The 72,089-nt window shown below is 38.6% G+C and overlaps 3 protein-coding genes and 4 pseudogenes across 3 annotated transcripts in view; all 7 read left to right on the top strand.

The window, feature by feature from the left end:
* Positions 1 to 798, top strand: part of LOC148775751 (olfactory receptor 8J3-like) — a 924-nt gene extending 126 nt beyond the window's left edge. The window contains exon 1 of the mRNA XM_088843576.1: positions 1 to 798. This exon is cut by the window's left edge and continues 126 nt beyond it. Within this exon, the coding sequence (XP_088699702.1) occupies positions 1 to 798 (798 nt within the window).
* Positions 799 to 7,941: 7,143 nt separating this feature from the next.
* Positions 7,942 to 8,918, top strand: LOC148775750 (olfactory receptor 8J3-like; annotated as a pseudogene).
* Positions 8,919 to 14,333: 5,415 nt separating this feature from the next.
* Positions 14,334 to 15,250, top strand: LOC148775749 (olfactory receptor 8J3-like; annotated as a pseudogene).
* Positions 15,251 to 19,798: 4,548 nt separating this feature from the next.
* LOC148775748 (olfactory receptor 8J3-like) lies at positions 19,799 to 25,763 on the top strand (annotated as a pseudogene).
* Positions 25,764 to 44,593: 18,830 nt separating this feature from the next.
* Positions 44,594 to 45,574, top strand: LOC148775747 (olfactory receptor 8U9-like). Its single transcript, XM_088843575.1, has one exon. The coding sequence runs from the start codon at positions 44,594 to 44,596 to the stop codon at positions 45,572 to 45,574; it is 981 nt and encodes a 326-aa protein (XP_088699701.1).
* A 10,317-nt stretch (positions 45,575 to 55,891) lies between these two features.
* Positions 55,892 to 56,851, top strand: LOC148775746 (olfactory receptor 8U9-like). The gene has a single exon (XM_088843574.1). The coding sequence runs from the start codon at positions 55,892 to 55,894 to the stop codon at positions 56,849 to 56,851; it is 960 nt and encodes a 319-aa protein (XP_088699700.1).
* A 2,537-nt stretch (positions 56,852 to 59,388) lies between these two features.
* Positions 59,389 to 60,339, top strand: LOC148775745 (olfactory receptor 5AL1-like; annotated as a pseudogene).
* The last annotated feature ends 11,750 nt before the right edge of the window (positions 60,340 to 72,089 follow it).

The raw sequence follows: 72,089 nt of genomic DNA, 5'->3' as shown, positions 1-72,089 counted from the left end.
CTAAGCATCATCACCCTCACCAGTGTGGACTCTCGGCTTCAGACCCCCATGTATTTCTTCCTCAGGCACTTGGCCATCATCAGTCTTGGCAATTCAACTGTCATTGCCCCTAAAATGCTGACCAACTTTTTAGCAAAAAAGCATACGACCTCTTACTATGAATGTGCCACTCAACTAGGCGGGTTCTTGGTTTTCATCGTAGCTGAAATCTTCCTGTTGGCTGTGATGGCCTATGATCGCTATGTGGCCATTTGTAACCCCCTGCTCTACACGGTAGTGATGTCTCGGCAGGTGTGCTTTCTGCTAGTTTCCCTCACATACCTCTATAGCTTTTCCACAGCTGTTGTAGTTTCATGCTGTGTATTTTCTGTGTCCTACTGCTCTTCCAATGTAATCAATCATTTTTACTGTGATACTGTCCCCCTGTTAGCATTGTCCTGCTCCGATACTTCCTTTCCAGAAACAGTGGTGTTCATATCTGCATCTACGAACTTGATGTTTTCCATAACTGTAGTTGTGGCATCTTATTTCAACATCATTTTGTCCATTCTAAGGATACGTTCATCAGAAGGGAGGAAAAGAGCCTTCTCCACATGCGCTTCACATATGACAGCTGTGTCAGTCTTCTATGGAACTCTGCTTTTCATGTATTTACAGCCTCAAAATAGCCATTCACTGGATACTGATAAAATGGCCTCCGTGTTTTACACTCTGGTGATTCCCATGCTGAACCCCATGATCTACAGCCTAAGGAACAAGGACGTGAAGGCTGCCTTGAGGAAATTTCTGACCAATTAGTAATGTAGTGTTAGAACTCTGTAGGTCACTGAAGCGATGGTTAAGATAGGCTGCCACTGTGTGGAATATAGTTTGAACAACTTTAGAAGCTAAAAGAATGAATGATTTTCCCATTTTACAATTTCTGTTTGGAGAAAAGTTCTAGTCCTCATCTTTCAAACAGAAATCTTGAATACAAGCCCTTTTTTCTAATCTAAAAACTGAAAAATATGAGACAACAACCACAGAAATTTTGGGGATAAATTGGAAAAGCAGATAGTGAAAGTCAGATTCATATTATTTGTACAAAATCCGTGCAATTCACTGGTCTCGAGGCACGTAGGTGTGGAGATTTCAGTATCCCAGGAAAGAGTGTGTGTGTCTGTGCATGCGTATACTCAGTCATGTCTGACGCTTTGAGACCCCATGGACTGTAGCCCACCAGGCTCCTCTGTCCATTGAATTTTCCAGGCAAGAATATTCAAATGGGTTACCATCTCTTCCTCCAGCAGGTCTTCCTGACCCAGGGATAAAACACACATCTCCTGAGTCTCCTGCAGGTGGATTCTTTTTTTTTTTTGAATTTATTTATTTCAATTACCCAGGAATCCCAGACAAGGCTAAAAATATAAAGTAATATTTATGTAACCATTCATGAGACAGAGTTTGTAATTTGACACAACCTTGTTATTTTTTTTCTAAAATGAAAAAAAAAAAAGAACAAATAAAATCAGCTCTTTAAGATTATAACAATATTTAGAAATCTTCACAGTATGATGTCCCCATGTCCCACACAGACTCCACCCTGAACATCAATGCTTTCAAGAAAATTAGTGTAATCCTTGCAGTGACAACAGAGAGTGATTCTGTGTTCTCCTGCTCCCTTCTCAGGCTTCAAGTGTCAGTCTCTGTATCTTGGGTTGGGATGTTTTCAGCTTTATGCCCCTCCTACCCACTCCATCTTCTTCTTTTTTTTTTTTTTTCCCACTTCATCTTCTTCATCTCAATCCATTTTGTACACATGGAACTGTTTGGTGGGAGAGACTGTTCTGCCCTTGTCAGTGGTAGCAAAACTCTTCTTTGTAAAACTGCAAGATCATAGGTCAAAGTGCTAAACAGAAAAATCAAAAAATAAAACTTCTCAAATAAAATTTGAAAAAGTAATTTTATCTATCACACATAAAAATTCTTAAAATCAATGAAAAGAAAAATCTCAATTAAAATGAACAAAATTTAGACATTTAAGATGGAGATATATGAATGAACAAGTATATAGAAAAGTGTTCAGTATTATTAATCATCAAGTAAATGAAAATCAAACTCACAATATTATTTTTTATCCTAGTTTCAATTTATATATATATATATATATATTTTTAATTTTGCCTTCAAATATTGGCAAGTATGTGGGGGAAAGTATGAATTCTTATACATGGTTTTAGGTAATGAAAATACAACAATTAGCTTAGAAATCTACAGTTTGCTATAAAGTTAAATACATAGTTATCTATGTTCCAGTAATTTCCCTCATGGGTCTATTACTAGGAAAATTAATACATCTGTACACATGCATGTTAAGTCAATTTAGTTGCACCTGACTCTTTGTGACACTATGGACTCCTCTGTCCATGGAATTCACTAGGCAAGAATACTGGAGCAGGTTGCATGCCCTCTTCCAGAGGATCTTTCCAACCCAGGGATGGAAACTGCATCTCATCTCTTATGTCTCCTTCATTGGCAGGCGGGTTCATTACCCCCTGCGAAGCCCCACATATATGCACACATATAGTTATGTACGGGCTTCCCTGGTGGCTCAGAGGTTAAAGAGTCTGCCTACAATGCGGTAGACCCGGGTTCGATCCCTGAGTCGGGAAGATCCCCTGGAGAAGGAAACGGTAACCCACTCCAGTATTCTTGCCTGGAGAATCCCATGGACAGAGAAGCCTGGTAAGCTACAGTCCATGGGGTCGCAAAGAGTCGGACACGACTGAGCGACTGAACTGAACTGATAGTTATGTAGGAGTGTTAACACTAGACTTATTACAACAAGCCAAAATTCAAATACCATCAATAAGAGGACGGTTAAACATGGGATATATGCATTCAGTCAATTATTATGTATCTGTATAAATGCAGCACAGATAAATTTCAATATCACTATGCTGAGTGAAAGACTGCTTATTTGAGACTGTTTATTGTGTGATTCCACTTATATGAAATTCAGAAACAGGGAAAATAAGCTTACAGCAGCAGTAGGTGGAAGCTGGAGGATGTTGTTCAGCATTATAATGGGAGTAGCCTAGGTGTAGGATTTTTGGGGGGCATTTAAAGTATCAGGGACCATTTCTGGTGTTGATAATGTTCTATACCTTGATTTAGGTATTAGGAACAAATGGCGCATTTACTGAAGCATACGTTTTCACATTTCAGATCAGTCTCTAACTATGTATGAACCCCCTCAATTCTGCATGACGAAGTAATAGAGGATGAGATCATGGGTAAGCGTCATGAGAGGCAGTACATTGTCTTCTGTTATGTTTTAATGTCTATGAAGTCGTGCTGGATGTTATGAGAGGGAGTACATTGTCTTCTGTTATGTTTTAATGTCTATGAAGTCGTGCTGGACGTCATGAGAGGGAGTACATTGTCTTCTGTTATGTTTTAATGTCTATGAAGTCGTGCTGGACGTCATGAGAGGGAGTACATTGTCTTCTGTTATGTTTCAATGTCTATGAAGTCGTGCTGGACGTCATGAGAGGGAGTACATTGTCTTCTGTTATGTTTCAATGTCTATGAAGTCGTGCTGGACGTCATGAGAGGGAGTACATTGTCTTCTGTTATGTTTCAATGTCTATGAAGTCGTGCTGGACGTCATGAGAGGGAGTACATTGTCTTCTGTTATGTTTCAATGTCTATGAAGTCGTGCTGGACGTCATGAGAGGGAGTACATTGTCTTCTGTTATGTTTCAATGTCTATGAAGTCGTGCTGGACGCTATGCAAGAATGATGAGATGGCTCAGAACACACTACCATTTAGACTATTATTATTGTACCTGAAACTCCAATATTTGGCCACCTCATGCGACGAGCTGACTCACTGGAAAAGACTCTGATGCTGGGAGGGATTGGGGGCGGGAGGAGACGGGGACAACAGAGAATGAGATGGCTGGATGGCGTCACCGACTCGATGGACATGAGTTTGAGTGAACTCCGGGAGTTGGTGATGGACAGGGAGGCCTGGCGTGCTGTGATTCATGGGGTCGCGGAGAGTCAGACACGACTGAGCGACTGAACTGGCTGACTGACTGACTGATTGTACTGCAAGAATTATGTGTTTGTTGTATTTAAGGCCAATGTATGTATATCACTCAAAGATGAGGTTTTAATTTCAAATCTTCTAGTCACCAATTACATGTTTTTGATCAAATGATGTAGTCTGTCTTAGCTCAGTGTCCTCTGGATGTGGGGATAGTAATATCTATATCATACAGGTCAAATGATATATTCTTAACACAGGGCCCACTACTTATTTTACTGGAAAAACAAATTTAAAAAACAACAACAACAACAAAAACTCTATGCCGTGATGATGATTCCTTTACAGTTTTATCACGTTTTGAACTGTTCCAGTTTTGCTTAAATAGAGTAATGTTTTTATTGTATCACTGACCCTGTGAGTAAGTACTTTATGGCATGTAGGTCTCCGTGGAAATCTATAGATCATTTATGCTGCTTTTTTTCTTTCCTTAAATTATTCCTTACCACAGTTACCGTAGAGAATATGCAAAATATCCTGGAGAATTAGTAGGCACCACAGGCAATTTCTCTTTCAAATCTCTCAGATGATTTAAATTACATACTACTTCCTCAGGGACATTACAAAGACAGAGGAAAAGCATATATTCTCCCTACCCAAAGAAATACCAGGAGAACACAAGAGCAGAAAATCCAGTTCTTCATAAAGGTGAACACAGAGAAAATATTGATTTTGATAATAACTCTGGTGTTGGTAATTTCCCTTGATCCTTAAATTCTGACTGAGGACACTGTCATGGTGACTGCCTGCTTATTCTTTACAAAAATGTCATTATTTCTTTTGCTAACTGGTTTCCCTGGAATAGGATGGTATTTAAAGGCATTACTCATATGACTTGACTACATACCATATATCCTTCGATTTGTGAAAGTCAAAAGCGGTATGTGGCTATTGCAAGTGAAGAACAAGTTACAGGTACTTGAAAATAATCATCACCAATTTAAGAGAATCCATTTATGTTAGGATTTCCAGATAAAATACAGGCTGTTCAGTGGCATTTGAATTTCAGATCAATAACAAATATTTGTTTGTTATAAATATACCCAATGTCGTATTTGAAAAATAATAATTTAAACTATGTATTATTCATGAAACATTGTATATACCTAAAATAATTTTATTTATTTTAAAATTGACTCTGAAGTGAAGTGAAGTGAAAGTTGCTCAGTCGTGTCCAGCTGTTTGTGACCCTATGGACTATGCAGTCCATGGAATTCTCCAGGCCAGAATATTGTGGGTATAACGGAGTGAGCAGCTGTTCCCTTCTCCAGGGGATCTTCCCAACCCAGGGGTTGAACCCAGGTCTCTCACATTGCAGGGGAATTCTCTACCAGCTGAACCACCAGGGAAACCCCAAAATAATTTTAATATATGGATATGCATATCCTTCAGTATGAAAATAACTCCTATGCATAAACTTGGATAATTTTTACTTGTTTGTTTTTCTTGCTGCTTTCTTAGCACTTGTTTGTTTGTTTTTCAGAAAAGATTTTACAAACTTAGTGAGTAGACTGGTAAAAAACTATAATGATTTATTAAGAGTTATGAGAAAGTCATGAACCCCTCATAAGTCCTAACTGCTATCACCAGGACTGAAGATTGAAAAATCAGTCATCCCATTGCATGCTTTTTGTATTCTGTCTACTGTAAATATTAGTCCTCAATAGAAGGATATAAAATGCTGCACTAGGATCTTAAAAAATGACCAGAGATACCTTTTCCCAAATAAGAAGAATCAGCAGGGTATCCCTATCTATTTAAGATACTGAAGCAGTTCTTTTGGATAAATAACCAGAAGTTGTAAGTTAACTCACGTGGGGAATTTCTAATCAACAAATATAGTTTCATTTACATAAGACTGAATAAGATTTAGAGAGCCACTGTAAAATCAGTTCAGTTCAGTTCAGTCGCTCAGTCGTGTCCGACTCTCCGCGACCCCATGAATCACAGCACGCCAGGCCTCCCTGTCCATCACCAACTCCCGGAGTTCACTCAAACTCATGTCCACAGAGTCGGTGATGCCATCCAGCCATCTCATTCTCGGTCGTCCCCTTCTCCTCCTGCCCCCAACCTTTCCCAGCATCAGAGTCTTTTCCAGTGAGTCAACTCGTCGCATGAGGTGGCCAAAGTATTGGAGTTTCAGCCTTAGCATCAGTCCTTCCAATGAACACCCAGGATTGATCTCCTTTAGAATGGGCAATATAGTACCTCTAATTAATAATACTGTACAATTGACCCATACATCATTTATTGGGGCAGATCATATGCTGCATATTCTTAAAGCAGAAAATTAAAATCAAAATTAAAGAATGGGCAAGGTAAAAGACTCTGGGATTTAAGAAGGAGACGATAACTGACATTGAACGTGGAGGCGCCTCAGTGAGCGTTAGAATAACCCCAGCACAGCTGGAGACGGCAGAGTCGTAGGACTGACACCAGAAATCTGAATTCCTCTGCTTAATCCAGTGTGTCTCTCTTTGTACAATGAAACCCATGACAGCAGACCAGGCAACACCTGGTCCTTCTCTGTGCGCGAGGAAGGAGCCTGAAAGCAGTGGGACTCGGTAGGTAGAGAAGCAGCCGTTTCCTTCTCCACGGGATCTTCCGGGGATCGAACCTGGGTCTCCCGCCAGGCAGGCAGATTCTTTCTCACCCGGGCCACCGCGGAAGCCCAGAGAAATGGCTGCTGCTGCTGCTGCTGCTAGGTCGCTTCAGTCGTGTCCGACTCTGTGCGACCCCATAGACGGAAGCCCACCAGGCTCCCCCGTCCCTGGGATCCTCCAGGCAAGAACCCTGGAGTGGGTTGCCGTTTCCTTCTCCAATACGTGAAAGTGAAAAGTGAAAGTGAAGTAGCTCAGTCGTGACCCTTAGCGACCCCACGGACTGCAGCCTACCAGGCTCCTCCATCCATGGGATGTTCTAGGCAAGAGTACTGGAGTGGCTTGCCATTGCCTTCTCCAAAAACACTATCTAGGAAATAGGAATAGAACTGGCTCAGCAACCTTCACTATTGCCTTTCGTTCTCAACCCCACTCCTTGGATTGGACTAGATTCCTGGTTTGATAAGAGAAAATAACAGCTAAGAATAAAAGGTTTATGTTCTAGGTTGTGTGCTCTTAGTTCAACAGGTATTTTTGAATGTCAGTAGGGAAACAGAAAGACAGATGAAAATTTAGAGTTCAAAAAGACTGGTCCGATGTGATAAGAATAGAAAAATGGTATGTATCTGATTGTAGAATGCATTGAAAACAAGGCTAAAACTTTTTTTTTTTTTGTATTTATGTTTTATTTTTTAACTTATTTATTTTAATTGGAAGCTAATTACTTTACATTATTGTATTGGTTTTGCTTTTTTCAATTATTCTAAAAATATCTCAAATTACATGCTACACAAAAGTTGTAATGCCTACTATCTGCCTATCAGCTAATATGAAACATGACGTGGAGACCAGAAGGATACAATAGTCCATGACAGTGTTAATGCAAGCTTGACCACAGGAGGTAAGTGAGGGGATGCTTAGGATGACAAATATCATCAAAATTGGCAAAAAAAAAAAAAAAAATACAATGTGGAACTCTGACAGAGAAAATTAGAGTATGCATACAATGTTTGTGCTTTTCAGTGGTTGCTTTTTAACATTGTTTTTTTCCATTGAGGAATAATATATAAGCTGGAGTACACTAGATTTCAGCAGAAGTAGAGGAGCTGATGTAATTTGGAAACATGATTTCATGAAACCCCAGGAACTGCCCTTGTCATCTAATGACAATCCATGAAAATAATTACTTGGAAGTTTGTAACCACATTTTATTTTCTTCCCCAAATAGATTAATTTCCAAACTGTTACATGGCTAATGGAAATTTCACCCGAGTCACTGAGTTTATTCTCACAGGAGTCTCAGAACGTCCGGACCTCCAGATCCCACTCTTCTTTGTCTTCCTGGTCATCTATGGACTGACCGTAACAGGGAACCTAAGCATCATCACCCTCACCAGTGTGGACTCTCGGCTTCAGACCCCCATGTATTTCTTCCTCAGGCACTTGGCCATCACCAATCTTAGCAATTCAACTGTCATTGCCCCTAAAATGCTGATCAACTTTTTAGTAAAGAAACACACCACCTCCTACTATGAATGTGCCATTCAGCTAGGCGGGTTCTTGGTTTTCATCGTAGCAGAGATCTTCCTGTTAGCTGTGATGGCCTATGACCGCTATGTGGCCATTTGTAACCCCCTGCTCTATACGACGGTGGTATCTCGACAGGTCTGCTTTCTGCTAGTTTCTCTCACATATCTCTATAGCTTTTCCACATCGATTGTGACTTCCTTTTCTGTATTCTCAATGGTTTATTGCTCTTTCAATGTAATCAATCATTTTTACTGTGATATTGTCCCCCTGTTAGCATTGTCCTGCTCCGATACTTCTTTTCCAGAAACAGTGGTATTCATATCTGCATCTACGAACTTGATGTTTTCCATAACTGTAGTTGTGGCATCTTATTTCAACATCATTTTGTCCATTCTAAGGATACATTCATCAGAAGGGAGGAAAAGAGCCTTCTCCACATGCGCTTCACATATGACAGCTGTGTCAGTCTTCTATGGAACTCTGCTTTTCATGTATTTACAGCCTCGAAATAACCATTCATTAGAAACCGATAAAATGGCTTCAGTGTTTTATACACTGGTGATTCCCATGTTGAACCCTATGATCTACAGCCTGAGGAACAAGGACGTGAAGGCTGCCTTGAAGAGATTTCTGACAAATTTGTGCTGTTGATTTCTTTTGAACTCTGTAGGTCAATGAAGAGATGGTTAAGATAGGCTGCCATTGTGTGGAGGAGATTCTTACAGAATAGAAGCCAAAGGAACAGGTTATTTTATCATTTTGCAATTTCTGTTTTGAGGAAAGGTCCTAGTTTGCACCATTCAAATAGAAATCTTGAATACAACCCAGGTTTTCTGATCTAAAGAATAAAAATGTTTGAATCAATAGTCACAGAATTTGGGGGCTGAATTGAAGAGAAAAAAGATCCAATGAAAGTCAGATCCTTATTCTTTGTATGAATTTTCCAGTTCACTTATCCTGATGCATGTGGCTATGGGGGACAATTCCAGTACCCCAGACAAGGCTAAAATATGAGCTAGTATTTATGAAATCACCCATGAGGCAGAGTCTGTAGTTTAACACAAACCTTGTTAATTAAAAAAAAGAAAAAGAGCAAATAAAATCAACTCACTTAACAAGATGACAATACTCAGATATCTTCAGAGCAGAGTGTCACCATGTCCAAAACAGACTGCAGATTTCCTAACACACTAGTATATTCAATGCAACAAAATTAGAGTAATGTTTAAAGTGACAAGGCTTCCCTGGTGGGTCAGATGGTAAAGAATCTGTCTGCAACGTGAGAGATCTGAGTTTGATCCCTGGGTTGGGAAGATCCCCTGGAGGAGGGCAGGGCAATCCACTCCAGTATTTTGGGGGCTTCCCTGGTGTCTTAGAGGGTTAAAGCATCTGCCTGCAATGAGGGAGACCCGGGTTCGATCTCTGGGTCAGGAACATCCCCTGGAGAAGGAAATGGCACCCCACTCCAGTCCTCTTGCCTGGAGAATCCCATGGACATAGGAGCCTCATAGGATCCAAAGTCCATGGGATCGCAAAGAGTTGGACACGACTGAGTGACTTCACTTTCTTTTCTTTCTTTCTTTTGAAGTGATAGCAGAGAGAGATTCTCAGTTTTCCTGCTTCCTTTCCTGTCTTCAGAATGTTCCTCTCTGTGCCTTACCTCGCAGTTTTATCCGTTTTATGGCCTCTCCTAGCGACTTCATCGCCTGCATTCCACACTGCTTTGCCTGGAACTTTTTGGAGGGAGAGGGTTTTCCACCCTTCCTACTGATCCGCACAACTCTGCCTTGTATCAATGTAGCAACTTGAGACAGAACTAAACAGAAACATCAGAAGCAAGAGAGTCTAGGGAAAAAAATCTGAAAAAGTAGTTTTATCTAGCAAACTTTTAGTATTTAAAAAATCAATAAAAAGAAGAAAACAATTAAAATGGGCAAATTATAGAACTGCAAGAGGTGGGTATATGAATAACCAAGTACATAGAAAAGTGTCCACTTTGACTAGCCACCAAGTAAATGAAAATTCAACGCTCAATGAGATTATTTTATCCCAATTCCATTTATAAGTTATTCTTAAAATGTCTGCATCAAATATTGCCAAGGAGATGGGGCAAATAGAATTCTCATACATGGCTTTTGGTAATGTAAAATGTTACCATGAGCTCAGAAAGTTAGCAGGTTCTTATAAAGTTAAAAATGCAGATGTTTATGTTACAGTAATTCCCTCTTAGATCTATAACTAGTAAAAAATAATACATATATACACACATATGCTTGTATAAGGGTGTTTATACAAGATATTTTATAATAAACTGAAACTCAAATATCTATTGGTAAGAGAACAAGTAAGATGGGATATATTCATGCAGAGGACTATATGCATCTATATAAAATCAGTACAGCTGAACTTCAAAACAATTAAGCTGAGTGCAAGATACAGACTATTTATTGTGTGGTTTCACTTATGTGAAATTCAGAAACAGGGAAGATGAGATTAGGGATAGAAACCAGAGCAGCATTTGCTCTAGGTGAGAGCGTGCTGTTTGGGAAGTTAAGGTCTGAAGAAAATTGCCTTTATGATGGGAGTAGCCAAGAAGCAGGGGGTATAAAGTATCAGGGAAATGTCTGTGGTGTTGAAATGTTATCTTGATTCAGGTATTAGGAACAAATGGCACATTTTCCAAAACTTACCCATTTATACAATTTAACACCATATTTTACTGTATGCAAATTTTCCTCAATTCTAAAGCAAAAGGAATTCATAGAAGAGAAGATAGGTTAAATGTTATGAGAGGGAATGTATTTCCTTATATTAGATTTTATCTTCTATGAGGCTATATGAACATTATGCAAAAATGGTAGATCTCAGCTCTGGAAACACTACGATTTAGACAACTATTATTGCAACACATTGCATTACAATAATTGTTACGTGTTTGTCATGTGAAAAGAAAATGCATGTATATCACTCATTTAAAGACAAGGCTTTAATTTCAAATCTTCTGATTATCAATTACACGTCTCTGGTCAAATCACATAGTTTATCTGAGCTTAGTGTCCTCTGAATCTGGGAATAGTAATATCCACCTCATATAGGTCAAATGGTATATTTTTAATGCAGCGCCTATGACATATTTTTACTGGAATAATAAGCTTAAATAAAAGATTATATGCAACGGTGGTGGTTAATTCGCAGCTTTATCATGACTATCGAAGCTGTCCGGGGTTTGCTGCAATAAAGCCCTTCAGTCTTTCTCATGTTACTCTGATCAGTGATTGTGCCAGTGACTGAGCGCTGTTACGCCACGTGGGTCTCCACGGAGCTGCAAAGATCATCACGCTGCGTTCTTCCTTTCTTTAAATCACTCCTCACACCTTTCCACTAGAGGATAGGCAGGGTGTCCGGGAGGATAGGCAGGCACCCAGGCAATCTTTTTTAAATCTCTCAGAAGAGTTAAGCAAAATCATTTGAATAACTCACATGGTATTAATACTTCCTCAGGGAGCATCATAAAGAGCCACACAAAGCATAAATTCTCCCTACTCAAAGAAAAGTCAGAGAAATTTGAGAGGGGAAAATCCAATTCTTCATTAACGTGAGTAGACAGAAGTTGCTGATTTTGATTATCACCTTGACATCGGTAATTTCCCTTGTCTCTTACACTCTGACTATGAACACTTTTATGGACACTGACAGATATTCTTTAACCACAAAAACTCCACTGTTATTATTCTTTGTTGTTGTTAACTTGTTTCCCTGGAATACTGTGGTAGTGTCAGGGCATTACCTATGAACTGACTAGATATCATATATCTACTTTATTTATGAAAGCTGAAAGTCAGATGTGGATATTGTAAGTGCAGAGGGAGTTAGGTATATCTGAAAAAATCATGATCAATCTAATCTATTAAAATCCAGTAAAGTTAGAATTTCCAGATAAAATATAAGATGTTCAGTTGCATTTAAATTTCACATCAAAGACAAATACTTTTTAGTACCTGTCTCATATAATATCTGAGTTTTCTATAAATATATTCAATGCAATATTTGAAAAACACTTTTAGATATGTATTACCCATGAAACATTTTATACCTGAAAACAATCTTAATATAAGGATATGTATATTCTTCTATATGAGAATCAATTCCCACACATGAACTTGGAGAATTGCTTGCTACTTGGTTTTTTCAGGAATGACATTACTAACTGATTGAGTAAACTAGTAAATGAATAGAATACTTTTTTAAGAGTTAAGGAGAGACATAGGTGTATAGAACAGTCTTTTGGACTCTGAGGGAGAGGGCAAGGGTGGGATGATTTGGGAAATTGGCATTTAAACATGTATATTATCATATGTGAAACGAATTGCCAGTCCACGTTCGATGCATGGTACAGGATGCTCAGGGCTTGTGTACTGGGATGACCCAGAGGGATGGGATGGGAAGGGAGGTGGGAGGGGTGTTCAGGATGGGGAACACATGTACACCCGGGGCAGATTCTTGTCAATGTATGGCAAAACCAATACAATAATGTAAAGTAATTAGCCTCCAATTAAAAAAAAAAAAAAGAACTGGCTTAAAACTCAACATTCAAAAAACTAAAAAAAAAAAAAAAGAGTTAAGGAGAAAGCCATGAAACTCAAGTAGTTCCTAACTCTTATTGCCAGGTCTGAAGATTGAAATATCAGTGATATCTTTGCATACTTTTTGTATCCTGTGTGTTCTAATGGTTAGCCCTAAATAGAAGCATATAAATGTTGCATCAGAATGGTCAAAAATGACCAAAGATATCCTTCGCAAAATAAGAAGAATGGGGAGAGTATCACTATGTCTTTAAGATCCTTATAGAAATTCTTTTTGATAAGTACCCAGAAGTTGTAAGATAGGCCATATGAGGAATTACTAATCAACAGATATCAAATTTCAGTAATGGAAGATGAATAAGTTCTAAAGAGGAGCAGCATTGTGCCTATAATTAAGAATGCTAGTCTATTCAACAATAAATCTTTTAATGGAACAGATCTCATATATTCTTAAGGAGAAAATTAAAAATGAATGGGTCGGGTAAAATAATCTAGAAAATTAGAAGAAAATAATAAAAGACAGTGAAAATGAAGATACACTCAATAAACGCTTGACTAATCCTTAGTAGACCTGAAGACTTCAAAACAGTGAGATTGGTAGCAGATGCCTGAATTCCTTTGCCTAATTCAGTGTGTCTCACATTCCACAAGAAAACCCATGATAGCAGACCAGGCAACACCTGATTCTTCTCTGTGAAAGAGGAAAGGGCCTGAAAGCTGAAAGAGATACAGAAGAGAAACAGCGGACAATGTCGACCAGGAAAAAGCAATAGAACTGGCTCCACAAAGCCCAGCATTGCCTTCCGTCCTTAAACCCATTTTTGGATCAGGCTTGTTTCTTGATTTAATAAGACAGAAACTCTACTGCATCTTAATAAGAAAATAGAACCTAGGAAGAAATGTTTATTTTCTAGGTTGCTCTTTCTTCAGCTTGTAGTTTTGAATATCAGCAGGGACACAGAGGGCAAGAGAAAAAAAAAAAATGTAGGGCTGAGTGTAGGCTGAATGATGTATTGAATAGGAAGTTAAATCTTTTTTATTTCAATTATTCTAAAAATATATCTCAGATTACAAATTTGACTACTCAAAAAGTATTAAAGACTGTTATTTATCTATCAGCCAAACTGAGAGAATCATGACATGAGATCGAAATGATACAGTTGTCGATGACAGTGCTGATGAAAGCTTGACCTAAGGAAGCAGGAGTGTGTAGAATGGCAGCGTATTACTGAAACTGGCAAATAATAAAATGTGGAACTTAGAGGATAGATACAATATTTGTCATTTAAAGTGGTTCCTTTAAATTTCTTTTTTTTTTTTTTTGTAATTTATAAAGTGTATGTAGCCAGCAACACACCAAATTTCAGCAGAAATAAAGGAGCTGATATAATTTAGAATCATGATTCCAGGAAATCTCACCCTAGACATTGTCCATGCATTTTAATGGCAATCCTAGGAAATACAATTTTTAAAAACTCTAACCAGTTCTTCTTTCTTGCTCAAACAGATGACTCTCCAAACTCATACATGGCTAATGAAAATTTCACCCGAGTCACTGAGTTTATTCTCACAGGAGTCTCAGAACGTCCGGACCTCCAGATCCCACTCTTCTTTGTCTTCCTGGTCATCTATGGACTGACCGTAACAGGGAACCTAAGCATCATCACCCTCACCAGTGTGGACTCTCGGCTTCAGACCCCCATGTATTTCTTCCTCAGGCACTTGGCCATCATCAATCTTGGCAATTCAACTGTCATTGCTCCTAAAATGCTGATCAACTTCTTAGTAAAGAAACGCAGCACCTCCTACTATGAATGTGCTGTCCAGCTGGGAGGGTTCTTGGTTTTCATCGTAGCTGAGGTGCTCATGTTAGCTGTGATGGCCTATGACCGCTATGTGGCCATTTGTAACCCCCTGCTCTACATGGCAGTGATGTCTCGGAGGATCTGTCTTCTGCTAGTTTCCCTCACATACCTCTACAGCTTTTGTACATCAATTGTGACTTCATCGTCTGTATTCTGTATGACTTATTGCTCTTCCAATGTAATCAATCATTTTTACTGTGATACCGTCCCTCTGTTAGCATTGTCTTGCTCTGATACTTCAGTTCCAGAAGCAATAATATATATATCCGCATCCACAAATTTGGTGTCTTCCATAATTACTGTTGTAGCATCTTATTTCAACATTGTTCTGTCCATTCTAAGGATACGTTCATCAGAAGGAAGGAAAAGAGCCTTCTCCACATGCGCTTCACATATGACAGCTGTGTCAGTCTTCTATGGAACTCTGCTTTTTATGTATTTGCAGCCTCAAACTAACCATTCTATGGGTGCTGCTAAAATGGCTTCAGTGTTCTATACACTGGTGATTCCCATGCTGAACCCCATGATCTACAGCCTGAGGAACAAGGACGTGAAAGCTGCATTGAAGAGATTTATTAGAAATCTATGCTGTTTTTAAAGTCATTCTAGTTTTATAACTTTGTAGATAAATGAAGATAGGCTGCCATTGGTTGGAGAAATCTGAGATTAGATGTCTGGTTTATAGGTTCTTAAGTAATCCTGGAAATTAAATAGGATTCTGTTTCTAGGAAATGGTGATTTAAAAAATAAACCAGCTCTCCTGGAATTCTCAGATAAATACAAAAATGAAGCATATGCACTAACTTTGCTAAGTGTTCAGTTATCTAGATTGAAAGAAATGTTTCCACGAGTCAGGAGAGATATGTTAAGAAATAAGTAAACTAGAACAGAGCAATATCTATAAATGAAACAAGCAAACTGATCTTTCTTATTATTGTGGATATGTGTGGGTATAGTAGATAACTACATCTTGAAGAATTGTTATTAGAGATGGCTAAAATCCTTTTTACTCTTTTTAGCAAAATTATGCCAGTTACCTTTAAAGTAAAACTCCCTACTCTTTCTTAATATTGTTTGTTTGATAAAATATATAGTAGGAGTGAATTTATATTCTGAATGTCAACCAAAATATGACTATTTTATTCCATTCATATACTTTTTATATTTTGAATTTGTTATAAATGAATATAATTTATACATCAACATAAAAACATAGTCAAATTTTTAATATGCTCTCATTTTACTCATGAGCTTAGTGGCTGCCATTAAGATTTTCCTTTCTTCTTACTGAGTATAGTCTTCTTTATTGCGTTTAATACATGGAATTTATTGTGAGACAATGGACATTCAATGAACAATCTTTTTCAGAGTCCTTTATACCATTAGAAAAACAATTTGTTTTCCAAAAATGTTCTGTTGTGTTTTCTGATCATTTTTGGTCAGTGAACTTACACTAAAATCTGTTGTCCAACTCTGAATGGATAGGGATGACCAGACCATATCACAGACTACTCAAATCAGACTACTCGTATACATATTACTAAAACCATATTTTAAGAAAAGTTGAAAGGAGTTGGGGTTACAAAAATATTCAGAGATAAGATTGTAAAGACTGACATATAAGCTTTCAAATACAATCCACACTTTATTTATTTTTTTAAATTTATTTAGTTGGAGGCTAATGGACCACACTTTATTTTTAATGCAATATAAAAATGGGTTTTATGTCCGCATATCAGAAGTTTATGTGTTGAAAGGACTGAAAAGCAATTGAGAGAAAGTGAAATCAGGAAAATAAGGGACATTTGGATACAGTTTATTTTTCACAAAGTGTTGCTGACTTACAATGTAATATTAGTTTTAGGTGTAGTTGAACACTACATATGTGAAATAAAAATAAATAATCACACTAATGACTGTAACAAAATAGAAACAGATTCATAGGAGCAAAGAGCAGACTAGTGGGGAACAGGAAGGGGAGAGAGACAAGATGGGGGTAGAGGGAGAGGCGCGACCCACTGTGTGCAAAGTTCTTGGAAAATTGGCGAACAGAGAGGACACACATGTGAAAAGTGCTTTCAGATATCTGACGATTGGCAGCACAGGACTGTGACATGAGCAAAGGGTGCAGTTGACCGTCCTTCACACGGGGTGATGGAGGGCATGTAGAGAGTGCACCGTTCAGGCAAAGACGAAGGCACAGAGCCAGACCAGAAGGCCCGAGGCACTGGGAGCTGGAGTGGAGACACCTAAGCAGACACAGTGACTACCCAGCAGCCTGAATTCTGCTTGAGAGGCCCGGTGACTTCTGAACCATACCTATTAAGGTGAGATTCCATAAGGCCAGGCCAGGAACAGCTACTAGGGCGTGAGAAATGGCTGGGGGTCTGGATGATGCAGACTACCACTTCACACAGGATTGAAGACACATCAAAACTCTGTCAAACTCTAGTGAGAAAACTCACTGAATGTCTAGGGCTCTGTCCAACTCAAACCTGAGCCATGTAGGTGGGGGAAAGATTTAAGTACCCCAGACAAAGCTAAAAATGTGCATGAACATTTATATAACCATCCATGAGGCAGAGTTTGCAGTTTGACACAAACTTTGTTAATTTCCTGCAAAAATAAGTAACTAAAATAGCAAATAAATTCAGCCCTCTTAAGAAGAATATAGCAATATTTAGATATCGTCACAGCATCCTATCACAATTTCCAGGTTAGACTCCAAAGTTCTCTAACACAGCACAATCCTTGCAGTGATAACAGAGAGTGGTTCTGAGTTTTCCCTCTCCCTCCTCAGCCTCAGTGTTAGTCTGTGTACCGTGAGATGGGGCTGTCAGCTTTATGGCCTGTCCTACCCACTCCGTGTCCTGCATCCCAATCTGTCCTGTACATGAGAAGCTGTCAGAGGAGAGAGTTTTCTGCCTTCCCTGCTGCTGCTGCTGCTGCTAAGTCACTTCAGTCGTGTCTGACTCTGTGTGACCCCATAGACGGAAGCCCACCAGGCTCCCCCGTCCCTGGGATTCTCCAGGCAAGAACACTGGAGTGGGTTGCCATTTCTTTCTCCAATGTGTGAAATTGAAAAGTGAAAGTGAAGTCGCTCAGTCGTGTCCGACACTTAGCGATCCCACGGACTGCCTTCCCTACTGGTGCACGATTCTGCTTTGTATCACTGCAGGATCTTGAGCCAAGAACTAAACAGAGACATCAAAATAATAAAACCTCTGTGTGTTTATTGGCCATCTGGATGTCTCCTTTGGACAAATCTCTGTTTAGGTCTTCCGCTCATTTTCTTGATTAGGTTGTCTGTTTTCCTAATATTGAGCTATACCAGCTGCTTATATATTTTGGAAATTAATACTTTGTCAGTTGTTTCATTTGCAACTATTTTGTCCCATTCTGAGGGTTGTCTTTTAATCTTGTTTATAGTTTTCCTTGCTGTGCAAAAGCTTTTAAGTTTAATTAGGTTCCATTTGTCTATTTTTGTTCTTATTTCCATTATTCTAGTAGGTGGGTCAAAGAGGACTTTGCTGTAACTTATGTCAAAGAGTGTTTTGTCTACATTTCCTTTCAGAATTTTATAGCTTCTGGTCTTACATTTAGTTTTTTTTTTTTAATTCACTTTGAGTTTATCTTTGCGTGAGGTGGTAGGAACTGTTCTAATTTCATCCTTTTACACATAATCGTCCAATTTTCCCAGCACCACATATTGAAGACACTTTTTCTCCATTGTATATCATTGCTTTCTTTGTCAAAAATGAGGTGGCCATAGGTGTGCAGGTTTATCTCTGGACTTTCTATCTTATCCCATTGGTCTATATTTCTGTTTTTGTCCCAACCCCAAAAAATGGGTAGAAGACCTAAATAGACATTTCTTCAAAGAAGACATACAAATGACTAATAAACACATGAAAAAAAAAGCTTAGCATTGCTTATTGCTAGAGAAATGTAAATCAAAACCACAACAGGGTATCACCTCACACAGGTCACAATGGTCATCATCAAAAAATCTACAAACAAGCTGTGGTACATATACACAATGGAGTATTACTCAGCCATTAAAAAGAATGCATTTGAATCAGTTCTAATGAGGTGGATGAAACTGGAGCCTATTATACAGAGTGAAGTAAGCCAGAAAGAAAAACACCAATACAGTATACTAATGCATATATATGGAATTTAGAAAGATGCAAATGATAACCCTGTATACGAGACAGCAAAAGAGACACAGATGTATAGAACAGTCTTTGGGACTCTGTGGGAGAGGGTGAGGGTGGGATGGTTTGGGAGAATGGCATATGTATGTTGTCATATGTGAAACGACTCACCAGTTCAGGGTTGATGCATTTTACAGGATGCTCGGGGCTGGTGTGTGGGGATGACCCAGAGGGAGGATAAAGGGAGGAGGGAGGGGGAACGGGGGTTCAGGAAGGGGAACTCATGTGCACCTGGGGCGGATTCATGTCAGTGTATGGCAAAACCAACCAATATAATATTGTAAAATAATTAGCCTCCAATAAAAAAAAAGAGAAAAAAAAATTTTTAAAAATGGGTAATTAACAGGAAAAAAAAATCTACAAACAATAAATGCTGGAGAGAATGTGGGAGAAAAGGGAACACTATTGCACCGTTGGTGGAAATGTAAATTGATGCAGCCATTATGGAAAACAGTATGGAGATTCCTTAAAAAAACTAGTCGTAAAACCACCATATGACCCAGCGATCCAACTACTGGCCACATACCCTGAGAAAACCATCATTGAAAAAGACACATAATTGATAAAGACACCCCAATGTTCACAGCAGCACTATTTACAATAGCTAGGACGTTGAAGCAACGTCATTGACAGATGAATGGATAAAGAAAATGTCTTACAAATATACAATGGAATATTACTCAGCCACAAAAAAGAATGAATTTAACTCCACTGTAGGGAGATGGATGAAATTAGAACCTGTCATATAGAGTGAAGTAAGTCATAAAGAGAAAACCAAATATTGCACATTAACACGCACACAGAGTGAATCTAGAAAAAATGGTGTTGATGAATCTAGTTGCAGAGAAGGAACGCAAACTCAGATACAGAGAATGGACGTGTGGATGTGGTGGAGGAAACAGAGAACAGGATGCACGGAAAAAGCAGTACTGACATGTCTGCACCGCCTTATGGGAAGCAGACCGCTGGTGAGAAGCTGCAGGGTGACACGGGAACCCAGACTGGCTCTGTCATGACCTAGCGGGTGGAATAGGCGGGGCAGAGGGACACTTCAGCGGGATGTGATGTGTGGATAATTACGGCTGATTCGCCTTGCTACATGGCAGAAAACAACAAATCACTGCAAAGCAAATTTCCCTCCATATGAAATAAATTAAGAAAACTTCTAGAAGAAAATCTCCAAAAGCAGTTTCATCTAACACACATATAAAAAGTCCAAAAAATCAATAAAAAGTTGTTTAAAATGGACAAAATTTAGACACTGTAAAATGTATATATATATCAATGACCAGCAAGTACATTGACAAATGTCCAGTATCATTAGTCACTAAGTAAATGAAAAGTAAACTCACAATGCGATTATTTCACCCATATTTCCACTTATAAGTTATTTTTAAAAAATCCTATCCAATAATGATGATTTGTTCACAGTTTTATCATGACTTCTGGAACAGTTGTAGTTTTACTGTGAGAAAGCACATCCATCTTTTTCATTGTTAGTGTAATAGCTGTCTTGAAGTAAGTGTCTCCCTGGAACTGTACAGATAGTTTATAGTGTCTTCTTCCTTTCCTTAAATTGTTCCTTACAATTTTTCACTAGAGAATATGCAGGTTTTCCTAGGTAATTTGAAGACATCACAGGCAATTAAAAAAAAAACCTCTCATATAATTTGGGGAGAACCATCTGAATAATTCTCATACTACTTCCTCAGGGAATATCACAAGGAGACAGGGAACATATAAATTGCCCCTATGCAAAGACAAGTCAGAGTAATTTGAGAGCAGAAAATTGAATTCTTCATTAAAGGTGAGTAAATAGGAATTGTAGATGATGATTAACACCACAGTTTTGGTAATTTCATTTAATTATTAACTATAGATACTCTTTCAACACTGACAATTTATTCGTTACATCACAAAAATTTCATTATCTTTTTTGTTAACTGGTTTCCCTGGAAGAGCATGGTGGTTTTAGGACATTAAATCCTATGAATTGACTAGAGGTCATGTATTCATTTTATTTATGAAAATTAAAAATGGTATTTGGATATTGCAAGTGCAGAAGTAATTAGGAATATCTGAAAATTATCAGCAAATTAATCTGTTAAATTTAGTAAAGTTAAGATTTCCAGATAAAATACAGGATGTTCAGTTGAATTTAAACTTCAGATAAATAATAACCATGTTTTAATATCTGGCTCATTTGGAGAAGGAATTGGCAACCCACTCTAGTGTTCTTGCCTGGAGAATCCCAGGGACGGGGGAGCCTAGTGGCCTGCCGTCTATGGGGCTGCACAGAGTTGGACACAACTGAAGCGACTTAGCAGCAGCAGCATGTAATATTTGACTTTTCTCTATAAATATACCCAACACAGGTCTTCCCTGGTGGATCAGTGGTAGAGAATTCCCCTGCCAATGCAAGAGACTTAGATTCAATCCCAGGTCCAGGAAGATCCCCTGGAGAAGGAAATGGCAACCCACTCCAGTGTTCTTTCCTGGAAAATCCCATGGATGGAGGATCCTGGTGGTCTACAATGCATGGGGTTGCAAGTAGTTGAATGTGACCTAGCAACTGAACAGCAACAAAAACAAATACCCAGTGCAATCTTAGAAAAGTAGTATTTTAAGATATGTATTACTCATGAATCATTTTATGAACTGAATAATTTTACTGTAATGTGCCTCAGTTCAGTTCAGTTCAGTTCAGTCGCTCAGTCGTGTCCGACTCTCCGCGACCCCATGAATCATAGCACGCCAGGCCTCCCTGTCCATCACCAACTCCCGGAGTTCACTCAAACTCATGTCCACAAAGTTGGTGATGCCATCCAGCCATCTCATTCTCCGTCGTCCCCTGCTCCTCCCGCCCCCAACCTTTCCCAGCATCAGAGTGTTTTCCAGTGAGTCAACTCGTCGCATGAGGTGGCCAAAGTATTGCAGTTTCAGCTTTAGCATCAGTCCCTCCAATGAACATCCAGGATTGATCTCCTTTAGAATGGACTGGTTGGATCTCCTTGCAGTATAAGGGACTCTCAAGAGTCTTCTCCAACACCACAGTTCAAAAGCATCGATTCTTCGGCGATCAGCTTTCTTCACAGTCCAACTCTCACATCCATACATGACCACGGGAAAAACCATTGCCTTGACTAGACGGACCTTGGTTGGCAAAGTAATGTCTCTCCTTTTTAATATACTATCAAGGGTGGTCATAACTTTCCTTCCAAGGAACAAGCGTCTTTTAATTTCATGGCTGCAATCAGCATCTGCAGTGATTTTGGATATATGTGAATAAACTCCCATGCTTAAATTGAGAGACATTTTAGTTGTTTTCCCTACTGATTGCTTATGCTTGGTTTGCTCATCTGTTTGTTTCTTTTCAGACAGATATTTACAAACTGAGTGAATAGACTGGCAAATAAATAGAATGACATTTTTAAGAGTTATGGAGAAAGCTATGAACCTCAAGTAATTCCTAACTGCTATCACCAAGTCTGAAGATTGAAAAGTCAGTCATCCCATTGCATAAGTTTGTACTCTGTGATTTAATTTCTAAGTCGTGTCCGACTCTTGCAAACCCATGGACTGCAGCCCAATAGGCTCCTCTGCCCATGGGATTCTCCTCTAATGGTTAGCCCTAAATGAAAGTATATAAAGTGTTTCATCAGGATATTAGAAAATGACCAGAGGTATCATTTCCCAAATTAGCAGAATGGGTAGGGTTTCACTTTCTCTTAAACATCCTGATAGCAATTCCTTTTGAAAAATACCCGAAAGTTGTAAGCTGGACCATATAGAGAGTTGCTAATCAACAAGTATAAAGTTTCAGTTACAAGAGATGAATAAGATCTAGAGATCTGCTGTACAGCATTGTATGTAATTAACAACACTGTTCTGTTCAGCCATAAATCTCTTAATGGGGCAGATTTCAAGTTATGTATTCTTACCACATTGTTAAAATAAAAATTTAAAAGAAGAATGGGCAAGGTGCAAGGATCTGGAAATGTAGAAGGATGTAGTAACTGACACTGAAAATGAAGACATGTCTAATAAACATAAGAATGCTTCTTAGTAGGAATGAAGACTTCAGAGTGGTTAAGACTGATACTATAAATCTGAATCCCACTGCTTAATCCAATGTGTCTCTCTTTCTATAAAGACAAGCAAACATGATAGCAGGCCATGTTACCCCTGGTTCTAATCTGTACTGAAGAAAGAGACTGAAATCAAAGCGGGACTCAGTAGAGAAACAGCAGACAACACCATCTAGAAAGAAGGAACAGCAGTGGCTCAGCAATCTCCAGCATTGTCTTTCCTTCTCAACCCCACTCCTTGGATCAGATTAGATTTCTGGTTTGATAAGTCAGGACCTCTGTAGTATCTTTTTTTTAAATTTTATACTTAAATTTATTTATTTATTTTTTAATTTATTTATTTTAATTGGAGGCTAATTACTTTACATTATTGTATTGGTTTTTCCATACATTGACATGAATCTGCCCCGGGTGTACATGTGTTCCCCATCTTGAACCCCCCTCCCACTTCCCTTCCCTTAAAGAGAAAATAAATCTGAAGGGAAAAAATGTTTATTTTCTAGATTGCTTGTCTTCGCTCAACTGGTATCTTTGAATTCAACAGGGAAGCAGAGGGACTAGGGCTGAGTGTAGGTCTGGGGAAATGATCTGACCGAAAAAGTGATACTGCCCTGAGTGTGGAATGCATTGAACATGAGACCAAGGCTGTTTCCAATTATCCTGAAAGATGTCTCAGATTACATGTTTGATCAATCAGAAAGTTTTAATGACTCCTACTCGCTTATCTACAAATTTGAGAGAATGGGGTCCTGAAGACAAGAAGGATGCAGTAGTCCGTGACAGTGTTAATGACAGCCTGACCTAAGGAAACAGGAGAGGGGTGCTTGAGAGGCAAAGAAATATGGAAATTGGCAAAAAATACAACATAGAGCCTTAAAAGCAACTTAGAGGAAGACTATAATGTTTGTGATTTAATCAATTGCTTCTCAACATTTACTTTTGCAATTTAAGAAGTATACAACCAGCCTTTGTGTGCTCAGGCACTTGGTCATGTCCGACTTTTTGTGACACCATGGACTTCAGACTGCTTAGGCTCCTCTGTCCATGGGATTCTCCAGGTAAGAATACTGGAGTAGGTAGCCATTCCCTCCTCCAGGGGATTTTCCTGACCTGGGGGTTGAACCCCTGTCTCCTGCATTGGCAGATAGACTCTACTACTGCACCCCCTGGGAAGTTATAAACAATCAGTATGCTTGATTTCAGCAGAACTAAGGGAACTGATGGTCTTCGCTGGTGGCTCAAATGGCAAAGAACCTGTCAGCAACGTGGGAGACCTGAGTTCGATCCCTGGGTTGGGGAGATCCCCTGGAGAAGGGAACAGCTACCCGCTGCAGTATTCTGACCTGGTGAATTCCATGGACTGTAAAGTCCATCAGGTGACAAAGAGTCAGACAGGACTGAGTGACTTTCACTTACTCAAGGGAATGAATATATTTTCAAAGTATGATTCCAGGAAATCTTACCCCAGAAATTGCCCTTGTCATATAACAACAGTCCTAGAAAATACAATTTTTAAAAACTGTAACCACTTCTCCTTTCTTTCCCAGATGACTTTCTAAACTCTTACACGGCTAATGGAAATTTCACCCGAGTCACTGAGTTTATTCTCACAGGAGTCTCAGAACGTCTGGACCTCCAGATTCCACTCTTCTTTGTCTTCCTGGTCATCTATGGACTGACCGTAACAGGGAACCTAAGCATCATCACCCTCACCAGTGTGGACTCTCGGCTTCAGACCCCCATGTATTTCTTCCTCAGGCACTTGGCCATCACCAATCTTGGCAATTCAACTGTCATTGTTCCTAAAATGCTGATCAACTTCTTAGTAAAGAAACACAGCACCTCCTACTATGAATGTGCCGCCCAGCTGGGAGGGTTCTTGGTTTTCATCGTAGCTGAGGTGCTCATGTCAGCTGTGATGGCCTATGACCGCTGCTGCTGCTGCTGCTGAGTCACTTCAGTCGTGTCCGACTCTGTGTGACCCCACTGACAGCAGCCCATCAGGCTCCCCCGTCCCTGGGATTCTCCAGGCAAGAACACTGGAGTGGGTTGCCATTTCCTTCTCCAATGTGTGAAAGTGACGTCGCTCAGTCGTGTCCGACCCTTAGCGACCCCACGGACTGCAGCCTTCCAGGCTCCTCCATCCATGGGATTTTCTAGGCAAGGGTACTGGAGTGGCTTGCCATTGCCTTCTCCACTATGACCGCTATGTGGCCATTTGTCGCCCCCTGCTCTACATGGCAGTGGTTTCTCGGCGGATCTGTCTTCTGCTGGTTTCCCTCACAGACCTCTACAGCTTTTCCACAGCTATCGTGGCCTCCTCTTCTGTATTCTCTGCGACTTATTGCTCTTGCAATGTAATCAATCATTTCTATCGTGATATCGCCCCTCTGCTAGCATTGTCCTGCTCTGATACTTCCTTTCCAGAAACATTTGTGTTTATATCTGCAGCCACAAATCTGGTGTTTTCCATAATTACTGTTCTTGTATCTTATTTCAACATTGGTTTGTCCATTCTCAAAATACATTCATCAGAAGAAAGGAAACAGCCTTCTCCACCTGCGCGTCACATATGATGGCGGTCGCTGTCTTCTACGGCACGATGGCATTCACGCATGCGCAGCCTCAGACTGCCCATTCTCGATACTGATAAGAGTGGCCTCTGTGTTTTACACTCTGGTGATTCCCATGCTGAACCCCATGATCTACAGCCTGAGGAACAGGGACGTGAAGGCTGCCTTAAAGAGATTTCTGACAAATCCATGCTGTTCTTTTAAGCTGATGTAGTTTTAAAAAGCTATAAATAAATAGAGTTAAGATAAGCTGCCATTGTGTCAGAAAAAGCAATAGTTAGATGACTGATTAATAGATATGCAGGCTACTCTGGGAAGTAAAAGGTGATAGAATTTGGGATGCACTGATTTAAAAAATAATCTGAAGTTCTTGGATGTATGAAATTAATACAGAAACAAAGCATTATTCACTTATTTTCTCAAGGATTATGGAAGAATCTACATTGAAATAAACATTTCCAGGAGTGAGGAGAAATATGAATTTGAAAGTTTTAAATAAGTCAAAACAGAAGAAGGAAAATAATGGCTGAGAGAAGTAAGTGGATTTTTCTTTCTTTGGCTTTCTGTGCATGTTTACATGTAGCAGATCACTGCATCTGGAATTGCAGATGGCCTAAATCTTTTTCATCACTAAGTAGCAAAATTAAACTGACGAATTTATTTAAAACAATCCCTAACTATTTCTTAGTATGGCTTGAAGGAAAAGCTGTACACTCCTGGTACGTTTGTATTTTGAATGATAACCAAAATGCAGTTGAAATTATTTTTATGGCAATGAATATAACTTATACAACTTATTAATGAATAACACAAGGCATCATCACTGGCTGCTTTCTCTCTGAGTACTGCTGTATGATAACCTTAGTGGAGTTTATGAGTTTTCTCTTCTCCTTACTCTAAGCATCAGTTTTCTGTACTTTGTGTAATAAATATACTGTTTTGATATAAGTAAGCATTCAATGAATCATGTTTTTGAAAGTTCCTTCCATCATTAAGAAAAGATTTGTTTTTGCAATTTTTTTGATTTCTGATAGTTTTTGAGTGCATATCAAAATTTATCATACAACTTGCATATATGCAGGTGACCAGACTATATCTCAGATTTATCAAATCAGAATGGAGTTAACTAGTATGAGGGTAAATTAATGGAGTAATGTTTATGTATCCAAGCTGGGTATTTCCAGTGAAGAAGAACAATAAGCCCTGTTTGATACTAATTTTCTAAAAATTTCTGGATTTCTAGACTAGTCATGTACCTGGTACACAAATAGTATCCCTGAAAAAGGTTAGTTTCATTGGGGCCTCAAATACAGAATATTAAAACCCTCAGTGTTTCATGATAAAATGTATCAGGTTAATTAAAAAAAATCAAGTTGTAGAAACTAACAGTGCTATGTGTATAACTTCATTTGGAAGAAAATCTCTGAATATCCTTTTTTAATTTCAGAAATTTCTTCTTAACATCATTGGGTAAATATTTCCCAGTTGTGTCTCTTTTATACCTCTCTTCTGTGGACCAGAATAAATTTGTTTTGTCACTTACTTCTATTAATCATTTGCCTTTAAAAATATGTCACACTTAAAATACAAAGAAATTGCACAGTGAATCTGTTACATCTGTACATGTGTAATATCACTATTAATACCCTTATGGCAGAAAGTGAAGAACTAAAGAGCCTCTTGATGAAAGTGAAAGAGAAGAGTGAAAAAAAGTTAGCTTAAAGCTCAACATGCAGAAAACTAAGATCACGGCATCTGGTCCCATCACTTCAAGGGAAATAGATGGGGAAACAATGGCTGACTTTACTTTTTGGGCTCCAAAATCACTGTAGATGGTGACTGTAGCCATGAAATTAAAAGACACTTACTCCTTGGAAGGAAAGTTATGACCAACCTAGATAGCATATTAAAAAGCAGAGACATTACTTTGTCAACCAAGGTCCATCTAGTCAAGGCTATGGTTTTTCCCGTGGTCATGTATGGATGTGAGAGTTGGACTGTGAAGAAAGCTGATCACCGAAGAATTGATGCTTTTGAACTTTGGTGTTGGAGAAGACTCTTGAGAGTCCCTTGGATTGCAAAGAGATCCAACCAGTCTATCTTAAAGGAAATCAGTCCTAAATATTCATTGGAAGGACTGATGCTGAAGCTGAAACTCCAATAGTTTGGCCACCTGATGTGAAGAGCTGACTCATTTGAAAAGACCCTGATGCTGGGAAAGATTGAAGGCAGGAGGAGAAGGGGACAACAGAGGATGAGACGGTTGGATGGCAATATTGACTCAATGGACATGGGTTTGAGTAACTGTGGGAGTTACTGATGGACAGAGAGGCCTGACATGCTGTAGTCCATGGGGTTTCAAAGAGTCAGACATGTCTGAGCGACTGAACTAAAGTGAACTGGGTTTATATGCATTTGCAACCTACAGAGGAAACATTCTATAGGTCCACAGCCTAAACATTCTTAGGAGAAGGGAATGGCAACGCACTCCAGTATTCTTGTCTGGAGAATCCCATGGACAGAGGAGCCTGGTGGGCTACAGCCCATGGGGTTGCAAAGAGTTGGACAAGACTGTGTGACTAACACACACAAACGTTTTAAAGGACCGAATATAATTAGAAAGATGTAATGCATGGGAAACATACTACAAGGACATGCAGTAGGACACAAGAAGACTGTGTGGTGGCGACTTGAGCACACTGACCATTCGTCATTCAGCGGCTAAGTCATGTCCGACTCTTTTCGACCCCATGGACTGCAGCATGACACGTTTCTCTGTCCTTCACAGCCTCCCGGATTTCACTGAAACTCATGTGCATTGAGTCAGTGATGCTTATCCAACCATCTCATCCGCTGTTGTCCCGTTCTCCTTCTGCTTTCAGTCTTTCCCAGAATCAGAGTCTTCATTACATGAACCATAGATGTAAGCAAAACCTTAGAAACTAACATATCCTGACTTAGAAAACTTTCCTACAGTCTAGTAGCTTCTGATATTCAGTGGGAACTGATATTGTTCATCATGATTTATTGTGACAATAGAAACAAAGCACAAAGACCTTTAACAAACAACAAGAATCAGGTTACAGGCCATGAAAAAGCAAAGTTGAACCAATTCTTAGACAAGCAACAGAAGTCACCACAATCCCTAAAACAAGAAAACATAAGAAAAGATAATTTAAAATGTCATGTCATCTCTTATGACCACATTTGAAAGAAAAAGTTCATTTCAGCTTGTGAATTAATTTATGTGAAAATATTTAATTAAATAAACAAAAATGGGAAAAATTAATTTTTGGTTGCTATAATTTTTGTGAAGTATACTATTTCTGACAGAGTGTTAAGCAGTTTATAGACATTCAGTTCACTTCAGTTCAGTTCAGTCACTCAGTCGTGTCCAACTCTTTGCAACCCCATGAATCACAGCACGCCAGCCCTCCCTGTCCATCACCAGCTCCCCGAGTTCACTCAAACTCATATCCATCGAGTCGGTGATGCCATCCATCCATCCATCTCATTCTCTGTCGTCCCCTTCTCCTCCCGCCCCCAATCCCTCCCAGCATCAGAGTCTTTTCCAGTGAGTCAACTCGTCGCATGAGGTGGCCAAAGTATTGCAGTTTCAGCTTCAGCATCAGTCCTTCCACAATGAACACCCAGGATTGATCTCCCCTAGAATGGACTGGTTAGATCTCTTTGCAGTCCAAGGGACTCTCAAGAGTCTTCTCCAGCACCACAGTTCAAAAGCATCAATTCTTCGGCGATCAGCTTTCTTCACAGTCCAACTCTCACATCCATACATGACCACCGGAAAAACAATAGCCTTGACTAGACGGACCTTGGTTGGCAAAGTAATGTCTCTGCTTTTTAATATGCTATCTAGGTTGGTCAAAACTTTCCTTCCAAGGAGTAAGCGTCTTCTAATTTCATGCCTGCAATCAGCATCTGCAGTGATTTTGGAGCCCAGAAAAACAAAGTCTGACACTGTTTCCACTGTTTCCCCATCTATTTCCCATGAAGTGATGGGACCAGATGCCATGATCTTCGTTTTCTGAATGTTGAGCGTCAAGCCAACCTTTTCACTCTCCTCTTTCACTTTCATCAAGAGGCTTTTGAGTTCCTCTTCACTTTCTGCCATAAAGAAGGGTGGTGTCATCGCATATCTGAGGTTATTGATATTTCTCCCAGCAATCTTGATTCCAGCTTGTGCTTCTTTCAGCCCAGCGTTCCTCATGATGTACTCTGCATATAAGTAAATAAACAGGGTGACAATATACAACCTTGACACACTCCTTTTCCTATTTGGAACCAGTCTGTTGTTCCATGACATTATTTACTAGTAAATAGTTACATTAAATCCTTTTTTAAAACTCAAATCAAACAGCATTTGAATTTCAAAAAGATTTTCAGATAACTATGACTTTGAGAAGAGTAATTGCCAAAATCTTCTAGCTAATAAATGACAAAGTTGGGATTCATAATGGAAATTTGACTCAAAAGCTCACACTCCCAAGAACTAAACACAATTGTATAGCATCAAATCATGTTTAGTTCATATTTTCACTACACAAAATTCAACTAAATTTAAATATTTATAGTATATACATAATTGATCATACAACTTTTATAATGACTGCATAAATTGGGTCTTAGCCAAGATATGAAAAAATATCCTCTACATTGAATTTGATAATTTTTTAACAGCTTTATTAAAGTGTACATATGCAACATAAAATGCACATGTTGTGAGGAAATAAATTGTAAGTGAATTAGTATTCTTTTATTCTAGTAAATTTTTAGTAATTATGCAACCATATCATTATACAGATTCAGTTCCAAAGTTGCAAGTTTATAAAGTATGTTTATAAATAAAGTTGTGCATATGCAATCATGTTCAAATTGTAAATATTTATGTTGTCTCCACATAAAGTTTCTTTCTGCTGATCTCCAGTTAATTTTCACTTCCATCCATATCTCCAGGCAGCTTGTGATCTATATTCTGTCTGATATATTTGCCATTTTAGAAATTTTCATTAGAGTCATAAAATGTTCAAACTTCTATGTCTGGCTCCTTACACTAATGAAAGATTTTGTGTTTCATTCCTGTTGTAGCATGTGTTAGAAATATTATTTTCTATTACTGAATAGCATTTGCTTATATGAATATACCATTTTTATTTATTGATTGGTAGACATTTGGATTATTATATTTTTTGCTTATTATGAATATTATTGGTATGTATATTTGTGCAACAGTCTCATGTTCATATTTTTATTTTTCTTGGATTGATATTTTGAAGCAGAATTGCTAGGGTGATTGGAGAGTCTTATGTTAAATCTTTTATGAAAATACCAATAAAAGTTTTCCAAATATTCTTTTTTTTAAATTTATTTATTTTAATTGGAGGCTAATTACATTACATTATTGTATTGGTTTTTCCATACATTGACATGAATCTGCCCCGGGTGTACATGTATTCCCCATCTTGAACCCCCCTACCACCTCCCTCCCCATCCCATCCCTCTGGCTCATCCCAGTACACCAGCCCCGAGCATTATTCTAATAGACATATGAGTGTTTCAGAGTCTTTGCACTTGATATTGACAGTCATTTTGATTAAAGTCTTTCTAGTGTATTCGTAGTGAAATGGTGCTGTGGTCTTAATTTGCTTTTCCTTAGTGTCTGATGATTTTGAGTTTGATATTGCTAATAAATAGGCGGCTGATTTGCTAGTTATTGGTTTTACCAACCAGTACTGTGACTTCACATTATCTACAACTTTATTGTTTCCAAGAAAAGCCACTGAGATCATATTTGCTTTGAAACTCATCTCTAGAAATGGATTTTTTTCAAGCTCTGCATCATATTAAATTAGCCCATATTTAGCAGCAAAGCTGTAGATCCTCATGACACCTCCAGAATGACATTTCTAGATGATTAGCCAATAGATTTTATTTATTCAAGCTGCAATTTTATTTATTGCAGCCATATTTATAATTGATAGTGAAACAACCATTTATCCTTTAATAGGTGAATACATAAACAAATTGTAATACATCCATACCATGGAATACTATTCAGAAATAAAGGGGATTGAGGTATCAAGGTACAAGCAGAGATGGGACATTTGTTCAAATATAGATTCATTTATAAATTTAATTAATGAAATAAAACAGGCATTGTATATTCATAGAATATTTCATATCTCCAATATACTGTTTCTGCCTATATGATTGCTATCCTGTTCATTACCTATAGATTATAATCAAGCTGCTATTTTTTTTAATGTATTTATTTTAATTCAAGGCTAATTACTTTAAAATATTGTATCGGTTTTGCCATACATTGACATGAATCTACCCCGGGTGTACACGTGTTCCCCATCCTGAACCCCCTCCCACAACCCTCCCCATCCCATCCCTCTGGATCATCCCAGTGCTGCTATTTTTAAAATATTTAATGCCTCATTGAAAGGACTGATGCTGAAGCTGAAGCTCCAATACTTTGGCCACATGATGCAAAGAGCCGACTCAATGGAAAAGTCCTGGATTCTGGGAAAGATTGAAGGTGGGAGGAGAAGCAGACAACAGAGAATGAGATGGTGGGATGGCATCAACGACTCAATGGACATAAGTTTGAGCAAACACCGGGGGATGGTGAAGGACAGGGAAGCCTGGTGTGCTGCGATCCATGGGGTCACAAAAAGTTGGATATGACTGAGTGAACAACAGCACTTTAGATATTCTATGAAATTTTTAGCTGTAGATATGCAGTTCTTCAAAAATGAACTTGTCTTAATATATCTTCAGTCACCCTTCACCTCGCAATTGAGAACAGACTGTAATTTTTTTGATGATCTCACTTACATTATGCACTGAGGTAAACTCCTTTGGGAGAGAGATACTGACAAAAGCATGCAGTCATCTGCTACCCAAACTATTAAGAGGAGAAATTTGTGTGGCCTCTGCTCAGGTAGGTTAGAAGAATGCATTTCAAAATGGCAAGCTATGAGTCACAGATGTGGAATAGCATTGCTATAGTAGATCAAGATAAGATTTTAGAAATTACAGAGTATAATATTAATACAGGGGCTAGAGTAAAACAATTTGAAATACATTTTGTAACCTAAAGATGGTGCTTTATCTGTATTTGTATTAGTTTTGGTGAAGGTGTCAAAAACATCTAGTTTTTCAAGTAAACAGTTAAAGAACTAGAAGAAAGTGGAGAGATAACTTAGTCTGCTGCTGCTGCTGCTGCTAAGTTGCTTCAGTAGTGTCCGACTCTGTGTGACCCCATGGACGGCAACCCAGCAGGCTCCCCCATCCTGGGATTCTCCAGGCAAGAACACTGGAGTGGGTTGCCATTGCCTTTTCTGATAATCTAGTCTAGTGCCTTTTAAAATATATATTGTTGTTGTTAGTTGTTCACTCACTAAGTGGTGAGTGACTCTTCGCAACCGCATGGACTGCAGCATGCCAGGTCCCCCCTACCCTTCACTATCTCCTGGAGTTTGTGCAAATTCATGTCCACTGAGTTGGTGATGCTATCTAAACATCTCATCCTCTATCATCCTCTTCTCCTCCTGCCTTCAATCTTTCCCAGCATCAGCGCTTTTTCCAACAAGTCAGCTCTTTGCATCAGGTGGCCAAAATATCAGAGCTTTAGCTTCAGCATCTGTCCTTCCAATGAATAATCAGGGTTGATTTCCTTTAAGATTGACTGGTTCAACACATGAATAAATTGAACTCCAAAATGGCCAAGTGGGTTTCCCAAGCTCATGTAACTAATTAAAGACAGAACCAAGTCTAGAAGGTAAAGTTGAAGAAGCATGATGTATGCATATGTCTAGAATTTATAGGAATGATACATGTACTTAACTAGTTGCTCAGCACCTAAGCTTAACTAGAAGCTGAGTGCTGAAGGATTGATGCTTTTGAACTGTGGTGTTGGAGAAGATTCTTGTTGTCCCTTAGACTACAAGGAGACCCAACCAGTCCATCCTAAAGAAAATCAGTCCTGCATATTCATTGGAAGGACCGACGTTGAAGCTGAAACTCCAATACTTTGGCCACCTGATGTGAAGAGCTGACTCATTGGAAAAGACTCTGATTCTGGGAAAGATTGAAGGCAGGAGGAGAAGGGGATGACAGAGGATGAGATGGTTGGATGGCATCACCGACTCAATGGACATGGGTTTGAGTAAGCTCAGGGAGTTGGTGATGAACAGGGAAGCCTGAGGTGCTGCAGTCCATGTAGTGGCAAAAAGTTGGACACGACTGAGAGACTGAACTGAACTGAACTATCTAGTTGCTTTTTTGCATATTCTCTGCTTGAAACTTCCCTTGTCTTAAGTCTTTCTGTGTTAATTTTGACATGCTTATCCAGGGAAATCTTCCCTTAACTGTCCCCTCCTCAAGGTCTTCTAGTTTTCAGGCTTATTCTCATATATATTTCTGGTGTACAGCACTGAGCTCCATTAGGTTATTATACAGTAACTCACTATTCCGAATAAGCTTGATTGCTCTCTTCCTGTCTTTGCTTCCTGATATCTGAACTCTGACTTTTATTTGATGTCCCCTCAAAACACAGAAAGCTATTTAATCATATGGAGTCAGTAAAGATTTTTAATGCATTCAGATTGCAAATTAATGACTTATGTTGCTCTTATATATGTGTATATGTTTATTATTAAAAAATAAAAATTACAGTTTAGACTCTATGAGGAGATTTGAAAAAAGCAGGCATATGATTGACCACGTTGCAATCTATGTCAAAACTATGCTTTCTACTTTGGGAGGATTATATCAGATAAATGTCATCATTATATGCTTAAGGATAGCCACAAAAAAGAAAAATATAACTTAAGAATAAGGGGAAGAAATAGTTAAATACAATTAGCATGAAATGAATCTTAATTAACCCAGATAAGATTTAATTTCCCGTTACCCTGGTGGCTCAGTGGTAAAAGAATCTGCCTGCCAATGCAGGAGACCTGAGTTTGATTTATCCCTTGGTCAGGAAGCTCCTCTGGAGGAGGAAATGGCAATCTACTCCAGTATTCTTGACTGGGATATCCATGGACAGAAGAGTCTGGCAGGCTACAGTCCTTGGAGTCGCAAAGAGTTGGACACAACTGAGAGACTAACACTTTAAGTAACATTTAGAAGAGACTTCACTAAAAAACAATTTAAGAAAATAACAAAAGCACAGAGAGCAAGGCTGTCAAACATAAAGTATCAAAACTCTATCAAGGAAAGAGTTGTGGAAACATTTGGTTTTGTAAATGAAAGAGAAAATATAAATAGAGTATGTCTGAATTGATTTTACAACACAAATATGAAATACGTTAACTAAACTTGGGAAGCAACTTCAAAGAAGAGGTGATAATTAACCAGGCCTTAAAAGTAAATAGTTTTCCCTTTATATATTTTTCTTGTGGGGAAGTGTACTAAGAATGGCAAAGACAATGGAAGAGAAGCATGACAAGTCGTGTTTTTATTGACAAAGAGACCAGTGGGCTTCCCTGATTGGTTGGGAGAGTTGAATGGAATCAGAACAATAAGACTATTCAGGGACACAATTTTGAAAGGTCCCATATGTTTTAAAATAATTCACACCTTATTTTTGGTATACAGCAAAATGACATCTATTTATAAATGTCAAAGTTTTGTGCTTTGGAAGTGGAGAAATATGGCTGAAAGGAAGAGACCAGCAAAATAAAGAGCTTTTTTTGTGAACGGAGCTTTTTTTTTTCTTTTTTCTTTCTGATCTAGTCTACTGTCCTTTCTTTCAGACTCTAAGTAATATTTGGAAATTAATAATTCTCAACATATATTCTTGAATGAGGGAATGAGTGAACTGAAATAGGCTCCTAAAGAAGCAGCATTTAGACATGAAAAGCCCTGAAAGTGAAGTCGCTCAGTCGTATCCAACTCTTTGAGACCCCATGGACTGTAGCCCACCAGGCTCCTCGGTGCATGGGATTGTCCAGGCAAGAGTACTGGAGTGGGTTGCCATTTCCTTCTACAGGAGCTCTTCCCGACTCAGGGATCGAACCCAGGTCTCCCACATTTTAGGCAGACGCTTAACCATCTGAGCCACCAGGGAAGTCCTTTAGACATAACCAAGACAAATGTTAAGGATAAGGTTTCCACTGTCTTGGGTATAGATCAGAGTGGGAGGTGTAGCCTAGACCTGTTTATCGATAAGTTGCTTATCTGTGTTTGTGAAAATGGTGATGGCGGGGGGTGGGCTCGATTATAAGTTTTGATATTGTGCTTGTAATGGCCTCTATATAATGAAATAAATTTTTAGAATCTTGGCCTGTATAATTTGGACAAAATAAAATAGAACAGATTACAATTCAACACAATGGACCATGCAAGGTAAGTGATGCCAGGTAATCAGAGTATTAATCTAGATGTATTTATTAGCTCTACACCATCACATAAAAGGTATTTATTTCTGTGATTTGTAGTCAAAAAGTTTGAGTCTGAAAGCTAGTTGTCTAGAGAAGTGGCTTTGTCTGGGCAGTTCTATGAACAAAAACATTATTTTGTCTCTTTTTCTCTTAACTTTTTTTTTATCTACTCAAAAATTACATTTGTTTTTTAATTTAAAAAAAAATTTTTTGTTTTTTCCCCTTTATTTCTTTTTTTCCCCCTAGAGAAAAATATTTTTTATTATTTTTATTTTTGCTTTTTTTTAAAACTTATTTTAACTGGAGGCTAATTACTTTACATTATTGTATTGGTTGTGCCATACATCAACATGAATCTGCCCCGGGTGTACACGTGTTCCCCATCTTGAACTCCCCTCCCACCTCCCTCCTCATCCCATCCCTCTGGTTCATCCAAGTGCACCAGCCCCGAGCATCCTGTATCATGCATTGAACCTGGACTGGCGATTCGTTTCACACATGATAATATACATGTTTCAATGCCATTCACCCAAATCATCCCACCCTTGCCCTCTCCCACAGAGTCCCAAAGACTGTTCTATACATCTGTCTCTTTTGCTGTCTCGTATACAGGATTATCGTTATCATCTTTCTAAATTCCATATATATGTGTTAGTATACTGTATTTGTGTTTTTCTTTCTGGTTTACTTCACTCTGTATAATAGGCTCCAGTTTCATCCACCTCATTAGAACTTATTGCTGAGTAATACTCCATTGTGTATATGGACCACAGCTTTCTTATCCATTCGTCTGCAGATGGACATCTAGGCTGCTTCCATGTCCTGGCTATTGCAAACAGTGCTGCGATGAACATTGGAGTACATGTGTCTCTTTCAATTCTGGTTTCCTCAGTGTGTATGCCCAGGAGTGTGATTGCTGGGTCATATGGCCGTTCTATTTTTAGTTTTTTAAAGAATCTCCACACTGGAAAATACCATGGACAGAGGAGCCTGGTGGGCTCCAGTCCATGGGGTCGCTAAGAGTTGGACACGACTGAAGCGACTTAGCAGCAGCAGCAGCAGCACACTGTTCTCCACAGTGGTTGTACTAGTTTGCATTCCCATCAACAGTGTAAGAGGGTTCCCTTCTCTCCACACCCTCTACAGCATTTATTGCTCGTAGACTTTTGGATAGCAGCCATTCTGACTGGCGTGAAATGGTACCTCATTGTGGTTTTGATTTGCATTTCTTGGATTATGAGGGATGTTGAGCATCTTTTCATGTGTTTGTTAGCCATCTGTATGTCTTCTTTGGAGAAATGTCTGTTTAGGTCTTTGGCCCATTTTTTGATTGGGTCGTTTATTTTTCTGGAATTGAGCTTCAGGAGTTGCTTGTATATTTTTGAGATTAACTCTTTGTCAGTTGCTTCATTTGCTATTATTTTCTCCCATTCTGAAGGCTGTCTTTTTCCCTTGCTTATAGTTTCTTTTGCTGTGCAGAAGCTTTTAATTTTAATTAGATCCCATTTGTTTATTTTTGCTTTTATTTCCAATATTCTGGGAGGTGTGTCATGGAGGATCCTGCTGTGATTTATGTTGGAGAGTGTTTTGCCTATGTTCTCCTCTAGGAGTTTTATAGTTTCTGGTCTTACATTTAGATCTTTAATCCATTTTGAGTTTATTTTTGTGTATGGTTTTAGGGAGTGTTCTAGTTTCATTCTTTTACAAGTGGTTGACCAGTTTTCCCAGCACCACTTGTTAAAGAGATTGTCTTTTCTCCACTGAATAGTCTTGCCTCCCTTGTCAAAGATAAGGTGTCCATAGGCGCATGGATTTATCTCTGGGCTTTCTATTTTGTTCCATTGATCTATATTTCTGTCTTTATGCCAGTACCATACTGTCTTGATGACTGTGACTTTGTAGTAGAGCCTGAAGTCCGGCAGGTTGATTCCCCCAGTTCCATTCTTCTTTCTCAAGATTGCTTAGGCTATTCGAGGTTTTTTGTATTTCCATACAAATTGTGAAATTATTTGTGAAATAATATAATGGTGAAAAACACCATTGGTAGCTTGATAGGGATTGCATTGAACTTATAAATAACTTTGGGTAGTATATTCATTTTCACAGTATTTATTCTTCCAATCCACGAACATGGCATATTTCTCCATCTATTAGTGTCCTCTCTGATTTCTTTCACCAGTGTTTTATAGTTTTCTATACATAGGTATTTGTTTCTTTAGGTAGATATATTCCTAAGTATTTTATTCTTTTCATTGCAACGGTGAATGGAATTGCTTCCTTAATTTCCCTATTTTCTCATTATTAGTGTATAAGAATGCAAGGGATTTCTGTGTGTTGATTTTATATCCTGCAACTTTACTGTATTCATTGATTAGCTCTACTAATTTTCTGGTAGAGTCTTGAGAGTTTTCTGTGTAGAGGATCATGTCATCTGCAAACAATGAGAGTTTTACTTCTTCTTTTCCAGTTTGGATTCCTTTTATGTCTTTTTCTTCTCTGATTGCTATGGCCAAAACTTCCAGAACTATGTTGAAGAGTAGTGGTGAGAGTGGGCACCCTTGTCTTGTTCCTGACTTTAGGGGAAACACTTTCAATTTTTCACCATTGAGGATAATGTTTGCTGTGGGTTTGTCATATATAGCTTTTATTATGTTGAGGAACATTCCTTCTATTCCCGCCTTCTGGAGGGTTTTGATCATAAATGGATGTTGAATTTTGTCAAAGGCTTTCTCTGCATCTATTGAGATAATCATATGGTTTTTATTTTTCATTTTGTCAATGTGGTGCATTACATTGATTGATTTGTGGATATTGAAGAATCCTTGCATCCCTGGGATAAAGCCCACTTGGTCATGATGTATGATCTTTTTAATGTGTTGTTGGATTCTGATTGCTAGAATTCTATTAAGGATTTTTGCATCTATGTTCATCAGTGATATTGGCCTGTAGTTCTCTTTTTGTGTGGCATCTTTGTCAGGTTTTGGTATTAGGGTGATGGTGGTCTCACAGAATGAGTTTGGAAGTTTACCTTCCTCTGCAATTTTCTGGAAGAGTTTGAGTAGGATATGTGTTAGCTCTTCTCTAAATTTTTGGTAGAATTCAGCTGTGAAGCCGTCTGGACCTGGGCTTTTGTTTGCTGGAAGATTTCTGATTACAGTTTCAATTTCTGTGCTTGTGATGGGACTGTTAAGATTTTCTTTTTCTTCCTGGTTCAGTTTTGGAAAGTTGTACTTTTCTAAGAATTTGTCCATTTCTTCCAAGTTGTCCATTTTATTGGCATATAATGGCTGATAGTAGTCTCTTATGATCCTTTGTATTTCTGTGTTGTCTGTTGTGATCTCTCCCTTTTCATTTCTAATTTTATTGATTTGGCTTTTCTCCCTTTGTTTCTTGATGAGTCTGGCTAGTGGTTTGTCAATTTTATTTACCCTCTCAAGGAACCAGCTTTTGGCTTTGTTGATTTTTGCTATGGTCTCTTTTGTTTCTTTTGCATTTATTTCTGCCCTAATTTTTACGATTTCTTTCCTTCTACTAACCCTGGGGTTCTTCGTTTCTTCCTTTTCTAGTTGCTTTAGGTGTAGAGTTAGATTATTTAGTTGACTTTTTTCTTGTTTCTTGAGGTATGCCTCTATTGCTATGAACCTTCCCCTTAGCACTGCTTTTACAGTGTCCCACAGGTTTTGGGTTGTTGTGTTTGCATTTTCATTCATTTCTATGCATATTTTGATTTCATTTTTTATTTCTGCTATGATTTGTTGGTTATTCAGCAGCGTGTTGTTCAGCCTCCATATGTTGGAATTTTTAATAGTTTTTCTTCTGTAATTGAGATCTAGTCTTATTGCATTGTGGTCAGAAAAGATGCTTGGAATGATTTCATTTTTTTTTAATTTACCAAGGCTAGATTTAAGGCCCAGGATGTGATCTATCCTGGAGAAGGTTCTGTGTGCACTTGAGAAGGTGAAATTCATTGTTTTGGGGTGAAAAGTCCTATAGATATCGATTAGGTATAACCGGTCTATTGTATCATGTAACATTTGTATTTCCTTGTTAATTTTCTGTTTAGTTGATCTATCCACAGGTGTGAGTGGGGTATTAAAGTCTCCCACTATTATTGTGTTATTAATTTCCCCTTTCATACTTGTTAGCATTTGTCTTACATATTGCAGTACTCCTATGTTGGGTGCAAATATATTTATAATTGTTATATCTTCTTCTTGAATTGATCCTTTGATCATTATGTAGTGTCATTCTTTGTCTCTTTTCACAGCCTTTGTCTTAAAGTCTATTTTATCAGATATGAGTATTGCTACTCCTGCTTTCTTTTGGTCTCTATTTGCGTGGAAGATCTTTTTCCAGCCCTTCACTTTCAGTCTGTATGTGTCCCTCGTTTTGAGGTGGGTCTCTTGTAGACAACATATATGGGGGTCTTGTTTTTGTATCCATCCAGGCAGTCTTTGTCTTTTGGTTGGGGCGTTCAACCCATTTGCTGCTGCTGCTAAGTCACTTCAGTCGTGTCTGACTCTGTGTGACCCCATAGACGGAAGCCCACCAGGCTCCCCTGCCCCTGGGATTCTCCAGGCAAGAACACTGGAGTGGGTTGCCATTTCATTTAAGGTAATTATTGATAAGTATGATCCCGTTGCCATTTACTTTATTATTTTGGGTTTGAATTTATACACTCTTTCTGTGTTTCCTGTCTAGAGAATGTCCTTTAGCATTTGTTGGGGAGCTGGTTTGGTGATGCTGAATTCTCTCAGCTTTTGCTTGTCTGTAAAGCTTTTGATTTCTCCTTCATATTTGAATGAAATCCTTGCTAGGTACAGTAATCTGGGCTGAAGGTTATTTTCTTTCATCACTTTAAGTATGCTCTGCCATTCCCTCCTGGCCTGAAGAGTTTCTGTTGAAAGATCAGCTATTATCCTTATGGGGATCCCCTTGTGTGTTATTTGTTGCTTTTCCCTTGCTGCTTTTAATATTTGGTCTTTGTGTTTGATCTTTGTTAATTTGATTAATATATGTCTTGGGGTATTTTGCCTTGGGTTTATCCTGTTTGGGACTCTCTGGGATTATTGGACTTGGGTGAGTATTTCCTTCCCCATTTTAGGGTAATTTTCAACTATTATCTCCTCAAGTATTTTCTCATGGTCTTTCTTCTTGTCTTCTTCTTCTGGGACTCCTATGATTTGGATGTTGGGGCATTTACTATTGTCCCAGAGGTCTCTGAGATTGTCCTCACTTCTTTTAATTCGTTTTTCTTTTTTCCTCTCTGTTTCATTTAAGTCTACCCTTCTGTCTTCTAACTCACTTATTCTATCTTCTGCCTCTGTTATTCTACTGTTGGTTCCCTCCAGAGTGTTTTAAATCTCATCTATTGCATTATTTATTGTATATTGACTCTTTTTTATTTCTTTAGATCCTTGTTAAACCTTTCTTGCATCTTCTCAATCCTTGTCTCCAGGTTGTTTATCTGTAACTCCAATTTGTTTTCAAGATTTTGGGTCAATTTCACTATCAACATTCAGAATTCTTTATCAGGTAGGTTCCCTGTCTCATCCTCTTTGGTTTGGGTTGGTGGGCATTTATCCTGTTCCTTTATTTGGTGGGTATTTCTCTGTCTCTTCATCTTGCTTATATTGCTGTGTTTGGGGTGGCCTTTCCATCTTCTGGCAGTTTGTGGTGTTCTCTTTATTGTGGAGTTTCCTCGCTGTGGGTGAGGCTGGACAGGTGGCTTGTCAAGGTTCCCTGGTTAGGGAAGCTTGTGTCAGTGTTCTGGTGGGGGGAGCTGGATTTCTTCTCTCTGGAGTGCAGTGAAGTTTCCCATAATGAGTTATGAGATGTCAATGGGTTTGGAGTGACTTTGGACAGCCTGTATATTGAAGTTCAAGGCTATGTTCCTGTGTTGCTGGAGAATTTGCGTGGTATGTCTTGCTCTGGAACTTGTGGACCCTTGGGTGGTGCTTGGTTTCAGTGTAGGTACGGAGGCATTTTATGAGTTCCTATCAATTAACGTTTCCTGGAGTCAGGAGTTCTCTGGTGTTCTCAGGATTCGGGCTTAAGCCTCTTGCCTCTGGTTTTCGGTCTTATTCTTGGAGTAGCCTCTAGACTTCTCCATCTGTCACTTCCAAGGCAGTTCCCTCTGTTTTAGCTTCTGTTTGCTGGTCTCTTCAGTGTCTAATTTCTGCCCTGACACTAGGGGGTGGTGGTGGACCCTTTTTAAGGCTCACTTGTTCAGTCCTGTTCTGGGAAGGGAGGAACGCTGCAGACAAATATCTCTGGCATCTGTGGGAAGTGCTCGCAGTGTCTTGGCCACACTGGGTTTGCCCCTGCTCACAGCGTGTGTGCTGTCCCAGTCTACACTGCACAGGCTCTAGGTTGCTCTGCTGGGAACTGTCTGAGGCTGGCGCTGGGTTGCATGCACATCCCAGGTCTAAGCTGCTCAGGTTCAGGTACTTGGGTACTCCACAAAGGCACAGACTTGGTTGGGCCTGCGTTTTGTGCCTTCCCCGATCTGAGCAGCTCAGGTGACCAGGTGTTTGGCGAGCACGGTCGCTACGACTTATCACCTCCCTGGTCCCTCCCGCTCAGTTTTCTGGGTATACAACTGGCACACCTTCTCAGGCGGATGTCGACCGGCCAGAAACCCAAGAAGTCTTGCTTAGCAAGGAAGCCTGCCTGCAGTTTGGTATCAGATGCCTCTCTGGGGCCGCGATTGCCCCCTTCCAACTCTGGCTGCCCTCTTCTGCCTGCCTCGGTGGTGGATGGGCCGTCCACAGCCGGCTAGCTCTGCTCGTTCCTTTGTTCTGTGAGCAGGGCTGGCGGTGTCTTGGGTTAGGGCTTTTCGCAGGATAGCTATCCCACAGTCTGCTTTGCTATCTCCAGTTACCTCCCTCAGATGGCCCTCGCGGCATTCAGGCCCAGTCCTCTCTCTAAGCAATGCCGCCGGCTCCTCCCTGCCCAGTCCCCACTTGCTAATGGCGGATGCGGGCGTCTGCACTGCTTCTCTGCTAGGAGTTACCATTGGGCTCGTGATCTGTGGGGTTTAATTATTTATTTCTTTTTCCTCCCTGTTATGTGGCCCTCTGAGATTCCAAGGCTCGCCACAGACTCACCAGTGAGAAAACTTCTCTCTTTTTTAAACCTCCCTTCCCGGGAAGGAGCTCCATCCCTGCCTCTTTTGTCTATTTATCTTTTATGTTTTTTTCTACCTCCTTTCGAAGACAATGGGCTGCTTTTCTGGGTGCCTGATGTCCTCTGCCAGCATTCAGAAGTTGTTTTGTGAACTTCTCAAAATGCTCTTTGATGAATTTGTGGAGGAGAGAGTGGTCTCCAGTCCTATTCTTCCTCCATCTTGTTCCCTCTCTCCATTTATTTTTTAAAATGCAAATTATTTTATTTTGATCATGTAAATTCTTACTTTAGAGATAAAAATGTGCAATATTATAACAAAAAATCTAGAAATAATTTGCTCCTTACAATAAAACTAATAAGATACAGTGATAGCATAATAATTCGGTGTGGACTCAAATCAGAAACTCACAGATTTGAAACACAACTAATCACATTCAGACCAGCCTGCTGACTTTGTTTGGGATACTTGTTTTGATCTCTTATTCCTCATATGCAGAGTGAGCATAATGACATGATTTTAGGTTTAAAGTTTTGGTAAAACAAATGAAGCAAATAAACTCGTCATTGTCGCTTCCATACTTACCTATTTTCAGTATTTGCATTATTAACATAACAAAGAAGATAGTCTGTAATTGATAGTGACCTTCTAGTGATAAATTATTAAAGGAAAACAGAAAATTCAGAACTATGTTTCTGCCTACCTTGGAATAATATGGAGTTCTGTCTGCACAGGTACAATGGCAGATACATCAAAGACAAGTACCACTGCAGAATATTTCCTTTATGCTATTAATGCTAACAGTTTCTAAAAAAAAAAAAAAAAAACCAATAGCTATGGATTTCCAGTGGTTAAAACTTTGCCTTTCAATGCAGGGGTAAGGGTTCCCAGATGGCACTAGTGGTAAGGAATCTGCCTGCCAATGCAGGAGACTCAAGAGAAGCGGGTTCTGTCCCTGGGTTGGGAAGATCCCCTGGAGGAGGAAATAGCAATCCTCTCCAGTATTCTTGCTGGGAGAATCACATGGATAGAGGAGACTGGCAGGCTACATAACCACTGGATCACAAAGATTCGGACATGACTGAGGGTCTGAGCAATAACTGGATAAAATAAAATTTAGGTAAGATACCACTTGACTCGAGGTGAAAAAAAAATAAAATTTAAAAAACATAAAGCAGAAGCAATACTGTAATGAATTCACCAAAGACTTTAAAGAATGGCTGAACATTTTAATAAGTCAGATGAAAGTTGCAAATAGCTTAATGTTCAGGAACTTTCAACAGAAACCAGACTGTTCCACAGCTCCCTTCTTTGTATCAGCAATGAATCTGGGAGGAGAGCTATGCCTTTCCCACATTTATCTGTTTCTACTCTCCATCCCATTCCCAGAATCCTTGTATGCTAACTATATACTAACATTAAATCTCCTTACAAGATATCAAAGCATAAGAATACCACTTATATAACGGCAACTTGAATTTAACTCTTTTTTTCTACTTCCTCATGCAGACGTCTGGAAGAGATATGGCACAGATCAACTGCACTCAGGTAAAGGAGTTTATTCTCGTGGGCCTCACAGATCGTCAGGAGTTGAAGATGCCCCTCTTTGTCCTGTTCTTATCCATCTACCTCTTCACACTAGCAGGCAACCTGGGTCTGATCCTAGTCATCAGAACAGATTCAAGGCTCCACACACCAATGTACTTCTTCCTCAGTAACCTGGCCTTTGTTGATTTCTGTTATGCTTCTGTCGTTACACCCAAAATGCTTGGAAATTTCTTGCATAAGCAAAATGTTATCTCTTTCAACTCATGTGCTGCCCAGTTGGGCTGTTTCCTCACCTTCATGGTATCTGAGTGCTTGCTGCTGGCTTCCATGGCCTACGATCGATACGTGGCCATTTGTAACCCTCTCCTCTATACAGCTTCCATGTCCCGAGGAACCTGTATTCAGCTCGTAGCTGTCCCCTATAGCTATGGCTTTTTGATGGCACTGTTTCACACCATCTTCACTTTTCGTCTCTCCTATTGCCACTCGAATACCATCAACCATTTCTACTGCGATGACATGCCTCTTCTCAGGCTCACTTGCTCAGATACACGTTCCAAACAGCTATGGATTTTGGGCTGTGCTGGTGTTACTTTCATCTCCTCTGTTCTGATTGTCTTTATCTCCTATGTGTTTATTATTTCTACCATCCTGAGAATGCGCTCCGCTGAGGGTAGGCGCAGAGGCTTCTCCACATGTAGCTCCCACATGCTCGCAGTCACCATATTCTACGGGACCCTCATCTTTATGTACTTACAGCCAAGTTCTCAGCATTCTCTTGACACAGATAAGATGGCCTCTGTCTTCTATACAGTGATCATACCTATGTTGAACCCTTTAATCTACAGCCTCAGAAATAAGGATGTAAAAAATGCCCTGAAAAAAGTCATCACCGGTAGAAACCAGGCTTCTATGTTCACAACATTTAAAAAATGATTCGAATAAATGAAAGTGGACATTCTCTCATGGTACATTTTTTTTTTTAAGTTGAGTATGAAAAGCTAGTCAAATGATGACCTTATTTGGTGTTCAATAAAGATTTCTTTAAACTAAAGTAAATTCATTCTCTGAATTCTTTGTAATCAAATTTGACTTAGAATCATAATTTATATATAGAAAGTATCATAGGAACTTACATGCCATTTATCAAATTTTATATATGCATATATGTATATACTTACACATAAAAGTATATATATTTACAAAAATTCATTTCATCTGATATCAACATAACTAGATATAGGCCAAAGGTAGACAAAACTGAGTTCCCTTTAATACCCAGTTTAAAATTATAAAAATGCTTTAATAATGTATCTCAGAGTGCATTTGTAATATATTCCAAATTAAATTCCAAGAGACAACTGTAAATCAGTGATTTCAATCTGAATTGATTTTCCCCCCAGGGGCTATTTCACAATGTCTGGAAACATTATTGATTTTCACCATACAAGGTGGTGAAAACGAGTAGCCTTGCTATGTAGACAATCAAGGGTGTGGATGTGTTAGTTGCTCAGTCGTGTCTGACTCTTTGTGACCCCATGGACCGTAACCTGCCAGGCTTCTCCATCCATGGAATTCTCCAGGCAAGAATATTGGAATGGATTGCCATCTCCTTCCCCAAGGGTTTTGGATGCTGTTATATAAACTGTAGTGGACATGAAGAATTCATCACACACAAACAATTATACAGTCCTAAACACTAAGTTTCAATGCTGAGAAAGTCTGCTCTCAACAATTGTTTCCTAAGAATTGCAGACTTCATCCTGGTCAGACTGGTGAATGGTGTTACTAAAGCTTCCTATGTTCTTGGCCACTCAGTCATGTCCGATTCCCTGTGGCACCATGGTTTGTAGCCCACCATGCTCCTCTGTCCATGGATTTTTCCAGGCAAGAATACTGGGGCGGGTTACCATTTCCCCCTCCTGTGTCTCCTGCCTTAGTGGGAACTGAACTGAACCACTTGAAAAGTCTCCTATAGACTTGCTGATTTCCCCTTATATTTTTTCTTCATCAAGTGCCATTAAATTCCCAGTCGAATTATGCTTTTCTGTTCACATCTGTCACTTTCTATTTCATAAATCTTGAGGTTACTGTGTCACTTGTTCATGAATTTATAATTGCTAAATGTACTGTGTTTTACTGTTATTATTATTAAAAACCTGTCTTTGTTTACTGTAGTCCTATATTTCTATGACTTTAATATGAAACTTCAGCTCTCTGATAGTTACTATTTGCATGGAATCATTTTTATCATTTTACTTTAAAAATATATTTATTATTTTATTTTTGGCTGCACTGGGTCTTCGTTGCTATGAGCTGGTGTTCTCTAGCTGCGGTGAGTGTCGCTACTCTCCAGCCACGGTATCCAGGCTTCTCACTGTGGTGACTTTTGTCACAGAGTTCTGGCTCTTGAGCGTGGTCTCAGTAGCTAAAGTGCACAGAAATAGTTGCCTTGAGGCATATGGAATCTTCCTGGACCGGCAATTGAACCCATGTCCCCTGCATTAGGAGCAGCAAAAACTGAGTGAAAATTGTGTCTCTTTTAGACAGTTGGATGTTGCCTTTTTAAGTAACTAAATATATATGCCTTTTGATTGGTGTAATTAGTACCTTTCTACTCAATGACATCTGGAGGGCTTGTTAGAACACGTATTGCTGGATCAAACTTCCAGAGTTTATGAGTCAGTAGGTCCGATACAGAGCAAAAAAAAAAAAGCATTTTCAACAGCTACTTATAGTTTCCAAGTGTTGAATGAGGTTACTGAGAGGATGTGAACTTTGGTTGACTCTTGAACTGAACCTGGACAATCAGAGGGTCCTCACTATCAATCCCTGCCTCCATGCCTTTGGAGGACACTTTTCTGCCTGTCGCTTTCATGGCGGGAACCATTGTCAAGGATGCAGCCTGGAGAGCCTAAGGTGTTGAAACCATCTGGATGGTTTGCATGAGTGAAATCTTAAGTCTTCTATATGAACTTTTAGGAGTCCAGGGGGCCTTTGCAGAGATTTACTCATTTTACAGCCACCCAAGCCAAGACTCAGGTATATTCCCTTGCTATTTAAAATCGCCAATGACCAATGTGGGTTGATCTGCTTCTTTCTTTTGTTTCTCCCTGCCCTCCATGTGTGCCCGTCTAGTTTGAGATTTCACCCAGGAAACTCTCATGTTTGCAAAACAATACCAAGTTGTCTTGATGTTGCTTGTCCAGGGCTCCACTTTGATAGCCATTGCCTCAGATGACCTCTTTACCATATCTGTGTTCAGCTTCTGGTGGCTTTTCTCTCTTAAGTGTAAGTGCCTACATATCTTTATTGGAGAACTGCATCAGGTTTCCTGAAGCTGTTATGCCTGAGGGCCAGGTAAGACAAAAGCAACTGGAAATTTACATCCCACAGGGAATAGCCCTTAGCAATGATTGATATAAGCACTGGAGTTCACAGGTGGCCCTTGGACATTGCAAGTTTGAACTGCACAGGTCTACCGACACATGAATAATTTTCCATTAGTAAATATTACAGTACTGCAAGGTCTCTGATTGTTTTAATCCAGTGATGGGGGAGGAATCATTGATACAGCAGGCCAATGCTAAGTTATACACAGAATAATCCTACATTTATGGGTTATAGGTTGTTAAGGGTCAGCTGTATACATTCAAGCTCCTTTGCCCACTCAGATCAACTTGAGCTACCTCTCTCCAGAATTCTTGCATGGAATCTAACCAAAATCCCTATCATGGGGACTTTGATACTATATCCTTGCTTGGCTTACTTTCTTACCAGGTGCCACTTCCCATTCTCCAATAGCTATTCTTGGGAAAAATTCTTAACAAATCACATTTATACCAATCACTGATTCAGTGTCTCATTTTGGGGGAACCCAAATTAGGATGGTATTATAATTTTTTGCGATATATTATTTGTGTTATTTTCCAGAAAGAAAAGTCCTCTTGATAGTCATATGTTGAAACATTAAAATTGTTTAATATTCATCAACTTTTCTCAGCCTACTTAACATGAAGTACTTCTGGCGCCTCTTCTTATCACAGAAAGGGCTCAGAAGTTTAAAAACAAAACTTTGAAAAAGTAAAAGTGTGAAGAATTATTTAGGCTATGTTGTCAAACCTAGTTTTCTCTTAGCCATGAAATTCTGGGTCCTTTTTCTTCTGGGGCCTTCCCTGGTAGCTCAGATGGTAAAGAATTTGTCTGCAATACAAGAGACACAAGTTCAACCCCTGGGTCAGGAAGATCCCCTGGAGAAGGGAATGGCAACCCACTTTAGTATTCTTGTCTGGAGAATCCCATGGATAGAGGAGCTTGGTAGACTATAGTCAGTGGGGTTCAAAGAGTCAGACATGACTGAGCTACTTCATTTTCTTTCTTTTCTTCTGGAAAAAGAAAGCTAACCAAATGGATATAGGTATCAGGAGGAATAAATTTAACTCCTGATAGAACCATTAACTTTATTTCCTGTTTAAGATGTGAGCTTTCTCATTAGTAAATGATTGGGTTGTGTTAGATGCATGATTTTATTTTTTGTAGAATTATTTTGGTTAGAGTTTTTTTATGTTATTAATATCAATGTGTGCATGGGTGCTAAGTCGTGTCTGACTCTTTGTGACCCTGTGGACTGTAGCCCACCAAGTTCCTCTGTCCTTGGGATTCTTCAGGCAAGAATACTGGAGTGGGTTGCCATGCCCTCCTCCAGGAAATCTTCCCCACCCAGAGATCAAACCCACATCTCTACATCTTCTGCATTGGCAGGTGGGTTCTTTACCACTAACACCACCTGGGAAGCCCCGATAAACAATAATAACTAAAATTAGTCTGGTGGGGTGGGGTGGTAGAACCAAAGCTCTGACCAATTGTTCCTCTTAATACATTTTCCAGAGATCTTCCTTCTGGTCACTTAGAAACAACTTGGGTCATTGCCAGAAGACCAAGTTGCTTTCATAGCACTATCTGAAAGCTCTGAGACTAAATATGATTTATGGTCCCATGGTGCTTGGTAGTTCTTTGATTTTTAATCTTTTTATAAGCATCATAGGAATTCTATTTTGACAAGGGAAATCTCTCTTACCAGTCTTAATTCTGACCTGTTCCTAAATCTCCCCCAATCCTCACAATATTAATGTCCAGTTGTTCCAATTATAAACTTTCTTAAATGTAGTATCATGCATAAGGGTGTAAATTCTACCAGGACTTCACCAGCCTGAAAATGGAAAAACTTAAATTTGAAAAAGGAACTTATTATTATTTTTCTTGTTTGTTGGTTTTTGGCCAAATGGCTTGTGAGATTTTAGTTCCCTGGACAAAGATTGATCCCAGGTGTTCAGCAGTGAGAAGCCAGAGCCCTAACCACTGGACAACCAGGGAATATCCAAGAAAGCTTATCTCTTGAAAACTTTGAGATCTAGGTGATGAGCACTGCTTGGCAAACAGTTATGATTTTCAAACTGTTAAGTATAAATTTTCTTTAATAATGCTGTTAAGGAAAACATGAAATTGTGAAAATTACTGTGTGGTTCTGATTTTGAATGTGTTATTGAAATGAAGTTAATTTTATTGATGTGTTTGGAGATTCAAGGTTTCAATGATCATCATTTGTCATAATTTTTGTCATAATCTATTCCATAAAGTTTTTAAATAACTGTAGTAACACATTTGCTTTATTTACAGAAGCTCAGTTCCCAAGTTCTCACAGATCAGTCTCTTGTGACAACTCAGAAAGGAATGTGAGATAAATGAGTCCCAGTGGTACTTTCTCATGGAGATGGCATGAAATCTTTTTTCAGGTTTTCCCTGGCTTTCAAATGAAGATCTTAGGAGAGGGAAAAAAAAACTCACAAGTCTTCCAAACTCTCTCTATACAAGTGAAAATCCTATTGTTGAGGACCATTTTCCAGGGAACAGTTGCCAGGAACACTGTCTAAATTGCATGTTTATTTGTAAAGCTCCTGCCTCTACAGCATGCTTATCTCATTTGCAAGCTTATTTGTCAAGTTTCTCTCCAGCAGTGACAAACCTGGCCCCACTACTTAAAAGCCATTTAATTCCTTGTTCAGCTCCAATATACATGTACAGCCTTTCAGAATTAACTTGGATCACCATGAGAAACAGATTTATAAACCAGAATGCAAAATTTATATTCAGTTCCTTTTGCCTGTAATTTTACAATGTGTAATCAAATAACCATTTTCCAAAGTTACTCATGACAATAAATCTCCCATCTTGAGTGTGATTATGTCATACATTCATAATACAGTTAAATACATTTGTATGCAATTTTTCCTGGCATTATCTGACAATCTCACTAACTTTTCTGTTGATTTATATATATATATATAATTTAGTCTTTGCAATATGCAGTTCTATGAATTTACAATAATTACAGAGTTAAATAACAACCCCCTCCCTAGGTAACATGCAGAACAGTTCCTTCACCTTAAAAGTTCCCTTAATGTATCTCCTAGTCAAATACTCTTCCCTCCCCAAAACTTTGATCAACTGAACTGAACTCTTTCTCCTAAAGTTTAAGAAATGGAAAGATAAATGTTTCCCTGGGAATAGCCCTTGATGACATATATATATATGTATAAAACTAATGCTGACATGGCTTTATAAGAACTCAATCCTAACAAGTTGTGGTTAATAACTCCTCTTTATTGTCGCTTGAATTCAACTAATGTATTTGCATACAGGGATTTATACAGAAGATTTCTACTTCTTTAATTTTCCAACACCCCCATACCAAGTAGAAGTCAAGCGATTTTACAGTTAAACATAAATGAGTCCAGAACATTTTTTCAACTGCATTAGCCGTGTTTGTCATTAAAATAAAACACAGAATAATTAAGTAACTTACCAAGCAGAATTCGTGTTAATTCATATAGTCCTGATTGACGCTGACAAATCGTGATCATGTCAAGCTGTGAAATGCAAGGATTTGCTGCTTTTCCTGTTCACTGAGCCAAGTAGGTTAATGCATCGTGTACAGTGTTAGATACTAACACTGCCACTCCCCTGCAGCCATTATATTAAGGCCCATAGTTATCACTGGAAATTTATTTCGTAGAAAACTACATGGTAAAGTTTATATTCAAAATCACTATACAAAGCAGACAAATCCCTCACTGTGTCCTCACAAACCATATGCAGCATAATCTGGGTATCCATCATCAATCCAGAGCCCTTTGGGATGAAAACTTGTCCTTGCTTTGGGCCTCACAGTTTACAGCAAAATGTTTTACTGACCCTCTCATTTATGTCTTTTAGGTTCACTATGTGTAACTGAAGTTTTGTTTTTCACCTCCTATCCGAAACCTCTGGAAGATATAATTAAAGTATCTGGTGAAATCTCAGTTAATTGCTGGATGCCCTAAATTACGGAGAAGGCAACAGAAATTGCATTATATTGGAAAAAAAGATAATTCCATAGTTCCTTTCTCCCTCATCACCCACTCCCACAAACCCAACAAAAACTGTTTCAATGTAGAGAATTATTGTTTCCATAAACATGCTGTCTTTGTCCATTCAAGCTATCATAACAAAATACTATAAAAATGAGTGGTTTTTAACAATAGAAAGTTATTTTCTCATAATTTTGGGGGCCAATAAGTCCAAGATCAAGGTCCTGATCAATTTGGTTCTTTGTAGGAACTCTCTTGCTGGATTGTATGTGGCTGCTATCTAACTGTGCTCACCTCACATGATCTCTTCTGTGTGTGTATGTGTGTGTATCAGAGAGTGCGATGTTTGCGTGTGTTTATGTGTAAAGAGAGAGAAAACAAACCAGTGTCTCTCCTTATAAGGGCGCTGATTTATCATGAGGATCCCATTCTCATTTTCACTTCTAACCTTAACTACCTCCCCAAGGACCATCTGCAAATATCATCACATTGGGTTTAGGGCCTTGATCTATGAATTTGGGGAGGATACAATTCAGTTTACAGCAGACACACTGTTTCCAAGTGAATTTTAAAACCATCTTCCATCTGTACACCCTTGTTTTGGACACAGAAGAGCTAAGAAAGCTCTCTGGGAGAGTGCCCTTTAGACTAAGTCACCAAGGAATCCAAGTAATGATGGACAGAGACAACCTAAAGAGAAAATGAACACTTCATGAACATTTCAAAGAATAGGACAATGATGTTCAGAAACAGATTCTTGGAGGAGTTATATTTTTATTTCTTTGAAAGAGATGTAGTTAGAAGGTTCACAAGGTAATTTTTATCTTTCTTCCAAGGACAGATTTAAATCCTTTTGTTGAACAACAACAACCACATAACAATTAAAGCAACAAATAAATAAGAGTAATTCAAAAATTTGAAAATCTTAGGGCAATGATATCAAATGCAGAACTGTAGACCTGAAGTTCTTCAAAACAGAATAATAATGCTAACTGATCTCCAGCCGGCCTTGGGATCCCTTTGGGGTGTGGGCTCCAAGCTTTCTGATTATTTCACTTGCCTCCTACTCTAAGTAAGAAAGATCCCTTGGGATACCTCAGTGATAAAACCTTGCAGTTTGCTGCTGCCCAGACCTATTTGGAAAAGAAATAGGAACACAGTCTGCCCAGGTATAGTTTAGAAGAGTATATTTAAAAGTTGGGATACAAATGAACAGTTTTAAAATGAATTAGAATAGAATAAATTTTAGAATAAAATATTTTGGATGGCATTTTAAAAACAAGGGAAAGAATATTTCCTCTAATCTTATTTCAGTTATATAGACATGTGGTATTATATAAAATGAATTTTTAGTAGTTTGGGGTGAAAAAAATATTTGAAATCTCTGAGATAGAATCTATTCAAACATTTAGACGTTAGGCATTTAACTGATTAGATTGTAAACTATGTCAAGACTCTCCTTTCCATTTTAGCAAATCTAGTAATTTTACCCAGAATGAGAGATAAGCACATTAAATTAAATAATCATTGTGACTCTTAATATATTTGATACAAATAAAGGTATGAATTATGAACAGGGCAGAAATTGAAATAGCATGATAAAATTAATATTTAACTCATTATCACCAAGCATGTAGAAGGGGCTGTATTAAGAAATGAATAAAAAATTCATGACTCCCACCCATGGAGTAGATAGTCTATCAAAAGAAGAAATATAGAAACAGATGGAAATCATAAATTATATGTAAATAAATTATGTATAAAATGTTTCCAGAACATCAAAATGAAAACTGGGAAGTAACGGAGGAACTGGAATTTAAAGAAGTCTCTTCTCAGGAAAGGTTGCGTTTTGATCGGCTTGGAAGAATAAATAGGATTTTTCTTCCAGCTCTTTGATTACCATTCACCTGGCAGAGATAAGTGCAGGATAAAACAGAGAAGAAGCAGCGAAACCAGAAAGTCACACTGCAACTGAGGATCGCACAGCAATTCCGTGTGTGGATTGCAGCAGGAGAAATGTGAGTGCACACAATCTGAACATAAAACATCAAGAGTTAGACTCCAAAGATCACATATAATATACTTTCAAATATGTTGTCAAATATGTGCACGCGCTGCCTTTAAGATAAGATAGAATGGCATACTGAAGCTCGTCTAGTTGCTAAACAATGAACCCAACTTCCAATACAATACTCGCTTAATGATTTCAAAGTGGAATTCATTTATTCATGGGACCACTAACTAGGCTTTTAAACACTTTGATGACTTGCTTCATGTATTGATCAATGCCATCAAAAATTATCTTCTTCCCATAGAAAGTTGTAGAAACATTCACACGTGCTCACTTAAACATTATTTTTGGTTTTGAGAAAACAGGCACCACTTTAAATTAGGAAAATGAGGAGCAAACTGAATTTTGACATACTAAAATTAATGCATTTTGAGGGTGACAGAGCATTCAAATAAAGATCTCCCAATTTCATTCAAGGTTCTTTCTGCTGTGCCTTGCTTGGCATAAATCTCAAAGAAATGGCATTTTTCAACATTTATCTGTTATTAGAAAATCAATTGTTCATTACTGAACCTCCATTGTATTTTTTTCTCATGGAGGTAATAAAATAAGTGAAATAAAATATAAATTTTACATTGATTTTTAAATTTTCATTAGAGCATATTTTTTATTGATTTCCAAGATTGTAATTTCTGCTGAACAGCAAGGTGACTCAGTTGTACCTATACATCTATCAAATCTTTTGCAGATACTTTTCCATTTTGGAGTATTGGGTAGACTACCCTGCATTATAAGGTAGATGCTTGTTAGTTATCTAATAGTGAGTGGGCTCCTGCATGAGAAGAACACTAGTTTGAACGCCCTGTGCTGCAGACAAGGCTGTCTGAGCTTACTTCGGTTGCTTTACCTCTCAATGTTTCTTCCCTGTCTATAAGATGGGGATATAAGAAGCAAAGTAGGACTTCCCTCATGGGTCAGTGGTTAAGAATCCACCTGCCAATGCAGGGGACATGGGTTTGATGCCTGGTCCGGGAAGATCCCACATGCCGTGGGACGGCTAAGCCCATGTGACGCAACTACTGAGCCTGTGCTCTGCAACCAGGAAAGCCAGCAAACGAGAAGCCTGGGTGCCACGCAGAGGAGTAGCCCTGGTCACTGGAAGCTGAGAATGCCTGAGTGTACCGAGGAAGACCAGGGCAGCCAAAAAAAAAAAAATATATATATATATATATATTATTTTTAAAAAATAACAAACAACCCATGGGTAGCTATAGTCCTTCATAAAGTTGCCCGTTTCAGCATTTGCATTATTCCCACATTTGTGAATATTGTGTAGCCATCAATGGTGGCCTCCCTGCAATAGGTACTGAGTATAGAATAGATTGATGGAGCATGCTGTTCACCGCTCCGTCAGCCCTGAAACAATGTGGGGTTTGTATCACATGTGCAAGTCTGTCAGAGTGATGCCACTGCAGGGGGTTCATTTTCCTTTATATTATTAATGTTAGGATGTTTTTGATAAAAGCAATAGCTTTAATGCTTTGAAAAAATAGTGTTAAGTTTTAAACAACATAAGAGCTTTGAGCAAAGAGTCAGTGTAGACTGAATCCTATCTACAGCTGTTAATTTCATAAGGTGCACTTGATTTGGGGGAGATCAATATGCCTCTCCTATAAAACATCTCCATTTACTCTTTGTCCCATCGCCAGACTCAAGGATGCTAGCACTTTTGCATTTTCATGTTGATAATACCAAGTGCTTTAAAGGATATTAAGACTTGAATTTAATTAAGTTGGATTTCATTATCCTCTCTTCATCCGGACATACTGAAGACACATGATCCAGACGAATTGCACCCAGATGACAGAATTTCTTCTCGTGGGCCTCACAAATCGTCAGGAGTTGAAGATGCCCCTCTTTGTCCTGTTCTTATCCATCTACCTCTTCACACTAGCAGGCAACCTGGGTCTGATCCTAGTCATCAGGACAGATTCAAGACTCCACACACCAATGTACTTCTTCCTTAGTAACTTGGCTTTTGTTGATTTCTGTTATTCTTCTGTCATTACACCCAAAATCCTGGGGAATTTCTTGTACAAGCAAAATGTTATCTCTTTCAATGGATGTGCCGCCCAGTTGGGCTGTTTCCTGGCCTTCATGACTGCCGAGTGCTTGCTACTGGCTTCCATGGCCTATGACCGGTATGTGGCCATCTGTAACCCTCTCCTCTATATGGTTGTAATGTCCCCAGGCATCTGCGTTCAGCTTGTGGCTGCCCCCTACAGCTACAGCTTCCTGGTTGCCCTGTTTCATACCATCCTCACCTTTCGCCTCTCCTACTGCCATTCCAATATCATCAATCATTTCTACTGCGATGACATGCCTCTTCTCAGGCTCACTAGCTCAGACACTCACTCCAAGCAGCTATGGATTTTTGCCTGTGCTGGCCTCATGTTCATTTCCTCCCTTCTGGTTGTTTTTGTCTCCTACACGTCCATTTTTTCTGCCATCCTGAAGATGCGCTCCGCTGAAGGCAGGAGCAAGGCTTTTTCCACCTGTGGCTCCCACATGCTGGTAGTCACCATATTCTATGGGACTCTCATCTTTATGTACTTACAGCCAAGTTCTAATCATTCCCTTGACACAGATAAGATGGCCTCTGTCTTCTATACAGTGATCATTCCCATGTTGAACCCTTTAATCTACAGCCTTAGGAATAAGGAGGTGAAAGATGCCCTGAAAAAAGTCATCATGAGTAGAAACCAGGCTTTTATGTTCATGAAATTAAGAAAGTGACTTGAATGAATAAAAACAGAATTTTCTTCACAGTCTAATCTTTTTCTCTTAAGCTACCAAAATGCCTATTCTTAATACTGGATTTCTACATGTCTGTTCATTGTGTAATAAAATTTTCTAAAGATTTTCACTTAGAATGAGATTTCAGATATAAAAGTGTCCATTAGGATTTTTTGCCAATTCTCTCATTTTCAAATGAAATTATATTAAAAAATTAATTACTTTTTCCATAAAAATTTATACCAATTTTTTAAAATTTCTCAAATGAATAATTGTACAACAAACCATTATCTGGATATATAACTAGTTTAGGACAAAGGTTTCGCCTTTCCACCACTTTAAAATCCCTGGTTCAGGATTCTCCAGTTCCATTAATTATATCCCATATGAAGAGCAAAGATACACATTGTACTTCTTTCCCTGATTTGCTAGTTTCTTGGAAAAATATAACATTATAAAACTGTTCCATAAATCAAGTATACTTCAATAAAAATAATTTTAAATTAATGAATGTATTAATAAAACTGCTCCATATTTATACATTTAACAAATTGTCTTTATTTTTTTTTTCAAATTGTCTTTGTTGAAAAGAATAATACTACATCCTAAGTTTACCTGAATCACTGATTTAACATGGCCTGACATCTGGTCTGATCTCTGAAGACTAATTTTTAAGTGAACTCCTTTTTTTAAGCCTATGAGACCTTGTTATAATTTTTCAAAGTATCTAAAAAAGGTATAAGTCAAGAATGGAATCCCAGTGGTATCATATATTCTAAATTAATATACACAAAATTTTTGAAGCGTCATAGATCATTTACTAGTAGCAAGGATCCTATGCGGCTATACTGGGTGAATCTCAGGCAAGTTGGTCATTACTGTGTAGTTTATAATATGATAAGCACAGTAGGCAATGCATCCTGTAGCTTATTTGTCAAATAAGGATGGCATTACAAAATTTCGAGTCTCCTAAAATATTGAATACACAATAGAGTAATTATAAATCACAAGCATTTGGACATCATCTCTTTTGCTAAAGAACCTGAATTCTAGTCCCAGCGATACTATACTTGAGAGGCCAATTTACAAGTGAGGATAACATACGCAATGGATAACTGTGATATAGATACAGATATACAGGTGTGCGTATATAATTTCAGATAAGCGTAATGATAATTTAGCAGTTCGCAATTACACAGAAAATGGTTTTGAGTTTGTAATTTGCATATAATTTTAATATATATTAATGAATGTATATATGTGTGAGTGTGTGTGTGTATGTGTGTGTGCCATTTGAATGTTTAATGAAACATAACCAGAGAAAGGAAATATAGTATATATTTTGGTGAATCATAGAGATACAGGGTTGACTTAATCTACAGTTCTCAAAAGTTTCTTTTTTGGTCTTTAAACAGATTTACCCACTCTTTGAACAATTCAGTGGTTCCTGCAGCAAATTTTGAGTCTCAATTCTATATACTCAAAGCCTGTCATTAATGTCTTTGAATTCACACTGTCCTGTCTTGGCAAGATGGAGCTTTTACCATGACACAGCTCTTCAATTAAAGAGCATAGATTCCTTGGTGTCTGAAAGCCCGAATCTGAATGCTAGGTGTGACCTTAGAGGAATCAAAACATCTCAGACACTTCTGTATGCCTCCATCTCTTAAACAGTGTGAAGGTAAAACTAATAACAAACACTAAATCTATTGTCATGAGACCAAGACTATAGATGAATTTCTTTTCTGAATGTCATTCTACCAAAATAAAGTGAAACTATGAATTTATTTGACTTACTTAAACATAAATAACATGAATATATAAGATGAATATAGCAATTTAATATTGCTAAGCTCAATATTAAATTAAGCTTTATGTTTAAATGTTTTGTTTATCATATGAAGTAGAATTCTGAAAGCTATGTTTTTACTTTTCTTTGAAGTTTCACGTTTTTGTGAAAATTATAATTTTCATTACATAGCATTGTAATAGAAGACATTGTCACAATCATAAAAATTCCAATATTATCTTTTCACTAAACATATTGGATTAGATACACTTTCATACTTTATACATAACTATATTTCACCCTTTCCTTCATTGCATTGGCTAGCACATTAAGAATAATATTTAGTAAGAGTCATGATTGTCTTAATTCTAGTTGAAATGCCTAGTGTTTCATCTTAATATATTTATGGCCATCTCTTTAACTCTTGAAATATTTATCCTGCTATACTACCTATGATGCTAAAATTTTGTATCCATGATATCCTATATTTTAACTCAAGATATTCTGTTTTACTTAACAAATATCCTGACTACTGAGTGTGTTGGAATTCCTGCCTGCAGCAAATCCCTTCAAATCAAAAGCAGGCAGCACTGAAATCTGAGAATGGCCCATTGACCAGTGAGGATTTATCTTTCCAATATGGTCACCATAAAATAAGCATGAGTGAAGTCCTTAATCCACAACGTGGAAGATTACCTGCAATGGATGTTCTGGAGATAACAGTATGATATGCTTCTATATACAATTCATGGCCAAACACAATAATTCAGAAGCAACTGAGTTCATCTGCCTGTGACTCACAGACAGTCTTGAGCGTCAAGCCCTTCTTTTGGGGATCTTTTTAATGATCTACTTAATTAGCTTCATGGGTGATCTTGGATTAATCATGTTAATTCGTGTCAGTCCTCAGCTTCACACAGCTATGTATTATTTCCTTAGCCACCTAGCTTTTGGTGACTTTTGCTATACCTCCTCAGTCACTCCTAACACTCTGGTGAACTTCCTCCAAGAAACTAAGAGAATATCCTTACCTGCTTGAACCATTCAGTTGGTCCGCTTTATCAGGTGTGTGGCTTGTGAATTTTATATGCTCTCAGTCATGGCTTCTGACAGGTATGTGGTCATTTGTAATCCTTCACTCTACACCATTGTCATGAACAAAAGGGTCTGTATTCAGATGGTGCTTAGCACATATCTGTATAGCTTTTCTGTGGGATTCCTACAAGCACTTTTTACATTCCACTTATCTTTCTGTCATTCAAACATAATAAATCACTTCTACTGCGATGATGTCCCCTTGGTTGCCCTGGCCTGTCATGAAACCCATCACAAAGATATCAAAAAGCTGTTATTGTTCACACTTGCGGAGTTCAATACCTTTTTCTCTCTTTTTATCATCCTTGTCTCCTATGTATTCATTCTACTTGCCATTCTAAGGATTAAACCAGCTGAAGGCAGAAAAAAGGCATTTTCTACTTGCGCCTCCCACTTGACTTCCATCACTATATTTTATGGTCCGATCATCTTCATGTATATGCAACCAGAAACAAGCCATTCCTTGGATACTGATAAAATATCTTCTGTATTCTATATAGTGATAATTCCCATGCGAAATCCTCTCATATACAACCTGAGGAACAAGGAAGTAAAAATTGCTTTGAAGGGAACTATGGAAAAAGCGTATTCTACTATAATATAAGTGATACATCAACTGAAAGCCTTCACATTTAGGAGGTCAAAAGAAAAAAAAAGCAAATAAACAAAAAAGCAAATAGTTTTTCTGCATGATCATGCCTTTAGTAACATGCTTTCTAACACTGCAATATTTAAAAAGTGAAAGTGATAGGGTTATCTCAGTCCTGTCCGACTCTTTGAGACCCCATGGACTGTAGCCCGCCAGGCTCCTCTGAACAGGGAATCCTCCAGGCAAGAAGGCTGGAGTGAGTTCCATTCCCTTCCCCTGTGGATCTTCCTGACACAGAGATGGAGCCAATCTCCCACATTGCTGGCAGATTCTTTACCATCTGAGCCACCAAGGTAAAGTTAATATTAATACAGAAGATACATTTGTTTTTTAATTTTATTTTTATTATTTTGTAAATTATAACTTCTGATAATGCTGAATATGCATTGGAAAGACTGATGCTGAAGCTGAAGCTTCAATATTTTGGCCAACTGATGTGAAGAACTGATGGAAAAGACCCTGATGCTTGTGAAGATTGAAGGCAGTAAGACAAAAGAACGACAGAGGATGAGATGGTTGGATGACATCCTCAGCTCAATGCATGTGAGTCTGAGCAAACTCCAGAAGATATGAAGGACAGGGAAGCATGGAGTGCTATAGTCTATGGGGTTGCAAACAGTTGGACAGCATTAGTGACTGAACTACAACAGCAATATTGAAAGATATGAGGCTGAAATAAGTTCAGTTGCAAATAGTGGGTTAAATTTTCTTTTGTAGATCACTTAAGATCTCTTTTTTTCATAGTGGAATTTTGACTTGAATGCTTCAATTCATAAATTTTACATGATAAAAAATCATATCGTAGAAGACATACAGATGGCTAAAGAAGACATACAGATGGCTAACAAACACATGAAAAGATGCTCAACATCACTCATAACCAGAGAAATGCAAATCAAAACCACAATGAGGAACCGTTTCATGCCAGTCAGAATGGCTGCTACCCAAAAATCTATAAGCATTAAAGGCTGGAGAGGGTGTGGAGAAAAGGGAACCCTCTTACACTGTTGGTGGGAACGGAAACTAGCACAGCCACTATGGAGAAAAGTGTGGAGATTCCTTAAAAACCTGGAAATAGAACTGCCATATGACCCAGCATTCACACTGCTGGGCATACACACCGAGGAAACCAGAATTGAAAGAGACACATGTACTCCAATGTTCATCGCAGCACCGTTTATAATAGCCAGAACATGGAAACAACCTAGATGTCCATCTGCAGACGAATGGATAAGAAAGCTGTGGTACATGTATACAATGGAGTATTACTCAGCAATTAAAAAGAATACATTTGAATCAGTTCTAATGAGGTGGATGAAACTGGAGCCTGTTATACAGAGTGAAGTAAGCCAGAAAGAAAAATACCAATACACGATACTAACACATATATATGGAATTTAGAAAGATGGGAATGATAACCCAGTATGCGAGACAGCAAAAGAGACACAGATGTATAGAATAGTCTTTTGGACTCTGTGGGAGAGGGCGAGGGTGGGATGATTTGGGAGAATGGCATTGAAACATGTATATTATCATGTGTGGAATGAATCTCCAGTCCAGGTTCAATGCATGATACAGGGTGCCCGGGGCTGGTGCACTGGGATGACCCAGAGGGATGGGATGGGGAGGGAGGGGGGAGGGGGGTTCAAGATGAGGAACACGTGTACACCTGGGGCAGATTCATGTCAGTGTATGGCAAAACCAATACAATGATGTAAAGTAACTAGCCTCCAATTAAAATAAAGAAATTTTACAAAAAGACTGAAACAGTAACTTGAATTTTAACAAGGGAAGCATGTCCTTCTGCAAAGAGTAATGTTTATAGATCCAATAATATAATTAATTTGCTGATTTTTAGTGAAGTTATTTTGTCTTTGAAGAATGTCCTTGCTTTGAGTAACATACAGCTCTGACTATATGAAAACAACTACACTGAATATATAAACTGCCTTGAAGAATATAGTTATTTTAACAAAACTAATGAGGAGAATGTATCTTTCCATTTATTTTTTCTTTAATTTTATTCATAAATGTCATTGATTCCTGAGGAAAGACTTTGGCTAGATTTATTCCTAGATATTCTATTATTTTATTCAGTTGTTAATGACAGTGTTTTCTTAATTCTTTTGATGATTCATTATCACTATATAGAAATATAACAGATTTTTATTTATTAAATTTGTGTCCAACAACTGTATTCATTGGTGAGTTCTATCAGTTTTTTGGTGACCTCTTGGAATGTATACAGAATATCGTATCATCTGCCACTGTTCCTTTTAAAAAGAAGATATTTCATTGAAGGTTTTGCATGTATTTCCATCGTGGATATTAATCTGTAATTATCTCTTTTGGTCCTGTCTTTATCTGGTTTTGGTATCAAGGCAATACCTGCGTTGTAAAATGGGGTTGCAGGGAAATGCAAATTAAAACCACAATGAGATATTGCCTCACACCTGTCAGAATGACTATTACCAAGAACGTAGCAAATAAGGAATGCTGTCAATAGAACAGAGAGAAGGAAGCTCCTGTGCAGTGTTGACAGGAATGTAAATTGATAGAGCAACTGCTGAAAAGGGCAGGAGACTCCCCAAAAATTAACAGTGAGCATCGTGTGACCAGAACCCCACTGCTGGGTTTCTTTCTAAAGGAAATAAAGCAGTTATTTGAAAAGATACTTGTGCCTTTATGTTCACTACAGAATCACTTACAATAACCGATTTATGAAAGTATCATAAATATCCATCAAGAAAATGGAATTTTACTCAGCCATAAAAAAAGAAAAATGAAATCCTGTCATTTGTGATAACGTGGCTAAACCTAGGGGGTATTATGCTAAGTGAAACGTCAGATACAAAAAGACAAACACCATGCAGTTCAGCCGGCATGTGAAATCTAAAAACCAACATAATGAAACAGAGAATAAGCAGTTCCTTGAGGAAAGTGGAGTGGGGAGAGGTGCGAACGAGCTGAGAGGCCTTAAGAAGCACAAACTTGCAGTCACCAAATAAACGAGTCCCTGTGCGAAATGCAGCGAGCGTGGGGACACAAGCGATCCCATTGCAATGCACGTGCGTGGTGACAGACGGTACCCAGACAGGCCATGGAGACTGGCAAGAGCAACGGATAGGCGTCTTCAGCCACTCTGCTGTGCAGATGGAACCCACACAGTGCTGAAGTCAGTTATCTTGTTATTGTCGTCAGTCGCCCAGTTGTGTCCGACTCTCTGCGACCCCCTTGATTGCAACACCCCAGGCCTCCCCGTCCCTCCCCATCTCCCGGAGTTGGCCCAAGTTCAGGTCCATTGCACCGGTGATGCCATCCAGCCGTCTCATCCTCTGATGCCCTCTTCTCCTTCTTCCCTCAATCTTTACCCAAATCAGTGACTTTTCCGATGAGTCGGCTATCTGCATCAGTTCAGTTCAGTCCAGTCGCTCAGTCGTGTCGGACTCTTTGCGACCCCACGGACTGCAGCACGCCAGGCCTCCCTGTCCATCACCAACTCCCGGAGTTCACTCAAACTCATGTCCATCGAGTCGGTGATGTCACACAACCATCTCACCCTCCTTCGTCCCCTTCTCCCGCCTTCAATCTTTCCCAGCATCAGGGTCTTTTCCAATGAGTCAGTTCTTTGCCTCAGGTGGCCATTTTATTGGAGCTTTAGCTTGAGTATCAGTCCCTTCAGTGAATATTCAGGGCTGATTTCCTTTAGGATGGACTGGTTTGATCTGCTTGTAGCCCAATGGACTCTCAACAGTCGTCTCCAACACCACAGTTTCAAAGCATCAATCCTTCAGCGCTCAGTTTTTTTATGGTTCAACTCTCACATCAGATGACCAAAACACTGAAGCTTCAGCTTCAGCATCACTCCTTTCAATAAGTATTCTATAATTCAACTTAAAAAAAAAAAAAAAGAAAGAAAAAGTAGGCACTGGGGTAAAAGCAAATGAAGGTTATCTCTGAGACTGGAGATTATAGGTGATGGTTAATTTTACTTTAGGTTTTTCTGTGTTTCTATTTGTGGGCAATGAAAAGTATTGTTTGTATAATCAGAAAGAAGACAATAAATGTTATAAAAGGTAGCATATAAAAATAAAGAGGTATCATGTCCTTGACAATCAAAGAGTTCAAATAAAAAAATGTGTTAAAATGGTTAATATTTAAGGAATATGGGTGAAGGTTGTACCAGAAATCTTTGTAATATATTAGCACCTTTTCTCGAAACTATGAATTTATATCAAAAAAATTAAATAAGTCATCTAGCATTTGCTATTTAGTTTTAATTTAATGTTTTAATTGAACAATATTTTTAACACATTTCTTATTTTGATGTTCTGATTCATAATCCTTTGTAACTTTAAAAGGCTATAACTTCTTGCCAGTAATACCTAAATGTAATATATCTTTCCTTAAGAAAATAAATAAAACAATTCATCCATCTTCCCCAAAGTTTATTTTAACACAATTACCTTTTGCTTTATAAGGGCTTATTACTAAGATTGTAGTTTTCATTTGTCACAATCTGTCATAAAGCAATATACCATATTTTTTTTGTAATGTTGTGTAATATTTTAAATGGCTGTATATTTGTTAGTAACTTTATGATCAGCCTTAAAATTATAGCCAAAGTAATGCATATATCAAGGTCTCTTCTCAAGTATTCAGCTCTTTTAAGTTAGGAGGATAAATACGGATCTTTTAGACTCAATTTCATTACTTCATGTTGGGAGGTCAAGTATTTTGCAGGCATGACAGAGGAAAACCAACCTCTGTATCCACTGCATCATTTTTATTGTGCCTGAAGTGCCTCCTGGCCCAAGCAGAGAAGTCTTAAATCATAGCCACCGCCTGTCAGATTCCGGGTCACTTCCACAGATTCTACTGTGCCTGCATCACTAGGTACTATGTGCTATGTACTCCTAAGACAGGTCTTCTCAAGTATGTTTCAAAATATTATAGACTCATAGTGATGATCTATAAAAGGGAATTCAAAGCTGAAATAAATTTTAAAAATGGTTTATGATGCAGTCTCTTGCTTGAAGGCACAATTCCCATTGGTGTAAATAATGTAAAGTAATTAGCCTCCAATTAAAATAAATAAATTTAAAAAAAGAACTGATACGTTTACATTATTTATTGAGGTAACACTGGTTTACAATATTATATAAGTTTCAAGTGTACAACACTGTATTTCACCATATGCATACACACAGCACAAGGAAAGGGAGATTACATATATATGCCTGCGTGTGTGCTCAGCTGTTTTAATCCTGTCTCTTTCTGACCCTATGGACTATTGCCCACCAGGCTCCTCTGTCCTTGGGATTCTCCAGGAAAGAATACTGGAGTGGGTTGCCATTTCCGCCTCCAGGGGATCTTCCCAACCCAGGGATCAAATCCATGACTCCTGCATCTCCTGCATTGCAGGTATATTCTTTACCATTGGAATAGGCACCCCTCTCCAGTATTCTTACCTGGAAAATTCCATGGACAGAGGAGCCTTGTGGATTACATTCCATGGGGTTGCAAAGAACCAGACACAACAGAGCAAGCATATACAAAATCACAAGATTCCAAAAAACAGGGTGAGGTCAGTCTTCATATAAACCTCAAACATGCTCTTCAAGATTCACCCCAAGCCCCTGAAAAATTTCCCCAATTTGTAGTATATTTGAGAAAAGCAGATGCCTTTTCACCTGAAATTTTTTCAGTGACCTTCCCTGTTGCCTCATGACATTAATCCGGTACATCAGGATATGTTAGATTGCAGGGACTTCACCTTAGCCCACTTGGAGTAAGTCCAAGACAAATTTATCAGCAACCACTACTTGCTTCCATTGTGTGTGGCCACAAATCTCTCTGTATGCAACTTTCCATGTGGCAAGCTAAACAGCGAGTCCATTGGCAACAGCCCAGGAACAAAAAATACAATAATTAATACATAGTAAGTTGTTTTTTTTTCAAAGGAATTCAGACTGTTTCTTTTAAAACAAGCTCCTGTCTAAGGCTCCCTGGACACCAGCATCTCCTTGAGGATGGGTGGGCCCTCTCTAACCCTGCGGACAGGGTGGCTTCAGGAGGCTGGTCAGGCTCAGGGCTGGTTGTTGGTTGTGGGCTCTGAGTACTGCCATTCCTCAGTATGGGGGGTCATCCTTTCCTCCCATGGCAGACCACTAGTGGACCAGCATGTGCTGGGCATGGCCTGGGAGTTTCCAGCTGACAAGTTGACAGACTCTGTGCTGGGACATGGTCAGGCTGTTGTCCAGGCTCACCTCGCAGACTCCTGGTACAGGCTCCTGAGGGACTCGTGGTCGGGACGCTGTCTCCACTGGCCATACCTGCTCACCAGAGAGGCCTGGGGCAGCCCCGTGGGCAGATCCTCTTCGGTGCCTTTGTCCAAACCTCAGTCAGCTCCCAACTCATAGAATTTTTCTTCTCACTCTTCCTTGACTCTTTCCTTTTGTTTTATTACACAAATAATCTCACCCTATGTCACAGAAAGAGTCTTTCTTATTTGGGACAGAAAAGGATGTATTCAAATGCGTGATTGTAAAATTCATCTCTAATATCACAGGATGGGGAGCCTGATGAAAAAAACAGGTGTGGAGAACAGTGTCTAACTCTGTCTTTTGCTGTTTGACCAGTTACAGCTTTCCAGCTTCACCACTTTGTGTCCTTTTAGTCCATAACTGGAGTAAGGAACCGACTGCTCCTTCCTTTGCAGAAGATTCAAACCCTGCTGCACATGGGAATCCTCACTCTGTCCCATTCACTCATTACAATAAAAGACCTCAAGCCCCGTAACCATTACTGGCTCCTCCTAGCCATATTTTCAGGTCAGATTGGGAATTCACGCTCCTCTCCCTAGAAAGCCCCGTTATGTGAGCAAAACTCTTATTATCTTTCCTTCTTAGACATGTGGTATCATCTGGCTGGACATTGAAGGCAAGTTGTGAATGGAGTGGTCCATCTATTTCTGTGAAATGTCTATGATTTGTGTGTTTTGCCTTCTAGACACTGAAGAGAAAGAAATGAATATTGTCTTAATCTTTGCAGCTGAACTGAAATGTCAACCATAATATTGATTTGCACATTAATCTCAGAAGGAAGGAATAAAAGTTACTTATTGGGAAAGTCATTTTTATCCAATGGTTTCCAAAACCTGCTACTAAATACAGGGCCCATAGATGTAACATTTATTTTAATTAAATTTATAATTTTAATATAAAGCCAGTGCGACAGACTTCAAAACAAATAATCAAAGCAGACACAGCAACTAATCAAATTGTTTTCCCAAAAGAGATCATTAAAATTTTCCTTTACTCTAGATTCTTTAATTAAACATAGTTGAAAAAGTGATCTACCATTTCAAGGGAAACAGTTTTCCCCCAGTTACTAAGCATTAAAAAAATTATGTTCTTTTATGTATAATTATATTGTCTTTCAATGTTTGTTAAAAAGAATGTAGTTCAAAAAGAAATCTCCCTGAGGGACTACATACACAAAATGCAAAGTTGTCTCATAAATACCCAGGTAATTTAAAATGTTACTGGCCTCACAAAGATCCCTTTCAGGTACACTGAACTATTTAGGGGTTTGTTGTTGAATTGAATGATGACATATTGAATATTGAAAGGCATCAGGTAGTAGAAAAATGTGCTCAATCTGTTTTTTGGGGGAAAGAATTTGGACTTACAAAACTATAACTTTTATTCACTTAATCACTTAAGGATAATTATTGACCGTCTTCTGTATACTAGGTACAGTTAGAGGTAATGATTAAATTGAATATAAGATAGAAATATCATTGCTTGCCAAAAGGAGTTGAAGCTTAGCATGTGTTATAGACATATTGATAGCTGTCTTCATTATAGTGTGGTAAGTGTTATGAAGGAATTAGTGGCTGCAAAAATGTATATATGAGGAGGATTTAAACTGCCTTGAAATCCTCTAAGAGGAAGTGATTCCATAGAGTAGAGAAAATTAAATAGAAGGATAATCAGGCAAATAAGAAGAATGGTGGCAGAGGAAAAGTGTCCTAGGAAGAGAATAAAGGGGTGTATAAAATTTTGTCTCATATTTAAATATATACAATTTGGAATACCTGTGACATAGAAATTAGATAAAAAATGTTTCAGGAGGCACCTGATCTGAGATGCGGAAATGAAGTTTTCAAGGTCTATGTTAGCTGTGAGAAAGAACTTGAAAGTTATCCAAATGGCAATGGGAAGACACTGAAGGATTTCATCAGGACAAAATAAGAATAAAGTTTCTGTAAAATTTCAGATAAGCTGAAAATTGAAGAACAGAGAACAATAAGAGTGACTGAAGGCAAGACTAAAAGTTAGGTTTCATTTGCCAAAAAACAAAGCATCATTGTGCTTGGACTTATAAAGCAATAAATGTGACCAGATTTGAAAACCGTGTAAGGGGTAAATTGCTAGTGTTGTCATTGTTTAGCCACTCAGTCGTGTCTGACTCGTTGGAGTAGCCCACCTGTAGCCCACCAGGCTCCTCTGTCCATGGGATTTCCCAGGAAGAATACTAGAATGGGTTGCTATTTCCTCCTCCAGGGGATCTTCCCAACCCAGGCATTGAACCCGCATCTACTGGGTCTCCTGCTTTGACAGGCAGATTCTTTATCAGTAGTAAGGGGGCAAATTGAACATTGGCATGAGGATCAGGAAAGCATAGTAAAAGAAACTGCTCTCTGATTTGGAGAGCAAATGGATAATGACACTGTTCATTGCAACTGTTTGTGACCCCATGGACTAGAGCCTGCCAGGCTCCTCTGTCCATGGAGTTCTCCAGGCAAGAATAGTGTAGTGAGTTGCTATTTCCTCCTCCAGGGGATCTTCCCTACCCAGGGATCGAACCCACTTCTCTTATGGTTCTTGCATTGGCGGGCAGATTCTTTACCACTATCTGGGAAACCTGTTCATTGCGCTAGAAAATACATATTCCAAGTCTTGCATTTTGGGTCCCATGTGTAGAAATATCAAGTTCTTTTCTGAGGGCAATACTTTTGATGAAAGTATTTTTACTTTTGATAAATGGTAATTTCTGAGAGATATTTAGATGTATAAAGCTGGAGCAGAAAAAAGCTGGAAAATTAATTTATTAATATATTTGCTCACAATCTGCATATAGATGGCTACTGAGCACATAGGATTGGATAACTGATCAAGAAGGTGCCAAAATGAGAGGAAGGGGCTTTGGAGAGAACATGCCATCTAAAGCATAGTAATAGGAACAGACTCCAAGGTTGAGAAACAAAATGAACAAATAAGCTCAAAACACTGCTTTGCTTTAGAACCCAAACTTGTATTCAATAGAGCTGAATACAGAGCTGCCAAAAAATACAGGTTTTATTGGATATGAAAATAAAGAAGTTGATAATAAACATGCTCAGGGAATTATTTTGCTTTAATGAGAGAGGTGAACTATACCTTGTTAATTTATAAATGGAGCTTCCAGGGTGGCACTCGAGGTAAAACAGTCTGCCTGTCAATGCAGGAGACATAAGAGATGCAAGCCACATATCTGAGTTGTGAAGAGCCCTTGGAGTATGAAATGGTAACCCACTCCAATATCTTGCCTGGAAATTCACATGGACAGAGGAGCCTTGTGGGCTACAATTCATTTGATCACAAAGAGGCACTCTAATGGCAGGAAGTGCTTCTTTTTTTTTTTTAAAGATCAGTGTAATTTATTTCAATAGTCAAAAAGTTGGATAAGTGAAGGAATTAGCTTATATTATATGCCCACATTGTGCTAGGTGCTGTTCTATGGTATTTATCAATTACCCACTTTGCTTTATTTTTTTTTAATTTATTTTAATTGGAGGCTAATTACTTTACATTATTGTATTGGTTTTGCCGTACATTGACATGAATCTTCCCCAGGTGTACATGTGTTCCCCATCCTGAACCCCCCTCCCACCTCCCTCCCCATCCCATCCCTCTGGGTCATCCCAGTGCACCAGCCCCAAGCACCCTGTCTCATGCATCGAACCTGGACTGGCGATTCGTTTCACACATGTTACCATACATGTTTCAATGCCATTCTCCCAAATCACCCCACCCTTGCCCTCTCCCACATTCCAACAGACTGTTCTATACATCTGTGTCTCTTTTGCTGTCTCGTATACGGGGTTATTGTTACCATCTTTCTAAATTCCATATATATGTGTTAGCATATTGTATTGGCGTTTTTCTGCTTCTTGATGAGGGTGAAAGAGGAGAGTGAAGAAGCTGGCTTAAAACTCAACATTCAAAAAACTAAGATCATGGCATCCGGTCCCAGCTGTTCATGGCAAATAAAAGAGGAAACAGTGGAAACTGACAAATTTTACTTTCTTGGGCTCCAAAATCACTGCAGATGGTGACTGCAGCCTTGAAATTAAAAGATGCTTGCTTCTTGGAAGAAAAGCTATGACAGATCTAGGCAGCATATTAAAAAGCTGAGACATCACTTTGTTGATAAAGGTCCGTATAGTCAAAGCTATCATTTTTTCCAGCAGTAGTATATAAATGTGAGAGTCGGTCCATAAAGAAGGCTTAGTGCCGAAGAAATTATGCTTCAAATTGTTGTGCTGGAGAAGACGCTTGAGAGTCCCTTAGACTGCAAGGAGATCAAACCAGTCAGTCCTAAAGGAAATCAACCCTGAATATTCACTGGAAGGACTGATGCTGAAGTTGAAGTTTCAGTACTTGGGCCACCTGACGGGAAGAGCAGCCTCACTGATAAAGACCCTGACGCTGGGAAAGACTGAAGGCAGGAGGAGAAGAGGATGACATCGGATGCGATGGCTGGATGGCATCAATGACTCAAAGGACATGAATCTGAGCAAACTCGGGGAGACAGGGAAGGACAGGGATGCCCGGCATGCTGCAGTCCATGGGGTCACAAAGATTCAGACACAACTTAGCGACGGAAAATAGTTATATTTGAGAAATTGCGGACAGATACCTGTTCCAATAAGTTTGGTTGAAAATCGGTGTTGGGAACAGATAGAGAAAGGAATAACCAAGATAAGTTTTCAAGGGGATGTCAATCCAGATTTAACGTGGGAGGAGCTCTTCTGTGTATTTTGTCATGTTTTTTACTGTCTTAAAAATCTATAAGGTGTATGTGAAGTAACCTGAGACAATACAGTGATAAAGGAAAATCATATTAACTTATCCTCTGCCCTGTTAAGAAAGGATGGGAACAACTTCAATTGAACAAGTTTTTGAGCACTGAGAATCCACCTTGGGTCTGTATAAATCTTCTGTGAAATGAGGTTCTTCTAAATGCTCTCCAAATGCTATTCACTTGGGACCATTTGATACTTCAAGATAGAGCTTAAAAACATATATCTTAATTATTTAAAAACATTTTACAATCTGGAAAATTGTTGACTTGTGTGTATTTTCCCAAAAGATAGCCAGAAAATTTCACAAAGCCGTTTTCCTAAATATCAATATTACGTATGTATTGAAAAAATTGAATATGAAGATAAACAAAATGAAGAAAATTTTAATATTATACCGAACTGGTTCCCTAAGGATACATACTGTTAGTATTTTGATTTTTGACTTACACTTTCCATGCTTGATTTAGCTAATTTTTAATATTCTTATAAAATGATAAAATGAGTTCTGTGAAGGAAATTTGCAACTTAAGAAATTATGTTAATGTATTTGCTATTAAAGCAACTTTATATC

Source organism: Moschus berezovskii, chromosome 14 (assembly GCF_049115385.1).
Source record: "Moschus berezovskii isolate FMDL1 chromosome 14, NW_MosBer_1.0, whole genome shotgun sequence".
NCBI lineage: Eukaryota > Metazoa > Chordata > Mammalia > Artiodactyla > Moschidae > Moschus > Moschus berezovskii.
The sequence above is the reverse complement of the archived record's forward strand: the minus strand, read 5'-3'. Positions and strand labels throughout refer to the sequence as shown.

Bases quoted from the DNA above. Each gene is read 5' to 3' on its own strand.
- LOC148775746 (XM_088843574.1), top strand. From the start codon at position 55,892: ATGATCCAGACGAATTGCACCCAGATGACAGAATTTCTTCTCGTGGGC.
- LOC148775747 (XM_088843575.1), top strand. From the start codon at position 44,594: ATGCAGACGTCTGGAAGAGATATGGCACAGATCAACTGCACTCAGGTA.